Source organism: Saccopteryx leptura, chromosome 6 (assembly GCF_036850995.1).
Source record: "Saccopteryx leptura isolate mSacLep1 chromosome 6, mSacLep1_pri_phased_curated, whole genome shotgun sequence".
Taxonomy (NCBI): domain Eukaryota; kingdom Metazoa; phylum Chordata; class Mammalia; order Chiroptera; family Emballonuridae; genus Saccopteryx; species Saccopteryx leptura.
In genome coordinates, this window is record NC_089508.1 from 128,776,049 (window position 1) to 128,830,713 (window position 54,665).

Sequence of the window (54,665 nt, forward strand, 5' to 3'; positions counted from 1 at the left end):
AAAAAGTAAACAAGATCAATAAGCCTTTAGCCAGACTCACCAAGAAAAAAAGAGAAAGGACTCAAATAAATAAAATTAGAAATGAAGGTGAAGAAGTAACAACAGACACAGCAGAAATACAAAGGATTGTAAGAAAATATTATGAAGAACTGTATGCCAAAAAATTAGACAACCTAGGTGAAATGGACAAATTCCTTGAAAAATGTAATCTTTCAAAAATCAATCTCGCCTGACCTGTGGTGGCGCAGTGGGATAAAGCATCAACCTGGAACACTGAGGTTGCCGGTTCGAAACCTTGGGCTTGCCAGGTCAAGGCACATATGGGAGTTGATGCTTCCTGCTCCTCCCCTTTCTCTCTCTCTCTCTCTCTCTCTCTCTCTCTCTCCCCCCCCCTCTAAAAATCAATAAATTAAAAAAAATTAAAAATCAATCTGGAAGAATCAGAAAACCTAAATAGACCGATTACAACAAATGAGATCAAAACAGTTATCAATAAACTCCCAACAAACAAAAGCCCTGGGCCAGATGGCTTCAGAGGTGAATTCTATCAAACATAGATAGAACTAACTCCTATCCTTCTCTATGAACTAACTAACATAGGAGTTAGTTCAAAAAAGAACTAACTCCTATCCTTCTCAAGCTATTTCAAAAAATTCAAGAGGAAGGAAAACTTCCAAACTCCTTTTATGAGGCAAGCATAATTCTGATTCCGAAACCAGGCAAAGACATCACAAAGAAAGAAAACTATAGGCCAATATCCTCATTAATTTAGATGCTAAAATTCTCAACAAAATATTAGCAAACCAGATCCAGTAATACATGAAAAAAACCATACACCACGATCAAGTGGGATTTATTTTGGGGAGGCAAGGCTCATACAATATTTGTAAATCAATCAATGTGATTCATCACATAAACAAAAGGAAGGACAAAAACCACATGATAATATCGATAAATGCAGAAAAAGCATTCGATAGAATCCAGCACCTATTTATGATCAAAACTCTCAGCAAAGTGAGAATACACGGAACATACCTCAACATGATAAAGGCCATCTATGATGATCCCACAGCCAACATAATACTCAATGAGCAAAAGTTAAAAGCAATCCCCTTAAGATCAGGAACAAGGCAGGGGTGCCCCCTTTCACCACTCTTATTCAACATAGTTCTGGAAGTCCTAGCCACAGCAATCAGACATGAAGAAGAAATAAAAGGCATCCAAATTGGAAAAGAAGAAGTAAAACTATCATTATTTGCTGATGATATGATACTGTACATAGAAAATCCTAAAGTCGCAGTCAGAAAACTACTGGACCTGATAAATGAATTTAACAAGGTGTCAGGATATAAAATTAATACTCAAAAATCAGAGGCATTTTTATACACCAACAATGATCTGTCTGAAAGAGAAATTAAGAAAACAATCCCCTTCACTATTGCAACAAAAAATAAAGTACCTAGGAGTAAATTTAACCAAGGAGGTTAAAGACTTGTGCTCGGAAAATTATAAAACATTGATAAAAGAAATCAAGGAAGATACAAACAAGTGGAAGCATATACCGTGTTCATGGCTAGGAACAATAAACATCATTAAAATGTCCATATTACCCAAAGCAATTTATAAATTCAATGCAATTCTTATTAAAATACCAAGGACATACTTCAAAGATATACGTAGAACAAATATTCCAAAAATTCATATGGAACCAAAAAAGAACACGAATAGCCTCAGCAATCTTGAAAAAGAAGAATAAAGTGGGTGGTATCACACTTCTGGACATCAAGTTATACTACAGGGCCATTGTACTCAAAACAGCTTGGTACTGGCATATGAACAGGCATATAGATCAATGGAACAGAACAGAGAACCCAGAAATAAACCCTCACCTTTATGAACAATTGATATTTGACGAGGGTGGTGATAGCATACAGTGGAGTAAAGACAGTCTCTTTAACAAATGGTGTTAGGAAAATTGGTCAGCTACCTGCAAAAAAATGAAACTAGACCACCAACTCACACCATTCACACAAATAAACTCAAAATGGATAAAAGACTTAAATGTAAGTCATGAAACCATAAGCATCCTAGAGAAAAACATAGGCAATAAGCTCTCCAACATCTCTCGCAGCAATATATTTGCTGATTTATCTCCACGCACAAGCGAAAATAAAGGACAGGATGAACAACTGGGACTAGATCAAACTAAAAAGCTTTTGCACAGCTAAAGACAATATGAACAAAATAAAAAGAAACCACACAATGGGAGAACATATTCAACAATACATCTGATAAGGGGTTAGTTACCAAAATTTGTAAAGAACTTGTAAAACTCAACACCAGGAAGATAAACAGTCCAATCAAAAAATGGGCAAAGGAGATGAATAGACATTTCTCCAAAGAGGACATACATATGGCCAATAGGCATATGAAAAAATGCTCAACATCACTAATCATTAGAGAAATGCAAATTAAAACCACAATGAGATATCACCTTACACCAATACGAATGGCGCTCATTAACAAAACAACACATGAGTGCTGATGAGGATGTGGAGAAAAGAGAACCTGCCTGCACTGCTGGTGGAAATGCAGACTGGTGCAGTCAGTGTGGAAAACAGTATGGAGATTCCTCAAAAAATTAAAAATGGGCCCTGGCCGGTTGGCTCAGTGGTAGAGCGTTGGCCTGGTGTGCGGAGGTCCTGGGTTCGATTCCCGGCCAGGGCACACAGGAGAAGCGCCCATCTGCTTCTCCACCCCTCCCCCTCTCCTTCCTCTCTGTCTCTCTCTTCCCCTCCCGCAGCCAAGGCTCCATTGGAGCAAAGATGGTCCGGGCACTGGGGATGGCTCCTTGGCCTCTGCCCCAGGCGTTAGAGTGGCTCTGGTCGCAACAGAGCGACGCCCCGGAGGGGCAGAGCATCGCCCTCTGGTGGGCAGAGCGTTGCCCCCCGGGTGGGCGTGCTGGGTGGATCCCGGTCGGGCGCATGCAGGAGTCTGTCTGACTGTCTCTCCCCGTTTCCAGCTTCACAAAAAAAAAAAACCAAAACACAAAAAAACAAAAACAAAAAAAATTAAAAATGGAACTGCCTTTTGACCCAGCCATCCCACTTTTAGGAATATACTTCAAGAATACCTTAGCACAGTTTGTGCCTGACCTGTGGTGGCGCAGTGGATAAAGCATCGACCTGGAAATGCTGAGGTCGCCGGTTCGAAACCCTGGGCTTGCCTGGTCAAGGCACATATGGGAGTTGATGCTTCCAGCTCCTCCCCCCTGTCTCTCTCTCCTCTCTCTCTCTCTCTCTCTAAAATGAATAAATAAAATTAAATTTAAAAAAAAAAAGAACACCTTAGCACAGTTTGAAAAGGAGAAATGCACCCCCATGGTTATGGCAGCATTGTTTACAATAGCCTAGACCTGGAAACAGCCCAAGTGTCCGTCAGTGGACGAATGGATTAATAAGCTGTGATACATATATAAAATAGAATACATATACACAATGGAATACTATGGGGCCATGAAAAAGAAGGAAATATTATTTTTTGCGACAACATGGATGGACCTGGAAACTATTATGTTAAGTAAAATAAGACAAGCAGAGAAAGAAAAATATCATATGACCTCACTCATTTGAGGAATCCCATGAACTGAGAGCAGAATAGAGACAGAGGTGGGATCAAAGGATCCAGACGGAAAGCGGACAGAGGGGAAGGGGATGATAGGGTGATAGGATGGGACGGGAGCAGAAAAGCAAATCCTGGAGGGAAGGGGGGAGGGCATTACAGGGAAGGAGACAGGGGGGATGTACTGGGGAACACAGGTGACATTAGATTCTATGTAAACACAATAAATTAATAAAAAATATATTTTAAAATTGAATTTATTGGGGTGACAATGGTTAATAAAATTATATAGGTTTCAGGTGCACAATTCTTTCTTTTTTTTAGATTTTATTTATTCATTTTTAGAGAGAGAGGAGAGAGAGAAGGGGAGAGGAGCAGGAAGCACGAACTCCCATATGTGCCTTCACCACCTGGCAAGCCCAGGGTTTTGAACCAGCGACTTCAGTGTTTCAGGTTGACGCTTTATCCACTGTACCACCACAGGTCAGGCTCAGGTGTACAATTCTATAATATATCATCTGCATATTGTGTTGTGTGTTCACCACCCCAAGCCAAGTTTCGTTCCATCACCGTTTATCTCCCCTTTGTCCTCTCCTGCCTCCCTCTGCCCCCTTTCCCTCTGGTAGTCACCAAACTGTTGTCTGTGTCTATGAGGTTTTTTTTGTTTGTTTGTTTGTATTTTTTTTTCTGAAGCTGGAAACGGGGAGAGACAGCCAGACAGACTCCCGCATGCGCCCGACGGGATCCACCCGGCACGCCCACCAGGGGTGACGCTCTGCCCACCAGGGGGCGATGCTCTGCCCCTCCGGGGCGTCACTCTGCCGCGACCAGAGCCACTCTAGCGCCTGGGGCAGAGGCCAAGGAGCCATCCCCAGCGCCCCGGGCCATCTTTGCTCCAATGGAGCCTCGGCTGCGGGAGGGGAAGAGAGAGACAGAGAGGAAGGGGGGGGGGTGGAGAAGCAAATGGACGCCTCTCCTATGTGCCCTGGCCGGGAATCGAACCCAGGTCCCCCGCACGCCAGGCCGACGCTCCATCGCTGAGCCAACCGGCCAGGGCCTCTATGAGTTTTTTTTTTGTTTAATCCCTTCATCTTTTCCACCCAGATCCCCAAACTCCTTTCTTTCTGACAGCTGTCAATCTGTTCTCTATCACTATGAGTCTGTTTGTATTTTGTTTGTTAGTTTATTTTGTTCATTAAAATCCACATACAAGTGAAATCATATGGTATTTGTCTTTCTTTGACTAGCTTATTCCACTTAGTATAATACTCTCTAGTCGCCTGACCTGTGGTGGCGCAGTGGATAAAGCATTGACCTGGACTGCTGAGGTCACCGGTTCAAAACCCTGGGCTTGCCTGGTCAAGGCACATATGGGAGTTGATGCTTCCTGCTCCTCCCCCCTTTCTCTCTCTCTCTCTCTCTCTCTCTCACTCTAATTCTCTTTCCTCTCTAAAATGAATAAATAAATAAAATAAAATAAAATAAAAAACTCTCTAGTCCATCCATGCTGTCACAAAAGGTAACATTTCCTTTTTATGACCATGTAGTTTTCCATTGTGTAAATGAACCATAGCTTTTTTGTCTACTTGTCTACTGATGGACACTTGGGCTGCTTCCAAATCTTGGTTATTGTAAATAATGCTTCAGTGAACATAGGGCTGCATATATTCTTTCAAATGAGTGTTTTGGGTTTCTTCACATATGTACCCAGAAGTGGGATCACTGGGTCAAAAAGCAGTTCCATTTTTAATTTTAAAAATTTATTTTAATTTATTGTGTTTACATAGATTCTAGTGTTGCCCCAAATGCATCCCCCATCCATTTTTAATTTTTTGAGGTATCTCCATACTGCTTCCTACAGTGGCTGCACCAGTCTGCATTCCCACCAACAGTGTACTTTTTCTCCACTTCCTCACCAACATTTGTTGCTTGTTGATTTATTGATGATAGCCATTCTGACAGGTATGAGATGATATCTATTGTGGTTTTAATCTCTATTTCTCTGATGATTAGTGATGTTGAATATCTTCTCATGTCTATTGGCCATCTTTGAAAAAGTATTCAGGTCCTTTGCTCATTTTTAAAATGGATTGTCTTCTTGGTTTTGAGTTGTTCTTTGTAAGTTTTGGGTATTATTAACCCTTATCAGATGTAACACTGTTGAATTTGTTCTCCCATTCAATGAGTTATGTTTTCATTTTGTTGATGGTGTCTTTTGCTGTGCAAAGTTTTTAGTTTGAGGTGGTCCCATTTGTTTATTTTTTCTTTTGTTTCCCTTGCCTGAGGAGACATATCAGAAAAAATATTGCTATGAGAAATGTCTGAGATTTTACTACATGTATTTTCTTCTAGGATTTTTATGGTTTCAAATCTAACATTTAGCCTGACCAGGTGGTGGCGCAGTGGATAGAGCGTTGTTCTGGGATGCGTTAGACCCAGGCTCGAGACCCCGAGTTCACCAGCTTGAGTGTGGGCTCATCTGGTTTGAGCAAAACTCACCAGCTTGGACCCAAGGTCGCTGGCTCGAGCAAAGGGTTACTCAGTCCGCTGAAGGCCCATGGTCAAGGCACATATGAGAAAGCAATCAATGTACAACTAAGGTGTCGCAAGGAAAAATTGATGATTGATGCTTCTCATCTCTCTCCGTTCCTGTCTGTCTGTCCTTATCTATCCCTCTCTCTGCCTCTGTAAAAAAATAAATAAATAAATAAAAATAAATTAATTAAAAAGTCTAACATTTAAGTGTTTAATTCATTTTGAGTTTATTCTTGTGTGTGATATAAGTCGGTGATCTAGTTTCATTGTTTTCCATGTATCCAATTTCCCCCACACCATTTATTAAATAGACTGTTTTTACCCCATTATATGTCCTTGCCTCCTTTGTCAAATATTATTATTATTATTATTTTTTTTTTTGTATTTTTCTGAAGCTGGAAACGGGGAGAGACAGTCAGACAGACTCCCGCATGCGCCCGACCGGGATCCACCCGGCACGCCCACCAGGGGCGCCGCTCTGCCCACCAGGGGGCGATGCTCTGCCCCTCCGGGGCGTCGCTGTGCCGCGACCAGAGCCACTCTAGCGCCTGGGGCAGAGGCCAAGGAGCCATCCCCAGCGCCCCGGGCCATCTTTGCTCCAATGGAGCCTCGGCTGCGGGAGGGGAAGAGAGAGACAGAGAGGAAGGAGAGGGGGAGGGGTGGAGAAGCAGATGGGCGCTTCTCCTATGTGCCCTGGCCGGGAATCGAACTCGGGTCCCCCGCACGCCAGGCCGACGCTCTACCGCTGAGCCAACTGGCCAGGGCCTCCTTTGTCAAATATTAATTGACCATAAAGGTGTGGGTTAATTTCTGGGTTCTGTTTTTTTTTTTTTTGTTTGTTTGGTTTTTGTATTTTTCTGAAGCTAGAAACCAGAAGAGACAGTCAGACAGACTCCCGCATGCGCCCGACCGGAATCCACCCGGCACGCCCACCGGGGGGCGACGCTCTGCCCACCAGAGGGCGATGCTCTGCCCCTCCGGGGCGTCGCTCTGTTGCGACCAGAGCCACTCTAGCGCCTGGGGCAGAGGCCAAGGAGCCATCCCCAGCGCCCGGGCCATCTTTGTTCCAATGGAGCCTTGGCTGCGGGAGGGGAAGAGAGAGACAGAGAGGAAGGAGAGGGGGAGGGGTGGAGAAGCAGATGGGCGCTTCTCCTGTGTGCCCTGGCTGGGAATCGAACCCGGGACCTCCGCGCACCAGGCCGACGCTCTACCACTGAGCCAACCGGCCAGGGCCAATTTCTGGGTTCTTTATTCTGTTCCATTGATCTATATGCGTGTTCTTATGCCAGTAGCACGCTGTTTTAATTACTATGGCCTTGTAGTATAGTTTGATATAAGGTAGTGTGATACCTCCACCTTTGTTTTTCTTTCTTAAGATTGCTGTGGCTATTTGGGGTCTTTTGTGGTTCCATATAAAATTTTAGACTATTTGTTCTAGTTTTGTGAAATACAGCATTGGTATCTTGATAGAAATTGCACTGAATCTATAGATAGGACCTTTTAATGATATTAATTCTTCCTATCCATGAATATGATATATGCTTCCATTTATTTGTATCTTTTTCAATTTCTTTCTTCAGTGTCTTATAATTTTCTGACTACAGGTCTTTTGCATCCTTTATTATTTGGTTGTGTTTATTTTTTTGGTGCAATTGTAAATGGGATTTTCTTAGTTTCCCTTCATTATTGGTATAGAAAAATGCATCTGATTTTGGATGCCTTTCATTTCTTCTTCTTTGAGTGCTGTGGCTATGACTTCCAGTACTCTGTTGAGTAAGAGTGGTGAAAGTGAACATCCTTGTCTTGTTCCCCATCTGTGTGTGTGTGTGTGTGTGTGTGTGTGTGTGTGCGTGTGTGTGTGACAGAGACAGAGAGAGAGACAGAGAGACAGAGAGACAGAGAGAGGGACAGATAAGGACAAACAGGAAGGGAGAGAGATGAGAAGCATCAATTCTTCGTTGCAGCTCCTTAGTCTCCTTAGTTGTTCATTGATTGCTTTCTCATATGTGCCTTGATGGAGGGGTTGCAGCAGAGCAAGTGACCCCTTGCTCAAGCCACCGACCATGGGGTTATATCTATGATCCCATGCTCAAGCCAGCAACCCCACGCTCAAGCTGGTGAGCCTGAACTCAAGCTGGATGAGTCTGCGCTCAAGCGGGGGTTTTGAACTTGGGTCCTCCACGTTCCAATTTGACGCTCTATTCTTTGCGCCACCACCTGGTCAGGCTTGTTCCCCATCTTAAGGCGATGCTCGCAGTTTTTTGACATTGGCTGTGGGTTTGTCATATATGAACTATATTAAGTTGAGGTATGTTTCCTTTATTCCTAGTTTTCTGAGAGTTTTTTTTGTCATAAATGGGCACTAGATTTTATCAAATGCTTTTTCTGAATCTATTGATATAATCATGTGGTTTTTATTTTTCATTTTGTTTATGTCATGTATCACATTTATTGATTTGTATATATTGTAGCAACTTTGTATTCTAGAAATAAATCCCACTTGATCATGGTGTATGATTATTTTAATGTAATGCTGGACTCGGTTTGCTAATAATTTTTTGAAAATTGTAGTCTTTATGTTCATCAGTAATATTGGCCTATAACTTTCTTTCTTTGCAGTAACTTTATCTGGTTTAGAATTAGGATAATGCTGGCCTTGTAAAATTAGCTGGGGAGTCTTCTCTCTTTTTGAATTTTTGGAATAATTTGAGAAGAATAAGTGTTAGTTTTTCTTTTTCTTTTTAAAGTTTATTGTATACACCGTTCTTTTATTTATTTATTTATTTATTTTACACAGAGAGAGAGAGAGAGAGAGAGAGTGAGTCAGAGAAAGGGATAGACAGGGATAGAAGACAGGAACGGAGAGAGATGAGAAGCATCAATCATCAGTTTTTCATTGCGCGTTGCAACACCTTAGTTGTTCATTGATTGCTTTCTCATATGTGCCTTGACCGTGGGCCTTCAGGAGACCGAGTAATCCCTTGCTTGAGCCAGTGACCTTGGGCTCAAGCTGGCGAGCTCAGGGTCTCGAACCTGGGTCCTCTGCATCCCAGTCCGACGCTCTATCCACTGCGCCACCTCCTGGTCAGGCAAGTGTTAGTTTTTCTTTGAATATTTGGTAAAATTCACCTGTAAAGCCATTTAGTCCAGGACTTTTGTGTTTTGAGAGCTTTTGAAATTACTGCTTCAATTTCATTAGCTGTAATCAGTCTGTTTAGATTCTCTGGTTCTTCTTTATTCAGTTTTGGAAGATTGTATGTTTATAAGAATTTATCCATTTTTTCCAGATTGTCCAATTGGCATACAGTTGTTCATAATATTTTTTTACAATCTTTTGTATTTCATTGGTATCAATTGTTACATCTCCTCTTTTGTTTCTGGTTTTATTGATTTTTTTGTCCAACTCCAGATTTTATTGTCCTATCACAGATAGACAGACAGAAAGGGAGAGAGATGAGAAGCATCAACTCATAGTTGTGGCACTTTAGTTGTTCATTGATTGCTTTCTCATATGTGATTTGACTGCGGGGCTCCAGTTGAGCCAGTGACCTTGGGCTCAAGCCAGCAACCTTGGGCTCAAGCCAGCAACCTTTGGCATCAAACCAGTGACCATAGGGTCATATCCATGATTCCACACTCAAGCCAGCAACCCCTTGCTCAAGCTGGTGAGCCTGTACTCAAGCTGGTGACCTCAGGGGTTTTGAACCTGGGTCCTCAGTATCCCAGGCTGATGCTCTATCCACTACCCCACTACCTAGTCAGGCAGGTTTCTCTTCTTTTTTTTTCTTTTTTCTTTTTTTTTGTATTTTTCTGAAGCTGGAAACAGGGAGAGACAGTCAGACAGACTCCCGCATGTGCCCGACCGGGATCCACCCGGCACGCCCACCAGGGGAGACGCTCTGCCCACCAGGGGACGATGCTCTGCCCCTCCGGGGCGTCACTCTGCCATGACCAGAGCCATTCTAGTGCCTGGAGCAGAGGCCAAGGAGCCATCCCCAGTGCCCAGGCCATCTTTGCTCCAATGGAGCCTTGGCTGCGGGAGGGGAAGAGAGAGACAGAGAGGAAGGAGGGGGGGTGGAGAAACAAATGGGCGCTTCTCCTATGTGCCCTGGCCGGGAATCGAACCCGGGTCCCCCGCACACCAAGCCGATGCTCTACCGCTGAGCCAACCGGCCAGGGCAGGTTTCTCTTCTTGATGCAAACTTCATAGTTTGAATCCCAGCCAAAAGGAATGACTAAAAGCAAAGGACAATAGATGAAAATGATTTACATGGGACTATACTCTATAATAAATTTGCAGCCTGACTGGTGGTAGTGCAGTGGAGGGTGCTTTCACTATCTTCATTAACAAAAAATTTTTTCTCAGTGTTTTGAGTGGGTGTTTCTCACTACCCTGTCTTCCAAATTACTATTTGATCTTTTGATTAATCTAATTTGCTGTTGATTCCATCTAATGTAGTCTTCATGTCAGTTATTGTAGTCTTCACTTACGACTGGTTCTTTTTATGGTTTCTAACCCCTTTTCTATGATTCCTGTCTTCTTATTAAAATTTTCACTGAGATCATCTCTTCTTCCTGTAAGTTTGGTGAGTATCCTTATAACCAGTAGGTTTTTTTAATTATTATTTTAAAGAGAAAAGAAGGAGAGAGAGAGAGATCAATTTGTTGCTGCACCCATTTATGCATTCATTTGTTGATTCTTGTATGTGACTTAACTGGTGATTCAACTTGCAACCTTGTTGTTTCAGGATGATGCTTCAACCAACCAAGCTACCTGACCAGGACATTGTAACCAGTATTTTGAACTCTGCATCTGATAGGCTGTTGTCCTCCATTTTGTTTAGTTCTTTTTTTGGAGTTTTCTCCTGTTCTCTCACTTGGGACATGTTTCTTTGTTTCCTCATTTTGGCTACCTCTGGTGTTTGTTTCTATGTATTAGGTAGATCTGCCATGCCTCCCAGTCTTGGAAGAGTAGCCTTATGTAATAGGTGTTCTGTGGGTCTCAGTGGTGCAGTCTCCCTGATCACCTGAGCTGGGTGCTCCAGGGGTATCCCTGTGTTGGTTGTGTGTGTTCTCCTATTGTAGTTGAACCTTGATTGCTATTGGCACGTCAGTGGATGGGACTGATCCTCAGGTTGACCCATGAGGATAAGCTATTGTGTGGGGGCTGACCCCATGGATCAGGATTTACTTTAGCAGGGCTCTGGTGCCTTCCAAGTCCACCCATTGGATGTGTCATTAGTGTTGCTATTGGATGGTGCTCTGGTGTGGTCTTAAGCTGGCCACTAAGAGTGTTTGTTCTGGGTCCTCTTGGGGTTCTGGTGCAGAACAAGATCAGCCACTGCCTGTGCCCAGGTTGGGGCCACATGATAGGAGTGACAGAGTGATCTGCAGTAGGTAGCCCCTGCTTGGATAGAAGCACCTGGGAGTAGTATGCTGTGAACTAAGGCTGACACGAGTGTCAGAGTTGGGACCATTTATCAAGTACATGGCTGGGGTCAGTCGCTGCTTGTTCAGGGTTTGTGTCGCTGCTTGGACAGGTTTTAGGAAATTCTGCAGTGTCATCCAGGACAGCTGCTTGTGTGGATTAGCCTCTGAAATAATTTCCAGTCAGGCACATGAATTGGGTAGTGCACGGTATCAGAGAACCTGAGAAGCTGAAATACCTTCTCTCCTGCTCCCCTGCCAGTCAGATGGAGGTGTGAGGTCCCCAGCAGACTAACTTTCCCAAGATCTCACAGTGACTTGGAACAGAGCAAAGGCCCAAAGTGTGGATTTTGGGTGCAGAAGATCAGCCTTGGGCAGGGGAAGCAGACCCCATGGCCCCAAAGCTAGCAGGAACCCTTAGGGAAGGCACAGGGAGACAGATGGAGGGGGAGACCTTACTCATAGTCTGAGTTGCTCATCCCTGGGATCTCTGGTTGTATGGGGTGTAGGGCTATATAGTTCCTCATCTCTAGAGGCACAGCACACACAGGCTGAACCATGGTATGGGAATGTGCCCAGCCCTGCGGTGTGGTGACTTGCTTGTTCTCTTGGCTATGATCTTTTTGTGAGTTTGGAGCCCAGCTGTGTTCCCCATAATCCTGGGGATTTTCTGTTTGGCCTATGGGTTTTCTCTCACTTCTCAGTCCTTCAGACCCAGACAGAACTTCTCCCTTGAGCAGTCCTGGGGCTCTGCAGTGACTTTTGGCTGACCACAAGGCCCTCGGGATGTCAGAGCCATCTGGACCCACACATGTAATTGATGAGAGAATTTTGGGAGACAATCACCCTTGTTGGGGCTGCTTATGGGAGCAGACTGGGTCGGAGAAAATCATGCTAGACAGGTTGGACATCTGCCCATCCCCCAAGCCAGGGGCTGCAATGTTAAGGGTAAAGAAGCACTTGGACTCAGTGCCACTCCCAAGTGTCCCCCATATCTGCTCTGTTTGCGCCTTTTTTGGGCCTGCGGTGGCCATATTACCTCAGAACCATTCCTACCCACTCTGTAGTTTATGTGTGTCTATGGCACTGCCCAGTAGCTCTTGGAAAGGTAAGGGTTGCAGGATAAGTTCTTCAGGAAGCAGCCATGACTTGAAGGTTAGAGTGCAGAGTGTTTCTTAGGAAGACCTCTTGGGATTTATGGTTCTAAAGGAAAGGGAAGAGGTAGGACTGGGCAGAAGGGGAAGCTGAGCTGCCATGTAAGGCCCTGCCACAGGCTTGGCTGCCTCCTTTGCAGTGCTGGAGCAAGAATGGTCTGGCACAGTTCTGCACTGAGTTGTTATAGTGGGCCTCTATACCCAAGCTGAATGAATCTTTGGACATAGATTTCCCAGGGAAGGGCATGACCTCAAGTGTGGCAAGTAACTGCAGCCAACACAAACTGCTGAGGGGCTGACAGCCCACAACCTTCTTCCCACTGAACTACAAGTCCTTCCCTGAAGGGGATATGGGCATCTCATCTCTATGTCTGGTGTCCTGGGCTATAGTGGGCTTTGGAGGAATGCTTGTTGAATGAATGAATGAATGAATGAATGAATTACTTTCAAAGAGGTCCCTAAAATATTTTGGTCTCACTGTACCTATTAAATGGGGATAATATCCTACATCCATGCTGAAAAAAGAAAAGCTTATTATAAACACCATGTTCCGTGGACATACAAAGCCTCTGATGTTCTCTTCAGTTGCTGTGCCAAGGTTGGGGCGAAGGTCACTGGGGGTTGGGTGGGAGTGGACAGTAGGCAGGGTGGGCTTGGTAGTTTGTGGTTGCTACTTCCGGGGAAACTACAGCTGTGTCTTGCTCAGGGTCAGTGAGGCCCAGGGAAGGGGAGGGATCATATGCAGGGCAGGCCGCAGGCACTGAGTCACCACCCAGAGGAAAACCACAGCTTCAAGAGTCCTAAGAACCCCCCAAAAAGGTGGTGATAAGCTGGGCTATTGCCAGCATTCAGTAGCAGCAGCTAGACAGCCTCCTCCCCTGAAGGGCCATTTTGCAAGGCAGCACCTACTATATCCCCTAAGAAAGGCTGGCACAGCCATAGATCTCTGTGGAACAGGGATAGAACAGGAGCTGGGTGACTCTAGGAAAAGAACTATCCCTCTCTGGTCTCCTCCTCCTCTTTGCCCCCCAGGGACATAGGGACCATCCTTTTTTTTTTTTTTAGAGAGAGAGAGAGAGAGAGAGAAGGGGACAGACAGGTAAAGACAGGCAGGAAGGGAGAGAGATGAGAAGCATGAACTCATAGTTGCAGCCCTTTAATTGTTCATTGATTGCTTTCTCATATGGGCCCTGACTGGGGAGGGGTGGGGGTTCCAGCAGAGCAAGTGACCCCTTGCTTGAGCCAGCGACCTTGGGCTCAAGCTGGTGAGCCTTGCTCAAACCAGAGGAGCCTGTGCTCCAGCCGGTGACCACAGGGTCTCGAACTTGAGTCCTCTGCGTCCCAGTCCAATGCTCTATCCACTCTGCCACCGCCTGGTCAGGCAGGTCTGATGAGTTTTATAAGTTTATTTATGCATCTGCAAAACAGACAGGCTGAGACCCTAGTAGCATCAGCGGGAAGCTGCAGGAAGGGGGTGTCTGATATAGGAACTACTGTAAACATTTGCTGGCATGTGCTCCTGGACATGCTCAGATTAGCAGACTGTCTCCCTTTCCCAACCCTCAGGTCCCTCCCAATGGCCCTGTCCCAAGGACATTTCCCAGAACTTTTCCAGGGTTAGGGGAGTTGCTTATTGAAAGGGGGAGGTTGGGTGAGAGAGATGCTTAATGAGGAAGTTGCCCCAGTGGGAGGTTGGGTAAGGGGAATTTGAGTTTAAAGGGACCTTCAGTTTAAAGGAGACCTGGACCCAAACCTATTATTAACATATAAACATTTTATAATGTTTATCTGAAATTTGAATGTAAATGGGAGTCCTGCCTTTTTATTTGCGAAATCTGACAATCCTAAACCAGCCATTACTGTTCAGTGCGCCAAGCAAAGTAAGCCCCTTTTTGTACACCATTTCCCCTCTGTCCTTCCTTGCTGTCTCCAATGGAAGCTTAAACAGCTTACTGCACTGAATCCTGTCAGTTCCTACACTGTCCAGATGTGGGGAGGGGGGAGAAGGGCGGGGGAGGCAGCCTATGGGCTAGAGTGGATGCTAAGTAGAGGTAAGGCAATGACTTTGGATGACTCTTCCCACAAAGGGAATGTAAAGCCAGTGGCTATCACCATGGCCATGCAGGTTCACACTGGATTCGGGCACACAGTAAAGGAACTGTGAAACTAGAAAATGGTAGGCCATTTTGTTTATTAAGGTCTCACAAAATGGAAGAGCAAACAGGCAGGGAAAACTGCTTCCCTTTCTCTCAGGGCTCCCAAGCCCCAACTCCGTCTCTGTTTCCACACCCTGAACTTATTCTCCAGACTCACCCTCTGGACTCCTAGGCCCCCACAAGCCTCAGCAAGGCTCTCTTTCTCTTTCTCTCATCATGAGGTTTGGACCTTCCCCTGACCTTTCCTCCCCTGGCATGCTAATCAGACAGGTTAGACCCCCTTGCCAGGGGAGTGAACAACAGGATCAGAGAATAGCCCATAAGCATTCACCTCCAAGGATAACATCTAGACCTCAGTTGTGTTGCAGCTGGCGGTCCAGAAAAGCAGCAAAACCAGACAAGTGATGCCATGGCAGCCCTGAGGATCACTTGCACTGACTAATGACCCCCCTCCTGGCGCTGACCAATCAGTGCAGACCGTGGCCCTAAAAAGATACACCTGGAGAGCTGATAAATAGTCTATTGAGATCTTTCCCTGGTGTTAGGCAGATAAAATATATCATGCTCACTTTGTTAAAGATGGCGCTGCCCACGTGGAAGCCTGTCGCCCAGGTGATGATATTAATTGCCCTTCTTGCTTGGGATGGGCATGATTATATTAATGTGTGTTGAGGGAGGGCTTTTGCGCCAAAGGGTTTTTAAAGGAAGAGAGATCACGTTGTTCGGGGGAAGAGTGATTATGTTCTAGGAGGAGCCCATGCTGTAGGAGCACAGAGAAAGGCCACGTGGAGGAGGCCAGGGGAAGCAGCCAAGATGGCGGAGAGCTGAAGGAGAAGCCAGTTTGTGCAGAGAGAAGGAGATGGGGAACAGAGGTGAATAAGTCTGGTGAGCTAGAAACCTTTGATACTAGGAAACTTGGATAAGTCAGTAGCTTTGTGAGCACTGAATGAATGGGTTTTGGAACCCAGTGTGTGTTTTTACTTGCCTGCCGGGTGCAAGCTAGGATTAAAGCTAATGGCCCACCAGTTCTTGGCTCCATTGTTTTATTACTGTCTGTCCGAATCTAATGCGAACCTGCATGGGCCAGGCGGCTGTGATGGCGGCCATGGCTACTGGCTTTATACCATGGCTGATTAGTTCAAGCACATTGGTCCCAGAAGCTGAGGAGCCTCCACCTCAGATGCTAAAAACAACTTGGTTGCAAGCATGGCCCCAGATGGGGGTTGACAGGTGGATCCCAGTCAGGTGCATGTGGGAGTCTGTCTCTCTACTTCCCCTCTTCTCACTTGGAAAAGAAGAAAGAAAGAAAAAAGAAAAAGTATTTTAATCAGCATATTTTAATTGCTTATTAATAATAAACATTGCATTCTACATGAGCATTCACTCAGGATGCCCTGTGGCACAGATGCAGCCAGGCTGCAGCACCGGTTTTGTTTGTGGTTCCTGACAGTCCCTCTTAGGCGTCTACGGCCATACCACCCTGAACGCGCCCGATCTCGTCTGACAGTCCCTCTTATGCTCTCTGGGCCACTTCTGTCTCTGTCTCTGGGGCACATGCCCCTATGTTTACACAGTGGGTTCTACATAAGCAAAGATTGCATAGTGACTATAAAGATAAAACGGAACTCAAATGCCTTCCGTTCTGCCACTCTGTGTGACAGCTTGGAGGTTTTACTGGTGTTTAAGACTTAAAATAGTTAAATTGTGAAAAAGAAGAGGTGTAAGACTTTTTGTTTGATAAAATGCAAACTTTACTTCATTGTGAAGCATATTCAGGTCATTGCACAATCTCTACAGTGTAGTCAGAGGATGTTTCCCAGACCAGTAGCCACCACTTCTCTCCCCTTTACCCCTGCAGCTCCCCATACATGACATGGGAGGGGCAGGGGGGGCATGGTGGGAATAGTTCTCGCTTAGCCCTGAGCAAGGCTCGTAAGGAGCAGAGACCCCAAGAGCCCCAACCTCAGCAGAAAGGGCAGCCTGGGAGATGTCTAGAACAGACAGGTGCCCTCCAGCCTGGATCCTGCATCTCCCATCCTACCCCTCTCTCTCACCTGTGATAATTGGAGAGGTACAAGATGTTCCACTACAGCCTAAGGATTATTTTGAGCGGAAGATATTTGAGAATCAACTGATACAGGAAGAGGGCTTTTTCTGACCTTCCCCTTTACTGCCTGAAAACAGAACCTTCCAAAAGAATTTATATGTCATAAATCCCCTCCCTGGGTGTTCTACAACCAATGTTTGACTTCCTCTACCAGAGACCAGGATAAGAAATCACCTAAACAGATTGTCACAACTCACATATCTCCCACCTAATCTCCTTAAGGGCTTATTTATCATTCCTAAGTCATTCATTTCCCCATCAGTGCCCTCTTCCTCCTTCCCCTTCCTCTATTAAGATGGCACATTCTACCTGATAAGGGTTTGATATTCAAAATATTTAAAGAACTCTTACAACTCAATAGCAAAGGCCTGACCTGTGGTGGCGCAGTGGATAAAGCGTCGACCTGGAAATGCTGAGGTCGCCGGTTCGAAACCCTGGGCTTGCCTGGTCAAGGCACATATGGGAGTTGATGCTTCCAGCTCCTCCCCCCTGTCTCTCTCTCTTCTCTCTCTCCTCTCTAAAATGAATAAATAAAAAAAAATAGCAAAAACAAACAATCCAATTAAAAAATGTGCAGAAGGACTGAATAGACATTTTTTCCAAAGAGGTCATTCAGATGGCCAATAGACATATGAAAAGATGCTCAACATCACTAATCATCAGAGAAATGCAAATCAAACCCACAATGAGATATCACCTCACAGCTGTCAGAATGGCTAGCATCAATAAATCAACACACAACAAGTGTAGGGGCTAGCATCAATAAATCAACACACAACAAGTGTAGGTGAGGATGTGGAGAAAAGGTAACCCTCGTGCACTGATGATGGGAATGCAGACTGGTGCAACCATTGTGAAAAGCAGTATGGAGTTACCTCAAGAAATCCAAAATGGAACCGCCTTATGTAATTCCATTTCTGGAAATATTTTCCAGGTCCATCCATGTCCATGTTGTCACAAAAGATTAGATTCCTTTGTTTTGTTTTGTTTTTTAGTGAGACAGAGACAGAGATAGGGACAGATAGAAAGGGAAAGAAATGAGAAGCATCAATTCTTTGTTCTGGCACCTTAGTTGTTCATTGATTGCTTTCTCATATGTGCCTTAAGCTGAGGGCTACAGACAAGCAAGTGGCCCCTTGCTGAAGCCAGTGACCTTGGGCTCAAGCTGGTGAGCCTGCTCTCAAGCCGGCAACCTCAGGGCTTCAAACATGGGTCCTCAGCATCCCAGGCTGATGCTTTATCCACTGCACCACTGCCTGGTCAGGCTACCACAGCTTTTTTATCCTTTCATCTACTGATGGGCACTTGGGTTGCTTCCAAATTTTGGCTGTTGTAAATAACGCTGCAATGATAATATTCTTTCAACTTAGTGTTTCAGGATTTTTAGACTATATTCCCAGAAATGGAATCACTGGGTCAAAAGGCAGTACCATTTAAAATTTTAAAAAAATATATCACAAATAGGACTTCTTATTTGTCACCATTGAATGTCTGAATTGTAAACAGGTCCATGGGCTGGGGGCTCATACACTTCAGCACCTGTCCCATCCCCAGCAGCTTTTCCAGAACTGCTCCCCTCACCATGAAGCTCCGTGAGGTCTCCCAACTCACACTGGGGCTTTCTCAGCATTTTGACTTTCCTAACAAAGACATCGTGGAGTGGATAAATTGATTGGCAAGGCTGTTCTATGACTTTTCCAATGCTAATGGAATCAATTTACTGACTGCTTCTCTTAACTCATTTGTCTGCACCTCTCGGGTCATGATTTATATCATCTTCTTCCGGATTTGGTGGACCTGTTGATGCTGAGCATAAGAAGTCTTCCAAATCTGATTGTTGAGTTTTTTAGTAAAATCAACACAAAATAGATGAAATAAATAACCATCTTAACATGAGCTTCAAATCTTGGTTTGTAACTTTTTGACCATGGGGCACAGGGTAAGATCCATGCAACAAAATTTGTCAGGCAGTTTTTGCCTTGAACATCCTCAGTAATTAGCTTGAATTTTCTAAATACAACTTCATCATTCTGCAGATCAGCCAGGCTTACTTCAAAAACACGAACCTTGAGACCATCAGATGCAATTTTGGTTCCTAGAGTTCTTGTGGGGAGGCAGAGAGACCGACTCCTGCATGTGCCCCAACTAGTATCCACCCCAAAAGCCCACTAGGGGGCAATGCTCTGCCCATCTGGGCCACTGCTGAGCAACAGAGCTATTTTAGCACCTGAGGCAGGCCATGGAGCCATCCTCAGTGCAGGGGTGAGGAAGGGGATAACTGACTCAAACATTTGAGCCATGACTGCAGGAAGAGAAGAGAGAGAGAGAGAGAGAAAGGGAGGAGAAGGGAGTGAAGAAGCAGATGATCGCTTTTCCTCTGTTCCCTGACTGAGAATCAAACCCAGAATTTCCACATGCCCAGCAGACTCTTTATTGTTGTGCCAATAAAGTTGTATGCTGGGCATACAACTTTTATTACAGCATATTGTTACAATTGTTTAATTTTATTATTGGCCATTGTTGTTCAGCTCTTGCAGTGCCTAATTTATAAATTAGACTTTGTCACAGGCATATATGTATAAGAAAGAGCATAGCATCTATGGGGTTTGGTACTATCCACAGTGGTTTCAGGCATCTGCCTGGGTAAAGGGAGATACCTTATTTAAGAGGTGCAAGCCCAGAGTGGGGGTAAAGAAAGGGGAAGTTAGGCCAGAGAAGATGGTGAATGGAATGTGCACAGGTGCTGGCTACAGGGTCATCAGCCTCCATGTTGCTCTGCACAGGGCATGTCCAGAGGGCCACACAGAGGAATGGCACCTTGAAGCAGCCCAAAGAGAGGGAAAGGCAGGAGGATTTACCTGCTTCCCATCTCCTCATTCCCACTGGCCAAGTTTCTTTCTGGGAAATGAATTCACCTATGCTTTGGAATTCATTGCCAAGCTCCTCAGAGCTTGCCTTGTGATGTGGGGTTTTATCCAACTCTAAAAGTGGACAGTGGCTGATGCTGGGAGTATGCTGACTTAGAGCCATAGTGCAGATGGCTGAGGGAGCTGAATGCACACCCACAGGAGGTTCGTGCCCTCACATTCTGTTCTGGTCATGTTCCAGGTTGACTTGGATGCTGGTAAAATTCATGTGATGCATTCACTGCAGGTTGACACACAATTTCTCCACTTGTGAAATGAGAGGGCTGGCTTAGGGCTCCCCTTCCCCTTACGTGGCCCCTACTTGAGGGGTGTGTGTGTGTGTGTGTGTGGCTAATTATCAATCTACTCTACATTTGTGGATGAGGAAGATGGAAGGGCAGTAAGGAAGAGGCCACTCTTCCTGATTCTAAGATGGCAGTGGAGTAGGCAGACATACGAACTGCCACCTCATGGGACCAAACTAGATTACAAATTAATTTAAGAACAATCGTTATGAAAATCCAACTTTGGACTAAAAGAACAGGACTCGAAAACCAAGGAGCACAGAAGAATCCACACTGACCCTAGTAGGAAGTGTAAGAACGTGGTAGGAACCCCCTGCTCCCAGAAGTGAGGGGCGGCTGAAGGTCTAGAGCAGTGGTAGTCAACCTGGTCCCTACCGCTCACTAGTGGGCGTTCCAGCTTTCATGGTGGGCGGTAGCGGAGCAACCAAAGTATAAACAAAAAGATAGATTTAACTATAGTAAGTTGTTTTATAAAGATTTATTCTGCCAAACAGCAAAAATCTGACATAAAGTACTTGGTAGGTAATTATTATTATATGCTTTAACTTGCTGTAACTCTGCTTTATAAATTTTATAAAGTTAGTTACTTCCCTACTTTATAAATCACCATTACTGTGGAACCGGTGGCGGTTAGAAAATTTTACTACTAACAGAGATACAAAAGTGGGCAGTAGGTATAAAATGGTTGACTACGCCTGGTCTAGAGGGTTTCTTATTATGTGGAGAGAGACCCTGAGAGGTGGGGATCCTCAGTCCCAGGAGCTCCAGCCTAGAAACCCAGAGACTGGAGGAGACAGCCTGACAGCATTGAGTGGGGAGAAGAGTGGGATTTCTGTCTGTGGGAAATGGCTGGTGAAGAAGTTGCAGCTTTAAAGGGCCAGTGCAGAAAATATTGCTCACAGCCACTTGCCTGGGGCTCCGGGGGCAAAGAGGGCTGAGAGGACTTGTCTTGTGTGAAGAGAGTGGGGAGATTGAGGCACGGGGACACAAATGGTGACATGGAGAAGAATACTTGAGCTGAGTCATTCTCCAGTGCTGACACTCTCTCTATTCAGCACAAGCCTAGCATGGAGCCAGTAGATCCACCTCCAGGAAGCTCTCCCACTCCAATCAGCGCTAAAGGCCATTTGGAAAGGAGGAAGTAAAGGGGAGGGGCAGTGATTCAGGTTTCTGGAGAGACCTGAGCTACACCTCCCCTTCTGATACAAAGAATGCGCCCCACCCCAGGATAGTAACTGGGCAGACCATGCCTTCTGGTTCTCAGAAGTGATGCCCATCACATTCCTGAATAGAGTTTCAACTGGGGCCAAAGAGCAAGATATGCCCACTACCCCCCCACCCACCCATCCTAAACAGAAGTTCCCTGCTGGGTTCAGCAAACAAACAGCAGGAAAATTAAGACTTTTAAATGGCTCTACTTGTTAAGGAGAATTAAAATCTGAGCAACCAGCATAGGCTGAGGGACAAATCCCTGGAGGAGGGGCTGCATTTCATAAACCAACCTCAGATCCACAACACCAACAAGCTTGCAAACTGCACCAAAAAGGGGGAAGACAGAGAAATATAATCCAAATGAATCAACAAGAGAAATTCCCAGAAAAAGAACTGAATGAGATGGAAGTAACCAAATTACCAGATTCAGAGTTTAAAATAATGATTGTTAGGATACTTAAGGATCTCAGAGCTACAATGGATGAATTTAATGAGCACCTAAATAAAAAAATTTCAAGCATCAAAAAGGACACTGAAATCGTAAAAAAAAATCAATCATAAATGAAAATTACAATATCAGAAATGAAGACTACACTAGAAGGAATCCACAGCAGGCTGGATGAAGCAGAGGATCAAATCAGTGAATTAGAGGACAAGATAAATAAAAACACAGAAACAGAGCAGCAAAAAGAAAAGAGGTTCAAAAAGTTTGAGGAAACTATAAGAGAACTCTGTGACAATATGAAGAGAAATAACATCCGCATCATAGGGGTTCTTGAAGGAGAAGAGAAAGAACAAGGGATAGAGAACCTGTTTGAAGAAATTATAGCTGAAAACTTTCCTAAATTGATGAAGGAAAAGTTCAAGAAGCACAGAGAGTTCCAGTAAAGAGAACCTGAGGAGGCCTACATCAAGACACATCATAATTAAAGTACCAAAGTTAAGAGATAAAGAAAAAATACTAAAAGCAGCAAGAGAAAAGAAGTCAATCACCTACAAAGGAGCTGCTATAAGGATGACATCGACTTTTCTTTTTTTTTTTAATTTTTTTTAGAGAGGAGAGAGAGAGAGAGACAGAGAGAGAAAAGGGGGAGGAGCTGGAAGCATCAACTCCCATATGTGCCTTGACCAGGCAAGCCCAGGGTTTTGAACCGGCGACCTCAGCATTTCCAGGTCGACGCTTTATCCACTGCGCCACCACAGGTCAGGTGACATCGACTTTTCAACAGAAACACTTGAGGCCAGAAGGGAATGGCAAGAAATATTCAAAGTAATGCAAAACAAGAACCTACAACCAAGACTTCTTTATCCAGCAAGATTATCATTTAAAATTGAAGGAGAAATAAAGAGCTTCCCAGACAAAAAAACAAAACAAAACAAAACTCAATGAATTCATTACAACCAAACCAGTACGGCATGAAATGTTAAGGGGCTTGCTATAAAAAGAGCAAAGGAAAAAAGAAATTGAGAAAAAGAGGATGATAGGTGTAAAGAATAAAATGCCCATAAATAACTACATATCAATAATAACCTTAAATGCAAATGGATTAAATGCTTCAATCAAAAGATGTAGGGTAGCTGTGTGAATAAGAAAACAAGACCTGTACATATGCTGTCTACAAGAGACCCACCTCAGAACAAAAGATACACATAGACTGAAAGTAAAGGGATGGAAAAAAATATTTCACGCAAACGGAAAGAAAAAAAAAAGCTGGGGTAGCAATTCTAATATCTGACAAAATAAACTTTAAAACAAAGGCTATAGTAAGAGATAAAGAAGGTCACTACATAATGATAAAAGGAGCAATCCAACAGGAGGATATAACCATTATAAATATCTATGCACCTAATATAGGAGCACCTAAATATATAAAGCAGATTTTTATGTACATAAAGGGCAAGATCAACAGCAATACCCCACTAACATCAATGAATAGAACTCCAGACGAAAATTAACAAAGAAACAGCAGCCTTAAATGACACACTAGATCAACTGGATTTAATAGATATCTTCAGAACCTTTCACCCCAAAGCAGCAGAATATACATTCTTTTCATGTGCTCACAGTACATTCTCTAGGATAGACCACATGCTAGGACACAAAACAAGTCTTAATAAATTTAAGAAGATTGAAATCATATCAAGCACCTTCTTTAATCACAACGGCATGAAACTAGAAATCAACTACAATAGAAAAACTGAAAAACATTCAAATACTTGGAGACTAAATAGTATGCTATTAAATAATGACTGGGTTAACAATGAGATCAAGGAAGAAATCAAAAACTTCCTTGAAACAAATAAAAATGAACATACAACAACTCAAAATTTATGGGACACAGCAAAAGCAGTCCTGAGAGGGAAGTTCATAGCATTACAGGCATACATTAAGAAGCTAGAAAAAGCTCAAATAAACAACTTAACCCTGCAACTAAAAGAACTAGAAAAAGAACAGCAAGTAAAGCCCAGAGGAAGTAGAAGGAAGGAAATAATAAAGATCAGAGCAGAAATAAATGACATAGAGGCAAAAAAACAATACAGAAGATCAATGAAAACAAGAGCTGGTTGTTTGAAAAGGTAAACAAAATTGATGAACCTTTAACCAGACTCACCAAGAAAAAAAGAGAGAGGACTCAAATAAATAAAATTAGAAATGAGAGTGGAGAAGTAACAACCGACAGCAGAAATTCAAAGGATTGTAAGAAAATACTATGTATGCCCAAAAATGAGACAACCTAGATGAAATGGACAAATTCCTTGAAAAATATAATCATTCAAAAATCAATCTGGAAGAATCAGAAAACCTAAACAGACCGATTACAACAAAAGAGATTGAAACTGTTATCAAAAACTCTCAACAAACAAAAGTCCTGGGCCTGATGGCTTCACAGGCAAATTTTACAAATATTCAAAGAAGAATTAACTCCTATCCTTCTCAAGCTATTTCAAAAAGTTCAGGAGGAAGAAAAACTTCCAAACTTCTTTTATGAGGCAAACATAATCCCATTCCAAAACCAGGTAAAGACACTACAAAGAAAGAAAACTATAGGCCAATATCCCTGATGAATTTAGATGCTAAAATTCTCAACAAAATATTAGCAAATCGGCCTGACCTGTGGTGGCGCAGTGGATAAAGCGTTGACCTGGAAATGCTGAGGTCGCTGGTTCGAAACCCTGGGCTTGCCTGGTCAAGGCACATATGGGAGTTGATACTTCCAGCTCCTCCCCACCTTCTCTCTCTGTCTCTCTCTCTTCTCTCTCTCACTCTCTGTCTCTCTCTCTCCCTTTCTCTCTCCTCTCTAAAATGAATAAATAAAATTTAAAAAAATATATTAGCAAATCAGATCCAGCAATACATGAAAAAAATCATACATCACGATCAAGTGGGATTTATTCTGGAGAGGCAAGACTGGTACAATATTTGCAAATCAATCAACGTGATTCATCACATAAACAAAAGGAAGGATAAAAACCACATGATAATATCAATAGATGCAGAAAAAGCATTTGATAAAATCCAGCACCCATTTATGATCAAAACTCTCAGCAAAGTGGGAATACAGGGAACATACCTCAACATGATAAAGGCCATCTATGACAGGCCCACAGCCAACATGGGCAAAGTTAAAAGCAATCCCCTTAAGAACAGGAACAAGGCAGGGGTGCCCCCTTTCACCACGCTTATTCAACATAGTTCTGGAAGTCCTAGCCACAGCAATCAGACAAAAAGAAGAAATAAAAGGCATCCAAATTTGAAAAGAAGAAATAAAACTTTCATTATTTGCTGATGACTTGATACTATACATAGAAAACCCTAAAGTCTCAGTCAAAAGGTTACTTGAACTTATAAATTAATTCAGCAAGGTGGCAGGATATAAAATCAATATTTAGAAATCAGTGGCATTTATATATACCAACAATGAACTATCTGAAAGAGAAATTAAGAAAACAATCCCCTTCACTATTGCAACCAAAAAAATAAAGTACCTAGGAGTAAATTTAACCAAGGAGGTTAAAGACCTGTACTCCAAAAATTAAAAAACATTGATAAAAGAAATCAAGGAAGATACAAACAAGTGGAAGGAAACATATACCGTGTTCATAGATAGGAAGAATAAATATCATTAAAATGTCTATACTATCCAAAGCAATTTATAAATTCAATGCAATTCCTATTAAATACCAATGGCATACTTCAAAGACATATAACAAATATTCCAAAAATTTATATGGAACCAAAAAAGAACACGAATAGCCTCAGCAATCTTGAAAAAGAAGAATAAAGTGGGTGGTATCACACTTCCTGATATCAAGTGATACTACAAGGCCATGGTACTCAAAACAGCTTGGTACTGGCAAAAGAGCAGGCATATAGATCAATGGAACAGAACAGAAAACCCAGAAATAAACCCACACCTTTATGGACAATTGATATTTGACAAAGGAGGTAAGAGCACACAACGGAGTAAAGACAGTCTCTTTAACAAATGGTGCTGGGAAAATTGGACAATCGCCTGTCCCACCATTTGAGATACCCCTTAACAAGGACTCAGACCAAACACCTGCCCCCATCCCAACCCTACACTGGCATTTGGGGATAAAATTCAACCATCAGATAGGAGAAAGGTATTTGGAGTCTAGACTCTATAGCAGACTAGCCTGGGCAAGCCACTAGCCTCTCTAGGCCTCAGTTTCCTTGCCTGTAAAAGGGAAAAATAGTAGTACCTGCATCATGAAGATTAAATGAGATAGTACTTTAAAAATTGCAAAGCAGCCTCTGGCCCACCACAAACATCAGTTGTTCCCTTGACCCTCGTCCATCCCCAGGTCACAAACAAACAAACATCTCCACATTGGAAAGAGGTCTATTTCTATCCATGCAAACTTCTATAACAATACTGGTGGTTTACAAACTACAGAAAGCAACAGCATGGCCAGGTGGTGAGACCCCTCTTTCTAGTTCATAGCTGGCACCTTCTCGCCATGCCCACACCATGTGGTGGAAGGGCCTCACTCCAGTTCTGACCGTCTCCCAGGGAGGAAGGCTCAGGGGCCCACCCAGCTCACTCACACTTCCACGTCTGCTGCCTGTGGTCACACCCCCCACAAGCTAGTCTTGTGGTGCAGCCCAGCCACGACCCAATAGTTAAAGTCACATTTTCCAGTAGCACCTCCTGTGTACTAGGGACCCAGAAGTGACTCAGACCCTGTCTGACTTATGCAATTGCTGTAATAGTAGGAGCCACCTATTGCTGTCTTTGATTGTAGCACCAGCTTTGTGTCTGACATAAACACACACATGTGCTTTTTTCTTTTTTTTAAGTGAGAGTAGGGGAGATAGAGAGTAAGACTCCCACATATTCCCCAACTGGGATCCACCTGACACATCCCATCTGGAGCCGAGGCTCTACCCATCTGGGGGCCATGCTTGCAACCAAGCTATTTTTAATGCCTAAGGCAGAGGCTCTAGGGAGCCATCCTCAGTGCCCAGGCCAATGTGCTCGAATTAATCAAGGGGAAGAGAGAGGGGGGTGGTAGGAGGAGGGGAAGGGAGACAACGAGAAGTAGAGGGAGGAGAAGCAGATGGTCATCTCTCCTGTGTGCCCTGACCAGGAATTGAGCCTGGGACTTCTACACGCCAGGTTGATGCTCTACCAACCGGCCAGGGCCCCCCTGTGCATTTTGTTTAATTCTGACCACAACCTTGAAGCTTGTGTCACTTGCCCATTTTACAGATGAGGAAACTAAGCTCAGTTAGCTCTGGGACTTACCTAAGATCACCAAAGAGGAAGAGGGGCCTGGTTTAGATTCAGTACACTCCATGGTTGAATTTCCAGGAGGAAACATGCTAGAGGTATGTCCATTGGCCCTCAATCAGCCAGGTTTTCTCAATCTTTGTATAAAGTGGTTGGTGGCCAATGCACCCACCACATACTCTTCAGGCCAAGGTCCTGGGCAACTTCCTGTCTAGATGTTTGTGTGTGCATGGGAGTGCTCACCGGAGCAGCGAGGACCTTCCCCCTTGTCAGTGCAGTGCAGCCTGCTAGCTCACAGGCTGACCCTGGGCTCCTGCAGCAGGCCATCGTCCAGAACGAGGTCTTCTCGTCCTTTGTCCATACTTTGCTGCCCTCCTTCCTGCTGAGACTCCCCTTTCTGCAGCTGGCCCAGAGAATCTGGCCACCCCTGAGAAACTAAGCCCATGGTCTAGGCCAGTGTGGTGTGAGAAATGCCCTTTCCAAACTCTTTTATCAGGAAGCTGATGCCTGGGACACCACTGTCATTCCCCTCAAGGAAACAAAGAACCATTCTGAATAAGTGGAGGAAATATTTGGTGAAGCCAAGAATCTATTGACTATTCTAAATTTGCTGAAACTGGGTCAGTATTTGGCTTTGACCCTCTAGGATAAATATCAATATGGAGGAAACTCTCACAGTGGTGGGTACTCTACAGACCAGTGAATGCACCTATTATTGATGCTGTGCAGGTGGGCAGTGAACTGGGGATTCTAAAACGTTATTTTTCACATGATTAGAACCAAGAAACACATTTTTAGACCATATTTTCAAAGAGAGAAAAGTGGTACAATGCAAGTAGAAACTGAAAGAGAAGATACCAGTGACAGATGACAGATCTTCCCAGACAAGGCTGTCATTTGTTTTTGTTTGTTTAATAAGTTTTAGCTAAAGTTGCAGTGCCCTGTGAATGCTTCCCCATACTGGAGATTTCTCTCTTGGGGGAGGGGAGTTGTGAGTCTCTGGCCTTTCCTGCCCCAAAGATCGCCAAGTATCTCTGATATGAGGACTGAAGTTCCTCAAGGTGGTGTCGTGGGGCCATTCTTTTCTGTCGTGGATGACCTACATGGTCAGGGCCACAGGCTTCCTGGGGCTGAGCCCAGGGTAGCTCACAGGGCCCTACTCTCAGAAGCACCCTGAGCTTAGTTTAATGCACTAGAATGGATTAAACTTTCAACTTTGGCCTTGGCCAGTTGGCTCAGTGGATAGAGCGTCAGCCCAACATATGGATGTCCCGAGTTCAATTCCTGGTCAGGGCATATAGAAGAAGCAACCATTTGCTTTCCTCCCCCTCTCTCATCCTCTTCTCTTCCATTTCTCCCACAGCCAGTGGCTCGATTGGTTTGAGTGTCAGCCCTGGGCGCTGAGGATAGCACAGTTGGTCCGAGCGTCAGCCCCAGAGAGAGGTTGCTGGGTAGATCCCAGTCAGCTCATATACAGGAGTCTTTTTCACTATCTCCCCTCCTCTCACTTAGATAAATAAATAGATAAATAAACTTTTAATTTTGAATTTGTGTCTTGTAAGTGGAGTCTAGTGGGCTTGGAGCCTCCTGTTCCCAGCATGCCATCTCTCTGCCTCCCTGGAACAAGTTCCTGGCTGCCAGCCTTTGTCCTGTCACATCAAGTCCACTTGACCTCCTCCCCCTCCTCTATCCAAAACCACTGGCCAGGTTTCCCTTGACTGGCAGCAAACAGGGCAGGTTCAGGGGGCACCTTGGACAGAGAAAGCCTCTCTCCCACTCCCCTCTGGTTACTGAGCATACCCTGGCTTGGAGGTTAAGACATGAGTTGGGACTGCGGGCCTCTGGGGATGGAAGATACCTGACTTGACTTCCTGGGGCTCTGTCTGGTGAGGAGAGGCAACCTGGTAGTCAGTGAGCCGCATGTGTGCATGGCAAGTTCTGGGGCTTGCACACCCCCACCCTTACCTGTCAGGGCCGGTCCTCACTCTGAGAGTATCCAGTATCCCTGTGCAGGAAGGAGTGCAACATTATATAAATAAAAAGAATGTTATGATGGATTGAGAATGTTAAAAAAAAAAAGAAAACAGCTTCTCTTGGGGCTTTTGAGCAAGGGACCCCCAACCTCATTCTGCACTGGCCCTGGTAAATCATACAACCGGCCCCATGTGCCCAAGCTCCCCGCTGGCTCCTGACTCCACACTTGTCATGTCACGGTAGAGGCTTGAAAGGGCCATGAGGTCATATTAACAACATGGAGATCAGGCAAATGCTGCAACATAGGACGTTTTATTAGAGTGGATTGTTAAACATTGGCCAGCACACCATTGTACAGAGCACTCAATGATGCTGGAAACGTTTTACTCTTGTTATTTTTATGGGCTAACCTGGGCAGGCCAGAGTGGGGGACAATTCAGAGCCAGGGGAATAAGGCTAGGGAAGGAAGCAGTTCCAAGTTCCAGGCACTGACCCAAACTATTATATCTCATGGGGGAGATATATAAAGTTTCATGGGGGAGAAAACTAGTTCAGAGGAGTAATGGGACTCACCCAGGACCACACGGCAGGATAGCTGCTGAGCTCACAGGCCCTTTAGAGTCACAAGTCCCTTGTCCATGCACCATGCCTAGCACAGGATTCTGAGCCTCAGGAGTAGGCCCCGGACGGTTGGCTCAGTGATAGAACATAGCCTGGCATATGGTTGTCCCAGGTTTTATTCCTGGTCAGGGCACACAAGAGAAGTGACCATCTGCTTCTCCCCTCTCTCTCCTCCTTCTCTCTGTTCTCTCCTCCCACAGCCAGTGGCTTGATTGGTTCAAGCGTTGGATCCGGGCTCTGAGGGTAGCTTGGTTGGTCTGAGAAGGTCAGCCTCAGGCACTAAAAATAGCTCGATTGATTCCAGCGTCAATCAGCCCCAGACGGGGGTTGCCAAGGAGATCTCAATTGGGACACATGCAGGAGTCTGTCTCCCCTCCTTTCACTTAAAAAAAAAAAAGAACTTTAGGAACAAACAGAAAAGAAGGCTTAGGAGGAGCAGGCAGGAGGGGAGCTGGGGGAAGAATCCAGAAGTCCTGACCCTGCCTTCTGTCCTTTTCCTTGGTCTTCACAGCCTAAGGCAGAGGCCTGGATGACCCGCAGCAGGACAGAACATTCCAGCATCCACTGACTAAGTCAGAGGCACAAATATTTGCTAAGCCCAGGGGCATCCTAGACATGCTGGCAAGGCTGGTGGGTGTGGTGGGAGGGAGGGAGCAAGTGCACAGGGCCTCTTCTCTGGGGCCGGGGAATCAGAGGAGGGAGAAACCCCTCGGAGAGGTGTCCCTGACACCGGTTTCTTGGTCACATTTGTATGAGCCTCTCACACACTCAAATATGTAAAATTCAGTCACAAAAACACCTTTTCAGTTATGACCAGAGCAGGGAGCTGATCCCATTTTACAGATGAGGAAACTTGAGACCTGCAGAGCTAAAAGAACATGCCCAGGGGCTGGGAAATGGGAGGGCCTGATGTGGAGGCAGGACCAGAAAGCTTAACTCCAACACCAACAGCCCAACAGCCTCTGATAGAGCCTCTGGTCTGCTGCCCCTATTCAAGAACTTCCATGACCCTCCCTGGCCTGGACTGGCTGCTAGTCCCCAGCTGAACCCCAGACCCTCTTCTGTGGCCAAGCCTCACTTACACTTGCTTTGTACTGCTTTGCCAGGCTGTTTTCTCCCCAAGGAAACTTCCCTCTCTTCTTTCCCAGCTCAGGGAGCCCTTCCATCTCACACCCTCTCCAAATCTAAACTCTCCTTCCTACCTTGCCTTGCTCAGACTTACTCCTGCTCACAGGGATCTTGCCATCTCTTGAGTGGGCTAAGAAGCAGAGGTCTGGTCCTAATTGCAACCCTGTCACCTAGGGTGACCTGGGCCTCCCTTGATTGCTTTGAGCCTCAGATCCCTCATCTGAGCTCAGCTCACCTGCCTCACCGGGGCACTGAGAGTCTGGGAGAGAAAACCCTGTCTGTGGGCACAGGGCACAACATTGCTCCAACCTCGGGCTCCATTCAGACCAGTTACCATCCAGCCACACACTTTCTTGACATCTGCCTGTCCCTGGGAGTGGGAGGCCTGTATCTGGCCCCTCCTGCTCTCCCCCACTGGTCCCAGTGAATCAGGCGTACATGGGGGCTAACCTGCCAGGGATGCAGTGTCTGGAGGTCACCTTGAGTTCTATGCCCTAGGCAATCCTGCCCTTCAATCCTCCTGAGTGTTGACTTTTCCCAATCAAGAGCCAGCTCCCTCTCCAGGCTAACAGATGAGGAAGGGCCCCTGGGAAATGCTGGAGTGTTTCCCCTGGAGGCAGGCTTTTCGAGGGCCTAGAGAAGTGTTCCCCACAAGGTTTAGAATCAGACTGTCATAGCAACGTGCTCGCAGTGTACAGAGGAAGAAACAGATCAGAGGGATACAGGGAGCTTGCCACCACCTCAGTGGAAACACTGGCATGTTCAGATCAGAGGGCCCTTGTTTGGAAACCGCATGGGCATAGCAAGCTCCAGCTTTTCACTTTGTTTGGGTGGTAGTTTGAGTTGCTTTGGGGACTCAGGCTCTTTCAGACTCACTCTTTGGCACAATCCCTGCTGGAGCTGAGCGACTCCTGAGTTCTATTCCGAGGCTCAAGACCCTCCAATGGTGGGGGGGGGGGGGGGAGCGGGTACGGGATGACCTGGCAACACGCCTAGAGCAGCGGTGGGAGGCTCTCTGGGAGGGGCGCGACGGTCAGGGGCGGCTGGGGCTCCATCTCTGTCACCCTCTCGCTACGGTAAACAGGCGGGGGCTCTAGAGACTTCTGCTGCAAGCTGAGCACCGAGTTACATCAGGGTTCCCGGGAGCCTCCAGTCCCGGCGGCCGGTTCCCCGCGGTCCTCGCCTCGCTCACTGACATGGCCGAGGAGCAGAGGGGCTGGCGAGGCGCCGCCCTGCAGGGGCCGCCAGGACAAGAGCATCTCCAAGTTTTTTCCGCAGACCCCTAGGACTTGGTTGGAACCGGGTTTATCCCTAGGGTGGGCGCTCCGCTGTGGCCGCACAGGAACTGCCCTAGTAGGTGAAACCAGGGCACCGCCTTAGGTGTCTGTGCCTCCCAGCGGGGCAGCGATAGCGCTGAGCTACGTGCAGGGGTTGCCAGAGTGCTGCTGGTCGGAGTCGGGCTCTCCATTCTGGGAATGTGCTAGGTGCCCTGGCTCTGCCCTCCGAGGGCTTTGGAGAAGATGCGCCGCGCAGAAAAGAGTAACTGTGTTGCGTGCCAACATCCCTCTCCCCTGGCCGCAGGGCACCGACCCTCTGGGTAAATCGGACATAGCTCCTGCCTGCACCGCTCCCTCCCGCCCCGCCCCCCCCCCCCCCCCCCCCCGCGGGTGGGATGCACAGCAAGGAAGGAGATTTCCGCTCAGAGTGACAGCTTACACCTCACAGCTCGTGTGGAGGAGGCAGTGGGCACCCCGCGAACGGGGAGACACGCAAGCAGAGTAGGGTCAGAGAGGCGCGCAGGGCTACTGCTGGCACCTCGTGGGCTGCGCAGTCCTAGGTCTCCGCAGTTTGGTGGGTCAGCATCTGCGCCATCCAGGAAGATCGCCGCTGCTGGGGCTTCAAAGGCGGTGTGGGGACCTCCTCGGAATTCCAGAGTTGGCATGAAGATTATTCGAAGCGGAAACCGTTTGAGATTCAACAGATGCTAAGAACAGCCTCTGGGGAGCTTCCCTTATCCGATAAGGCTTATCGGACTAAAAAGCAGCAGCTTCTGGGAAATGAGGCTGCCGGTGCATTCTTTCTCCAGGGGAGTCTGTGCACCTGGAAGATGAGAGCCCTGGCCAGGTAGCTCAATTGGTGGAGCATCAACGTAATCTCTCTCTCTCTTCCCTCCTCTCTCTAAAATCAATGAATCAACAAAACATTAAAAAAAGAAAGATGTGAGACATTCATACCTTACAGGCAAATATTATCACAAATCTGTTCTCCTAAAAAGTAATTTGTCTTCCTAAAGAAATCTATTTGTTGCCCTGACCGGTTGGCTCAGTGGTAGAGCGTCGGCCTGGCGTGCAGAAGTACCGGGTTCGATTCCAGGCCAGGGCACACAGGAGAAGCGCCCATCTGCTTCTCCACCCCTCCCCCTCTCCTTCCTCTCTGTCACTCTCTTCCCCTCCCGCAGCCAAGGCTCCACTGGAGCAAAGTTTGCCCGGGTGCTGAGGATGGCTCCGTGGCCTCTGCCCCAGGCGCTAGAATGGCTCTGATTGCAGCAGAGCGATGCCCCAAAATGGGCAGAGCATCGCCCCCTGGTGAGCATGCCAGGTGGATCCCGGTCGGGCGCATGCGGGAGTCTGTCTGACTGCCTCCCCATTTCCAGCTTCGGAAAAATACAAAAAAAAAAAAAGAAAGAAAGAAAAGAAGTCGGACCTGTGGTGGCGCAGTGGATAAAGCGTCGACCTGGAAATGCTGAGGTCGCCGGTTCGAAACCCTGGGCTTGCCTGGTCAAGGCACATATGGGAGTTGATGCTTCCAGCTCAACTGGAGCTTCCAGCTCCTCCCCCCTTCTCTCTGTCTCTCCTCTCTCTCTCTCTCTCTCTCTCTCTCTCTCCCTCTCCCCCCGTCTCTCCCTCTCCTCTCTAAAAATGAATAAATAAAAAATTAAAAAAAAAAAAGAAATCTATTTGTTTTTCCAGTAGAAGCCATTTCTGCCCCCCTCCCTTTTCCTAACTCAAGTATGTAAGCAGTGGCAGGATTCAAATAATTTAACAACCAGTTCGCTGCCCTAATGACCGTTGTAAGTATAAAAAAATGATATACTGAAAGGTAGTTTATTATTTCATGCATTTAATACTTAAATAAGACTAATTAAAGAGATGCAGAAAACTAGATTATGTTATAAGAGTTTTAAAATATTAATGAAAAATATTAAATACCTGACAAAAAAAACTATAAAATTGTTATTTAAGATATTGTCATATTGCTTCTTGATTGGCGTCCTCATTTGCAATTTTCTTTGCTTTTATTTGAACATCTTTGGCTCTGTATGTTGGTCAAATAAGTTTGTAAATATGATGCATATGTTTACTCGCTTATAGTTTGCATTGGGTGTGGGGGATGGGCTATAAGCTTGCAAGGTCCTTATAGCCCAAGGCTTAGTTTTAAGACTAAACCTTTCCCACCCTTTTGATACTAAGATCTTCTCGACACTAAGCTTTCCCCCACAACCTTGACTGTTGCATGATGGGGGATGGTGCACTCCTATGAGGAATCCCATTTATGCCTCAGATGAGTGGCTTTGTATCAGAGACTTCCTTATTTGTATACTGGCTTAAAGGCTTTAATTTTCTACACTATAAAATAAAGCAGATCGGGGGCTCTCTCTTGGTTCCTGAAATTAGCATTGCAGGGGAGAGGCAGCCAAGATGGCGGAGTGCTGAAGGAGAAGCCAGTTTGTGCAGAGTTTGTGCAGAGAGAAGGAGATGGGGAACAGAGGTGATAAGGCTGGTGAGCTAGAAACCTTTGATTCTAGGAAACCTTGGATAAGTCAGTGGCTTTGGGAGCCCTGGATGGAAAGGGAGCTGTTTTCCCACTGTATGTATTTACTTGCTTGCCGGGTGCAAGCTAGGATTAAAGGTAATGGCCCACCAGTTTTTGGCTCTGTAAAGCCAGGAGCCGCCATCGTGGCCATTCACATGCAGGTTCGCATTGGATTCGGACAGTCGGTAAAGAAACAGCAGAGCCAAAAACTGGTGGGCCATAGCCTTTAATCCTACCTTGCACCCGGCGGGCAAGTAAAAACATACACTGGGCTCCAAAACCCAGTCACACTCAGTGCTCACAAAGCCACTGACTTATCCGAGTTTCCTAGAATCAAAGGTTTCTAGCTCACCAGCCTTCTTCTCCTCAGTTCCCCATCTCCTTCCTTATCCCAGATACAAACTCTACACAAACTGGCATCTCACTCAGCACTCCGCCATCTTGGCTGCTTCTCCTGGCCTACTCCACGTGGCCTCCTTCCGCTGCTGGCTCTACTCTCTCCTCACTCTCATGCTAACCTCAGGAACCAAGAGCCAAACTCCCGCTCCGTTCCCATTTTATAGTGTAGAAATCCAAACCCTTAATCCAATATACATAATAGGGAAGTCTCTTAATACAAAGTCACTTCTCTGAGGCATGATAGGATTGTACCACTTTACACCAAAAAGGGTAGGAAAGGCTTAATCCCAAAACCAAGCCCCAGGCTACAAGGATTCTGCCTGCCTTTAGCCCACCCCAACACACATTAATACCACCTGGGGAACGGCCTCTTTAACAAAGTGAGCATAATACATTTTATCTGCCCAACAGGCTCCATTGTTTCATTACCGTCTGTCCGAATCAAACGCGAACCTGCATGGGCCAAGTGGCTCTAATGGTGGCCATGGCTACTGGCTTTACAGTATGATTTATCCTTAACCATCTTTTCACTGTAGGAGTAGGATCCCATTCCTTTAGAGCAGGGGTCTCAAACTCAACTCAGCATGTGGGCCGCAGAGCAAGATCACAGCCATTAGGCAGGCCGCACTAGGTCTACAAAAGGCAACTGTTACGCAACACTTTTCAGTGTCACAAAACGACCAGAAACTGTAGTTTGCATCACAACTGCTGTTAACTAAGCTAATATCCAGCTAGGATGCTAGAGAAATGAAAAATACAAGTAGGCCCCTAGGCTTATGTTGGGCAGATAAAATGTATTATGCTCACTTTGTTAAAGAGGCCGTTGCCCAGGTGATATTAATGTGTTGAGAATCCTTGTAGCCTGGGGCTTGGTTTTGGGATTAAGCCTTTCCCACCCTTTTTGATGTGAGGTGGTACAATCCAATCATGCCTCAGAAAGTGACTTTGTATTGGAGACTTCCCTATTTTGTATATTGGATTAGAGGTTGTGAAGCTACAATATAAAATGGGGGCGGAACGAGAGTTTGCACTCTTGGTTCCTGAGATTATCACTAGAGGAGAGAGTAGAGCCAGCAGCGGAAGGAGGCCAGGAAAAGCAGCCAAGATGGCGGAGTGCTGAGTGAGATGCCAGTTTGTGTAGAGTTTGTATCTGGGATAAGGAAGGAGATGGGGAACTGAGGAGAATAAGGCTGGTGAGCTAGAAACCTTTGATTCTAGGAAACTCGGATAAATCAGTAGCTTTGTGAGCACTGAATGTGATTGGGTTTTGGAGCCCAGTGTGTGTTTTTACTTGCCCGCCGGGTGCAAGCTAGAATTAGAGACTATGGCCCACCAGTTTGTGGCTCCGTTATTTCTTTACCGACTGTCCGAATCCAATGCGAACCTGTATAGGCCAGAAGGCTGCTGTGATAGTGGCCCTGACCCTGGCCACTGGCTTTACATTTGGCGTAGTCTGTGGCAGGATTCGATACAGATCAGCAAGGAGCCTTTGAGTGGTGGAGTAGAGGACTGGCTAGTGTTAGGGTTCCCCATGGCTGTCCTTTTGGGGATCATAGGCTGGCTGACTTTTACAGCCATGCGTGAGGGAACCGAGAGCTCTGTGGAAGAGGCTGCCCGGGACCTGCAAACCGAGAAGCAGAAGGAGCTGGAGCAAATGCAGGAGAAACCAATGCTGACCCTGGAGCTGGAGGAAGTGCTGGAGGAGGAGGCCGACCAGGTTTGCGAGATTCGCCTGGAAATGGAGCAGCTGCTGGAGGAGGATTCACAGGTCCGTGAGTTGCCGATTGCCCTGGATGTTGCGGAGAGCCAGCAGCGGCAGGAGGCCGGGGCTGAGGCTGAGGCTGAGGCCAGGTCCGGAGCTGCAAGGTCTGCGGAGCAGAAGGCTGCGGCAGCCCGGGACTCGAGCCCAGCAATGGGAGCTGGTGTTTTCAGTTTCTCTTTGGAAGATGAGGAGAATCGAGCTGGAGTTGTGATCTACAGTCTCCAGAAGATGGAAGCCCATCTGGAAGGAGCACCTACTGCGGCCCCGGTAGGTCTGCAATTTTGGGACATAGGGCTGGACATGCTATCCAGAGCAGAGATAGAAATGCTGACTGCCATTGCCATGTGGCCCTCTTTGGGACAGTGTAAGACCTGCCAGGATGGCAGGGATGAGGGGGGTGGCTGACGCCCCATGTGCACGGACTGATTTCCTGGACTACAACCGGAGTGAGCATTGGCTCCTTTGTTGGATGGATTTACGGATTACGGATTTTGGACAATGTGAAATACCCTGATGGGGGTGGGGGGTGGCTTTGCTGGAAGCACTCCCCTGCCCCGGGAAGCTTCTCCCGTGGCTAGAAAGAAGGGCGAGGATATTTTGCGCTTTTGGCAAAGTGCTCAGATATTGGTAAAATGTACCTTTGTAATTGTTGAAACTGTATGATTTGTGCTGTTGTAACTTGTGTAATGTGCTAGTTTCCTTGCACAGGGATGCTGGTGATGTAAATTGGTGGGTAGTAAAGTGAGCATAGAGGTGGATTGTTGGGCAGATAAAATGTATTATGCTCACTTTGTTAAAGAGGCCGTTGCCCAGGTGATATTAATGTGTTGAGAATCCTTGTAGCCTGGGGCTTGGTTTTGGGATTAAGCCTTTCCCACCCTTTTTGATGTGAGGTGGTACAATCCAATCATGCCTCAGAAAGTGACTTTGTATTGGAGACTTCCCTATTTTGTATATTGGATTAGAGGTTGTGAAGCTACAATATAAAATGGGGGCGGAACGAGAGTTTGCACTCTTGGTTCCTGAGATTATCACTAAAGGAGAGAGTAGAGCCAGCAGCGGAAGGAGGCCACGTGGAGGAGGCCAGGAAAAGCAGCCAAGATGGCGGAGTGCTGAGTGAGATGCCAGTTTGTGTAGAGTTTGTATCTGGGATAAGGAAGGAGATGGGGAACTGAGGAGAATAAGTCTGGTGAGCTAGAAACCTTTGATTCTAGGAAACTCGGATAAATCAGTAGCTTTGTGAGCACTGAATGTGATTGGGTTTTGGAGCCCAGTGTGTGTGTTTTTGTTTGTTTGTTTTTTTAATTTTTTTTTTTTAATTTTTTATTTATTCATTTTTAGAGAGGAGAGAGAGAGGGAGAGAGAGAGAGAGAGAAGAGAGAGAGACAGGGGGGAGGAGCTGGAAGCAAGCCCAGGTTTTCGAACCGGCGACCTCAGCATTTCCAGGTCGACGCTTTATCCACTGCGCCACCACAGGTCAGCTTACTTAATTTTATCCAAAATATTTTGAACTTCGTGGATTAGTCTGCGGGCCGCACAAAATTGTTCAACGGCCCGCGGGCCGCGAGTTTGAGACCCCTGCTTTAGAGGTAGGTCATTATACTAATAGTCATTGTGTTTGATATATTAGAAACAGTTAAATATTACAAGCATAATTCATCAATTTTTTTTCACCTATGGACGGAATGAACATTACTATGGGCGCTTAGAATACACTGTTGCACAGGTGAACATTAAAAAAGAGTAAGGAATGTAAATTTATGATTTCCATATTGGGCGGCTGCCCAGGCACCCACCTTAGATAGAACCCTGATTACAAATGCCATTTTAACAACTGGTTCTCCTAACTCAACAAAAAATTAGGTATCAGTTCTGTTGAACTGGTATGAACCAGCTGACTCCCACTGTTGGTCAAATAAGTTTGTAAATATGATATATATGTTTGCTCACTTGTGACTTATATTGGGTGTGGGGGACAGGCTATAAGCAGGCCAGGTCATTGTAGCCTTAGGTTTGGTTTTAGGACTAAGCTTTTCCCCACACCCTTGACTGATTGTATGATCTGGGTGGTGCACTCTCATGAGGAATCCAATTATGCCTTGGATAAGTGACTTTGTATCAGAGACTTCCTTGTTTGTATATTGGATTAAGGGATTTTGGTTTTCTACACTATAAAGTGGGACAGACCAGGAGCTTGCTCACTCAGTTCCTGCTATCACGATTGCAGGGGCTTCCCTGATCCCTTGCCCTTCATGGGAAAAGCTGGTTTTCTCCTTTTCCCTTGTCTTCTTTTGTGGTTTGCCTGTCTTGGTGAGACACCAATAAATAGGATGGCCCACCATCCTCCAACTCCGCCGTTTCTTTACCATCTGCCCGAATCCAATGGGAACCTGCATGGGCCAGGCGGCTGCTTTGATAGTGACAGCCATGGCTCCTGGCCTTACACCCCACTATATGTAAGCCTTTAATTTTGTATGCATATGAAATACACTTTTCTCCACCTCCTGTCAATCGATCTTTTGTCAGTTTAATTTGCAGGTCCCAGTAACTGAATCTAAAACCTAAGAAGTTTTTTCCTCCCCTACAGTGGCTAGTATTTTTTGATATGAGCAAGAAGTGTACAATACACACAGGATTTCAAAGACTTAAAAATTAAGTGAAAGATAACTTTATATTTTATCACATGCAAAATAGTATTTTCAATACATTGGGTTAGCCTGACCAGGCGGTGGCGCGGTGGATAGAGCGTCGGTCTGGGATGCAGAAGACCCAGGTTCGAGACCCCGAGGTCTCCAACTTGAGCGCAGGCTCATCTGGTTTGAGCAAAAAGCTCACCAGCTTGAGCCCAAGGTCGCTGGCAACTTGAGCGCAGGCTCATCTGGTTTGAGCAAAAAGCTCACCAGCTTGAGCCCAAGGTCGCTGGCTCGAGCAAGGGGTTACTAGGTCTGCTGAAGGCCCGCGGTCAAGGCACATATGAGAAAGCAATCAATGAACAGCAAAGATGTTGCAACACGCAACAAAAAACTAATGATTGATGCTTCTCATCTCTCCATTCCTGTCTGTATGTCCCTGTCTATCCCTCTCTCTGACTCTCTGTCTCTGTAAAAAAAAAAAAAAAAAATACATTGGGTTAAATAAAATATATTATTAAAATTAATGTCACTTGTTTCTTTTTCCTTTTGTGTGTGTGTGTGTGTCTACTAGTAGAAAATTTTAGAAAAGAACCATGTGGCTGGCATTATATTTCTGTTGGATTCAACAAAGAAATATCAGGTGACCTTGGATCTTTGGCTTTGTTTCTACCAACACAGCTTTATTAACTAAATGCTCTGTGCTAGCTCCTGAGTGGCTTGGGCAGTGGAGAAGGAGGAGGCACTGTGCCAGCCCTTGGGAAGCTGCCAAGCCCCTCTTGGCTCCCAGCTCGGCCTGGCTGAGTCTTCCTGTGGCCTTGCTTCCCCTCCTCCACAGGACTCTCAGGCCAGCAGAAGGCTGGGCAGACTGTTCTGGAACCTACCAGGGCTCTGGGAACTCAGGGAAGGAGTTCCATACAGACCAAGGTTCAGAAGACAGTGTGGCCAGTGGTCAGGTACCAGGCTGGCCCCTTGAGAGCTGTTCCTGTGGCCAGGCCCACCGAAGAGCCTTTCAGTCACCCAGTCTCAGACAGACCTCACTGCCCAGAACCCTCTGGCTGGCTCTGAGGGGCAGCAGGGCCCTCCACAAGCCCCGCTAGCAGCACCTGACTGTGATGGAGCAGGCCCCCAGCTCACTCATCCTCTCACACACACCCTCCCACACACACCATTCCCTGGGATCTGCTGGATTAGAAGATGTCCTGATAATCATTCAGAGGTACAGGCTAGAGTCTGGGAAAGAAAGAGATCTCTGTCTCAACATTAAACCAAAGCAAAACAACAACAACAAAAACTTCTGCAGATGATACTTCTGATTAATAGCCCACACCTGGCAATTTAGAAGGACCAGTCCTGGTTGGTATGACCCAGGTTTAACCTACACAACTGATAGGAATGTGGCAGATTTATGGCCCTGTAAAGCTAACCAGACCCTGTACATAAACAAACTTATCTAACATTCCTTTTCTTCCTCTTATATAAACTTGTTCATAATAATATCTAATGCTCTTATCGTGTTTGCTGTATGCCAGACACTGCACTAGGAGCTTACATGTATGAATTGATTTCATTCTAATTCAGTTAGATTTCAGGCACAACAACAACAAAAACAGCACTATGAAGCAAGTACTATTATTATCTATTGTTCACAATGGTGAGAAAAGAAATACACAGAGAGGTTAAATAAACTTGCTCAAGGTCACACAGCTAAGAAGAGGCAAAATGGGGATTGAAACCAGGCAACCTGGCTTTAGCGTTTAGGCTCCAAATCACTTCATAATGCAGCTTCACCAGGGATTCTGAAGGAAGCAATCGTGTTTTGTTTTCCCTGACTGGGTCCTTTGCTCATCAAGTTTATGACAAAGCTGCAATGCATGCTCACAAGTCCAAAATGTGTCTGAGAGATTGGCTTTAACATGAAAAATGATGAGGTGGGAACATGGCCAAATTTCTGGGGAGAAGAAGAAGAAGGAAAGAAAATCCCCAGAGAATAAATCTTTCCATCATTATTTGTCCATTTCTCTATGTGGGTGGACAAGGGTGGGGCACTAAGAGGAGATGCAGCTTGTTAAAAAAAAAATAGACTGCAGCTGAAGGTGGCTGTGACCTGGGTTGATGGGTACCTGGAAGGGCTCAGAAATGTGGACCCACTCATCCTGGCCTGTGGATCTGTGGATTGAGAGTCATCCTTATGCACCAAAGTTGTGGGTTTCATCCCTAGTCTGGGCACATACAAGAAGTAATCAATTTCCCTGGCCGGTTGGCTCAGTGGTAGAGAGTTATCCTGGCATGTTGATGTCCTGGGTACGATTCTCAGTCAGGGCACACAGGAGAAGCAACCATCTGCTTCTCCAACCTTCCCCCTCTTGCTTCTCTCTCTTTCTCTTCCTCTCTCATAGCTATGGCTTGGTGGGAGCAAGCTGGCCCTAGGCACTGATGATGGCTCTATGGCCTTGCGTCAGGCACTAAAATAGTTCAGTTGCTGAGCAATGGAGCAACGGCCCTAGATGTTCAAAGCATTGCCCTGAAGGGGACTTGACAAGTGGATCCTGGTCAGGTTGCATGCAGCAGTCTGTCTGTCTGCCTCCCCACTGCTTCTCACTTCAGAAAAAAAAAAAAAGTTTAAAAAATGTAATCAATGAGTGCACAACTAAGTGGAACAATGAGTTGATGCTTTCCTCTCTTTCCCTCTCCCCCCCCAATATGAAAAATAAATAATAAAAAAAGAAACATGGACACACATCTGGTTTGTAGGGGTGGTGGTGGAGGGATAAATTGCTACAAATGAGAATGGGAGAACAAGCATTTCAGGCAAGGGTGGGGGGTAGACCCCAAGAAGCAGGTGTCAGGAAGCTGTGACCTGAGTGGGGTATGGCAGGACAAAAAAAAGCTGATGGAAACAAAAAAAAAAGCTGATGGGTTTTAAACCAAGAGGGCCAGCATTTAACTGTGTAAGGTGCTTGTGCTGAGCTGGAGTAAAATTTCTTTCCTTCATCTTGACCTTAGGCCAAAGCCCAACACCAACACTGCTTTGTGCCAGTTGTCCGAGGGGCTAAAAGGCTGCAGATTAGGGAGGTGGGGTGGGGGTCCAGCTTGGGAGGAGTGGACCTGGAGGCCATGGGCACAGGGCAAACAGCTGGGAGGAGAGTCTGCCTGGAGAAACATAAGTCACTTGGCCATCCTCAGTGACTGAGGTGTCACTGAGTTCCTGCCAGTTGCAGGTTAGGCAACGCACAAGGTTTCCAGGCACAGTGGCATCTAGTTCCCGAAATCTAGCACTTCTCACAAATCAGGCCCCTGTGGTGGCCCTTTCAGGTCCATGTGGGCTAGCAGCTGCCCTGCACGGAGCCTCTGCTGAAAGCTGAAGACTTGAGCAGCAAGTCACAGGCATCAGCCATGTGGGTCTCACCCTCTGTGTGGGCCTGGGCTGCTGTTCTAGATGCTCCTGAGAAGGCCCCACTGGGCCTGTCCAGGACTCATCCTGACTCCAGACACAGCCCTCCAAGTGTGCCAGCACGCGGGACCTCGAAGACACAGAGAAGGGGCCTGTCATGGGGCTCTTGAGTAACACAATATGAGTGGTAGAGCTTCTGAGTTTGCTAATGAGATTTATTTTAAAAGAAATTAGAGCCTGACCAGGCGGTGGCGCAGTGGATAGAGCGTCAGACTGGGATGCTGAGGACCCAGGTTCAAGACTCCGAGGTCGCCAGCTTGAGTGCGGGCTCATCTGGTTTGAGCAAAAGATCACCAGCTTGGACCCAAGGTTGCTGGCTCGAGCAAGGGGTTACTCCGTCTACTGAAGGCCCAAGGTCAAGGCACATATGAGAAAGCAGTCAATGAACAACTAAGGTGTCGCAATGTGCAACGAAAAACTAATGATTGATGCTTCTCATCTCTCCGTTCCTGTCTGTCTATCCCTTTCTCTGACTCTCTCTCTGTCTCTGTAAAAAGATTTTTAAAAAAAGAAAGAAATTAGAGCAATAGAAATTAGCCGAATAGTTCAGTTGGTTGGATCATTGTCCTAATGCACCAAGGTTGCGGGTTCAATACGCCATCAGGGCACATACAAGAATCAACCAATGAGTGCATAAGTAAGTGGAACAATAAATCAATGTCTCTCTCTCTCTCTTTCCCTTACCCTTCCTCTCTCTCTCTAAAAATAAATTAATTAATTTTAAAAAATAAAAGAAATTAGAGCAGACTCAAGGGTTTGTACACTTATTTACACATTCATTCCTATTGTTTATACTGACATATAATCTGATATATTGATTTTCTAATTTAGTCTCACAACATATTGTCAATTTGAGAATGTCCAAACCTGTAGAAAAAAAATTTTTTTTTGAGAGAGAGAGGCCAGTAGAGAGAGAGAGAGACAGCAACATCAAACCACTCCTATATGTGCTCTGACCAGGGAATCAAACCAGCAACCTCCACATTCCAGGATGAAGCTCCATCCAACTGAGCTATCCAGCCAGGCCTTACATTTTTATTGATTTTTAGAAAGACAGAGAGAGGAAGGAAGAGAGAGGAGAAGAGGAAGGGAAGCATTCATTTGTTGTTACACTCAGTCATGCATTTTTTGGTTGTTTTCCGTGTATGCCCTGACCAGGGATCAAACCATGACCTTGTTATTTCGGGAAAATGCTCTTAACTGACTGAGCTAACTGGCCAGGGTCAAGAATTTTTATGAGTTTATTTGAGCCAAGCTGATGACATGTTGGGAAGAAAGACCTCAAATGCTTAGGAGAACGATAGGTTTGTAGTTCTCCTTACATGCTTGGAGTTAAGGAGGAAGGGAAGGAACATTACATGAAAGTAGGAGAAAACAAGGCAGGGGGAGTCTCAATGATTGAGTTACAGGATCGTTAACAAGGCCATGTGCTCTTTTAGGGTGGTTACACTTTCAAGGGGCTTGAAAAAAGAAGATTACTTCTGGCATTTCAAAGGTGTGTTGACCTAGATGCACAGGAACAACAAACAGCGTTTGCTAATTGCAAAAATAAACCTTGTATAGGCCTGAGGTGTGACTACCTTCCATGATTGACCCAATTAGGAAATTTTTTTTGTATTCTTCCAAAGTTGGAAACGGGGAGGCAGTCAGACTCCCGCATGTGCCCGACTGGGATCCACCCAGCATGCCCACTAGGGGGTGATGCTCTGCCCATTGGGGGCGTTGCTCTGTTGCAACCAGAGCCATTCTAGTGCCTGAGGCAGAGGCCACAGAGCCATCCCCAGCGCCTGGGCCAACCTTGCTCCAATGGAGCCTTGGCTGTGGGAGGGGAAGAGAGAGACAGAGAGGAAGGGGGGGGAGGGGTAGAGAAGCAGATGGGCGTTTCTCCTGTGCGCCCTGGCCGGGAATCGAACCCGGGACTTCTGCACGCCAGGCCGACACTGTACCACTGAGCCAACCGGCCAGGGCGACCCAATTAGGAATTTATGATCAGATCACCCCGTGAGGTTACTGTTCACAGAACCCCTTTTCACTCACACTGGAAAGAGCATTGGCCACTCTGCTGAGAAACAAAGAGCGCCATTCATGAATAGAAGATGTGAGCGATGCGTTGTGTGGGCCCCAGGGAGCTGGACAGGCCTTTCATGTCCAAGCCTATATGCACTTCTTGGGTTTGCCAGCATTTCCAACCACCTCAGACAGCCCTGTAGATGGCTGAACAGTGGGCACAGTCTCTCTTGTTGCCCTAAAATGCTTTTACAAACCCTTTGCTCAAACAGAAACCATGGCCACAAGCAGGGCTCAGGCTGTGGTCAGCACAGAGCACATTCAGTGCAGGTCACAGGAAGCCCCTGTGGACTTCTACAGAGTGCCACTCAGAAGATCATCATGGACAAAGAAAACCATGCCAGGGCAGTGAGATCCCCTCTGATTGCCCCTTAGAGCCAAGGAGCCAAAGAGTTTTAGCGACCCTTCCCCTTATTTGAACAAACTCATCTCAAGGTCTTTATCCCTAATATTAGAGGATTGTTCTGGTGCATTTTCTGGTTGTTGTCTCATAATCAGGATAGAAATGGGGCAAGAACAGGGTTGGGAGGTGGGCCAGTCCTGGAGCAGCTAAGGGAGGGCTGGGAACCAGAGGCTTGAAAGCAGGATATGTTACTGGAAGGACTTGCTGCTCCTCCCCTCCAGCTCTGAGCCTTCAGAGGGAGGAGAGACTGGCGAGGTGGTTTTGGCTTTCTGGCATTCCCACCTTGATGAGCAGAACTTCTCCTCCAGACCAGGGAAAGCAGATTTCAACCCCACACTTTCCCAGGGTCCTGAGCACTTCTGAGAAAGGAGGAGGAGCACAGGCTTCCGGAGTGTTTACTGCCTGTCAGTCAGACCCATTCAAGTGCAGGGGCACACCGGCACTAGTGCTCACCATGATCCTGGGCCAGGATCATCATTCACCCCATGGTCATGGACCCTGCAGCTCAAAAGAGGTGAAGGGCCTTAACTGAGGTTCCACAGCTATGAGGGCAGGTTGGGGTCTGAGTCTGGATTAAGTAGCTGGTGCCTTTTTTTTAGAGAGAGAGAAATAAATGTCAATTGTTGTTCCACTTATTTATGCATCCACTGGTTGCTTCCTATACATGCCCTGACCTAGGATCGAACCCTCAACCTTGGCATATCAGGAAAATGCTCTAACATACTGAGCTACCAGCCAGGGTGGCTGATGCCTTTTGATTCACCAGAGCATCCCCAAAAAGGTGGTGCTTATCTCAGGGAAGGGGACACTAACAGGGGTTTCTGGCGCCAGGACAGGGAAGCAGAAGTGAGACTCCTCTGGGCTGAACCGGAGACTCACCCAGGAAGCAGGCGCTGCCCCAGCCAAGCTTCTCCCCAGCTGCAGTCTACTGCCTCTGCTGCGCTGGGGCTAGAATCTCATGACTGACCACATTCCCAGGTTGCTTCAGTCTGCGGCTGCGGCTAGGGGTGGGGAGGTGGCGGTGGCTGACTTCCTGCCTGTCTGGGTCCCTGGGCAGTTCACACAGGTTCCCTGGGCCCAAGGTACTCTCCTTCTACCTACACTGAGCAGCACTTGGTGGGACCCACCACTCCCATCAAGACCTCTCTCCCTGAGCCAGTGCAGTGCTGAGTTGGGGGTGGGGAGGAAGGCTACAAGAGGTGACTTCCCTTGATACTCACCTCCTTCCGTATGGCCTGGGTGACGCTGCTGCCTGTCTCTCACCCCCATAGCCCACCTCCTGTCATCCTCTCTAGAACCTGGGGCTGTTACTATTGTCCTGATGTTAACCGTGAGGAAACGGAGCTTAGTCAGGGACAGTGTTAGCCTGCCCCAGACCCCAGAGCCACTCCACATGCTGTGGTCCTGCATGCAGCGTCTCACAGCTTTTTTGGGAGGCTTTCTCTGCTCCTACTGGTCACAGATCACCCCCATCCCTACTCCCCTCTCAGCTCTCTAATCTGATCCCCAACTGGCTTTTCCTCCTTCCCTAGGGAACCTTGCGGACTGGCTGACCTCCTACCCTGCCCTGCTCATCTCCCTGATGTCCCAGACAGCCATGGTTCCCCCAGATAAACAGAGCTGCTGAGGAGGTGTGTGTAGGTCCTGGGGATTGCTGGGAGAAGCTCAGTCCTGAGTGGGGCTCCTCTGCCTCCCAGCTCCTGAGGGGTTCTTAAATTGGCACCACTGCCCTGTGCTGGGAGACACCTGTGGCACAATGGCCTTGCAGCCTGGCCCCCTTGGCCTGCCTGGACTTGCCCCAACCCTAGGCCAAGAGGCCATGGAGAGGTCCTGAAGCCCCTTCCCAGGGGGCCTGATGAGGTGCTAATGACTGAGCTAACTGAGCCAAGTGAGCTATAGCTGGCCTGCCCGCCAGAAGGTAGGGACTGCAGGAGGGCAGGGGACTGCTGCAGAGGGTGAGAAGGATGGCAAAGGCCCAGGTCCAGAGCAGGCAGCATTTGGTCATGAATGGTCCATTTACTAGGGCTGACCAGCTGCCTTCAAATGCAGCTGGGGAGGGGTGCAGCACGTGACACACACTGTCCTGGGTGGGCCCAAGAGGCCCGCCCGCCCTCTGGCAGGCTTGAGCCCCTGTGGCCTCCTCCCTTGGTGGTTCAGTCCTGCTACATGAGGAGGACCCGGCTGACTGTCGTCTTCCCCCGCATCCTTGCCACTGCTGTGCAAGTTGCTGATGAAATATGTCATACATGACATGTCAGACATGAAAGTTAGGAAGTGGTCCACACCAGAAAAAAATCAAGAAAAGAAAGAAGACTGTCATTTTTTGTCTCAGTACCGACAATAGCACCTCATTGTAGAAGATGGAAAAGAGCTCTTGGTTGGATGTGTTGGGTAACCATAACTGATCCTAAACCATGTTTTGGGAATGCTTCCTGAGAAAGACAGTCACTATGCTTTGTAGGATGCAAGCTTCAAAACCAAGGAATCCAGAAAAGAGCAGCTGATGTTTTGTTTTGTGAATGCCAGAGCTAGCACCTCTGAAAAGTAAAATGATCTATGTGAACCCTGAGGATGCAATCAAAAAGAAATTTCCAGCCTGACCTGTGGTGGCACAGTGGATAAAACATCGACCTGGAAATGCTGAGGTCGCCGGTTCGAAACCCTGGGCTTGCCTGGTCAAGGCACATATGGAAGTTGATGCTTCCAGCTCCTCCCCCCTTCTCTCTTTCTGTCTCTCCTCTCTCTCTCTCTCTCTCTCTCTCTCTGTCTCTCCCTCTCCTCTCTAAAATGAATAAGTAAAAAATTAAAAAAAAATAATTTAAAAAAAATTTAAAAATTTAAAAAAAAAGAAATTTCCAGCCTGATCAGGTGGTGGCGCAGTGGATAGAGCATTGGCCTGGTATGCTGAGGACCCAGGTTAGAAACCCCAAGATCACCGGCTTGAGCTCAGGCTCACCAGCTTGTGTACAGGATCATAGACATGATTCCATGGTTGCTGGTCTGAGCCCAAAGGTCACTGGTTTGAAGCTCAAGGTCTCTGGCTTGAGTAATGGGTCACTGGCTATGAGAACGCAATCAGTGAACAACTAAGGTGCCACAGTACAAGTTGATGCTTCTCATCTCTCTCCCTTCCTGTCTGTCTGTCTCTCTTTCACTCTTGCTAAAAAAAAAAAGAAAAGAAAAGAAAAAGAAAGAAAGAAAGAAAGAAAGAGAAAGAAAGAAAGAAAGAAAGAAAGAAAGAGAAAGAAAGAAAGAAAGAAAGAAAGAAAGAAAGAAAGAAAGAAAGAAAGAAAGAAAGAAAGAAAGAAAGAAAGAAAGAAAGAAAGAAAGAAAGAAGAGAAATTTCCAGCCTGGCTGGTTGGCTCAGTGGTACAGCATCGGCCGGCATGTGGATTTCCCAGGTTCAATTCCCAGTCAGGGCACACATGAGAAATGCTCATCTACTTCTCTCTACCCCTCCCCCTCTCACTTCTTTCTCTCTATCACTCTCTTCTCCTCCCCTCCTGTAGCCATGGCTAGATTGGAGTGAGTTGGCCCAGGTCACTGAGGATAGCCCCATGGTCTCCACCTCAGCCATCGGTTCCCCAGTAGGGGAACATGCTGGGGTCTGTCTCTTTGCCTTCCCTCTGCTCACTGAATTTAAAAAAAAAGAGAGAGAGAAAAGAAATTTCCAGGCCTAAAACATGAATGTCAAGCAAATGGGCCAGAAGACCTCAATTAGGCTTGTGTTGCTGAAAAGCAAGGTGGACCCTTAATTGCAGCTTTTGCAGGATGCCCAGTGTGAACCAACATTCAGTGCCGCAAATCAAAAGTTTCCATGTCTAATGTTATCCTCTTGTAATATCAATAAAGTAAATATGTTTAGGCCGGAGTCTCACTGAGGAGGGCAGCTATCTTATCACCTGTTAAACTAAATATTCTATACACCTGTGCAAACAGCCTTAAATAAATCTTTAAAAATCTAATATGTAAAAATAAAATCTAATATGTGATTGGTGTGAAATTAGATTTTTATTGGCCAAATGCCTGTTTTGGTGAGTTGGCTTATCAAGATATTTTTTGCTGAGCTCATGATTTTTATCCATGCCACAGTTCACAAAAACGGTGCAAGGTTTGCATACAAAGATAATGACTGCATCTTTATTAAACCTCAGCAATTACTTTTGTTTCTTATACTTGAAGCATTGGTTGTAATCTGATTATAATTTTGGCCTAGATTCTTAACTCTCTCTTGAGCTAAACTGAATAATGGAAAATAATCCTCATGCGTAATAACACCAACACACTAAGTAGAGTAAGATTAAGTCAGGCAGTCTTTGAACTCTCCCAGATGTGTCTCAGAACTGTGTTCGCTTATAATCGGCACTGATCTCACAAAGGACTATTTTGAGCATGTAGTTACAGTACAGGAAGCAAGCAGTTGCACCTGTGGTGAACTCTCTTCTTACTAGTTGGGAGACTGTTCCGAGAGTGACCTTGCATCTTTTTTTTTTTTTTTTAATATTTTTTTAAATGTTTCCTTTATTTATTTATTTATTTATTTATTTATTTATTTATTTACAGAGACAGAGATAGAGTCAGAGAGAGGGATAGACAGGGATAGACAGACAGGAACGGAGAGATGAGAAGCATCAATTATCAGTTTTTCCTTGCGACACCTTAGTTGTTCATCGATTGCTTTCTCATATGTGCCTTGACTGCGGGCCTTCAGCAGACTGAGTAACCCCTTGCTCGAGCCAGCGACCTTGGGTCCAAGCTGGTGAGCTTTTTGCTCAAACCAGGTGAGCCTGCGCTCAAGCTGGCGACCTCGGGGTCTCGAACCTGGGTCCTTGGCATCCCAGTCCGACGCTCTATCCACTGCGCCAGTGCCTGGTCAGGCTGACCTTGCATCTTTTTTTTTTTTTTCTGTGATACTAAAATCCGTTTGTAACTAAGCTTTTTTTCTTTTTTTAATTTTTTTTAAATAAATTTTTATTAATGTTAATGGGATGAAAAAATATGGAACGCTTCACGAATTTGCGTGTCATCCTTGCGCAGGGGCCATGCTAATCTTCTCTGTATTGTTCCAATTTTTAGTATATGTGCTGCCGAAGCGAGCACTGACCTTGCATCTTAAAAGTCATAATGTGCCCTTAGGAGAATGTGCAATGTCTTGCAACAGCCAGTTATAAATGCAAATGAGGGCTACATTGTAATTACACTGTGTTAATGAAAAATGATAAACCAGTGTATTGATGTGCTGGGACAAGTGTGATAGCTTTAATTGCATTTTCTTTTCATTGTTACTTCTGGTAACATAAGGTGTGGAAGAACATTAGGTATACGTTTACTCTGGGGCCTGGGAGGACTTCTTCATTTCCTAAAGCAGCCTGTCAACCATATGTGAAAAGGGGAGCAGGTATGACACATGACGACGCCCACAGAAAGCTGCTTCCTGGTGACACGTGGAAGTGAGTCTTTAACATCACAGGCATGACACTTTGAACAATGGAGAGATTTACAAACAGACATACTTAGAAGTCACTGTATTAGCTATATGGAATAAAGAAAGCTTTTTTATTTCTTTAAGTGAGAGGTGGGGAAATAGAGACAGACTCCTATATTGCCCAGACCAGGATCTACCCTGCAACCCCTGTCTGGGGCTGATGCTCAAATCAATTGAGCTGTCCTTAGTGCCTGAGGCCGATGCTGAAACCAACCAAGTCACTGGCTGTGGGAGAAAAAGGAGTGAAGGGGGAGGGGGAGAGAAGCAGATGGTTGCTTTTCCTATGTACCCTGATGAGAATTGAACCCAGGACGTCTGCACATCAGGCTGACGCTCTATCCACTGAGCCAACAGGCCAGGACAAGGAAGCATTTTTAACTTGAAAATAAATAAAGAGAAGCATCCTGGTGTCCTCCACACCTTGGCCCTGCCTGGCTGTGGCCTGAAAAGACTTGTGTTCTGAGGTCACACGTGTTGGAAGAGCTCACTGAGTGCTTGGACGGCACAGTGCTCTGCTCTGGGTGAGGACTAAGGAAAAGGAGGATGGCCACTGCCCAGTCCTGGGGTCTCCAGACCTGCTGCAGCCCAGGCCAATGTAGGTTGGGTGCCACTGAAGGCGGCCTATGAGGACAGAAGTAATGTCACTGAATTGGGGTCTGGGGCTCACCCCATGCCAACCCTAGTCAGGATGTTGGTCTGGACTCTGTCCCTCTGAGAACAGGTCTGTGTGACCCCCCTAAGGGGCTGGAAATTCCAGGAAGATGGACCTTACTCACTCTCCTGCCCAGATGGAGGGCAGGAGAGTGAGTAAGGTCCACTTAGCTACAATCAAAAAGGAAACAGGAAACACCCTTTTCCCTCTCCCATTTCCCCCTCTTCATAGCCTACTCTGCAGCTAGGGGGAACTTGGTCACCTAGGGCCAAACCCCAGGGCTCAGCAAGGTAGAGTGTGGCTGTGACTCACACTGGCCCACCCAAGTCTAGCCCTGCTGTCTGCCTATGGCTTCGGAATGCACACTGCACTCTCTCTGGTCTCTGGGCTTTTAGTAAGGCTGCTCCCCTGCCAGGCAACTCTACTCCTTTCTAACGAGTTAGGACCTATCCACTCTGCAGGCTCTGGTCCTTTCTTCTCCCAGACTGCTTCCTATTTCTTTTTTTTTTTTTTTTAATTTTATTTATTTTTTATTTTTTACAGAGACAGAGAGTGAGTCAGAGAGAGGGATAGACAGGGAAAGACAGACAGGAACGAAGAGAGATGAGAAGCATCAATCATTAGTTTTTCATTGCGCGTTGCAACAGGAACCAGGTCAGGCTGACTGCTTCCTATTTCCACAGCACCCCAGCACCCGTTTCCACTCCTCCACGCTGCTCACAGGGCCCAGGACCCAGACCCAGGTCATCAGGAGAGAAGGCTGTAAGGATCAATACCTCCCTGGACCAAATGCTTGTTCCATCCTCCTCTCCCCTATGATGCTCTCAGAACTGGATGATGAATGAGCTTATGGTATGGAAAACCATTGGTTGTAACAGTGATTTTTTCTTTCTTAAGTGAGAAATGGGGAGGCAAAGAGATAGGCTGCTGCACGTGCTCTAATTGGGATCCACCCAGTAAGCCCCCTATGGGGTGATGCTCTGCTCATTTGGAAGCATTGTTCGATTGCTCAGCAACCGAGCTATTTCTAGTGCCTGAGGTGAGGCCATGGAGCCATCCTCAGCACCTGGGGCCAACTTGCTCCAACCAAGCCATGGCTGTGGGAGGGGGAGAGAGAGAAAGAGAGAGAGAAAGGAAGAAGGGAAAGGAGAAGGGGAGGGATGGAGAAGCAAATGGTTGCTTCATCTGTGTGTCCTGACTGGGAATCAAACCTGGGACTTCCACATGCCGGGCCAACACTCTATCACTGAGCCAACTGGCCAGGGCCGTAATAGTGATTTTATAACATGATAATAACTGCTCTAATTTTATGAGTCCCTACTTCTGAACCAGGCATTGTTCTAAGTACTGTTCACATGTACCCTTCCACAGCAACCATTCATTTAATGTAGGTTTTATGATCTCCTCTTTCCAATGAGGAAATGGAGGCTCAGAGAAGCCAAGCAACTCATCCAAAGTCACACAGCAATGAAGTGACAATCTGGGGAACTACCACTTCACTACCCTCAGAATGGGAGGGGAGTTATTATTATTATTTTGCCAGCCAGTTTCCTTTCTCCTTTCCCCTACCTCCTTGCCTGTTATCCTCTGCCTGGTGAGCTTGCATCATCATTATGAGGGCCCGGAGGTCCAATTAGGGGCTCTCCCCAAGGAAACTGACTGAGGCAATCCCGGCCCCAAGAGGGCCTCCCCAAGCCAAAGTTTTGTTTTGTTTTGTTTTGTTTAATTTATTTATTTTTTACAGAGACAGAGAGTGAGTCAGAGAGAGGAATAGACAGGGACAGACAGACAGGAACGGAGAGAGATGAGAAGCATCAATCATTAGTTTTCATTGCGCGTTGCAACACCTTAATTGTTCATTGATTGCTTTCTCATATGTGCCTTGACCACAGGCCTTCAGCAGACTGAGTAACCCCTTGCTAGAGCCAGCGACCTTGGGTTCAAGCTGGTGGGCTTTTGCTCAAACCAGATGAGCCCTCAAGCTGGCGACCTTGGAGTCTTGAACCTGGGTTCTCTGCATCCCAGTCCGACGCTCTATCCACTGCGCCACCGCCTGGTCAGGCCCCAAGCCAAAGTTTTAATTAGCCATCACTGCTCTTCCAGAAACTCGGACCTGCCTGTGGTGACACCAGCCCAGGCTGGCTCTGCAGTGGGAGGCAGGGCTGATACCCAACCCAGCAGCAGCCCAGCACCCTTGTCCCACTGCAGCTTCCCCAGTCCACCTCAGTATTCCCTCACTTAGTCCATTCAATAGGTTAATAAAATACATGGATTAAGTGACCTGATCCATTGAATGGATTGAATAAATTAAACACATTAATATGTATAAAGTGTGTATTGAAAATAGTGCCTGGTCCAGGGTGAAGGCTATTGTCAGTGTTAAATTTAAAAATTATCAAGTCAGCAGGACCAGAGGACAAGGGGAAGGGTGGGGGCACAAGGATATTTTTGGACGTGAAGATGGCACGTTCCTAGGTCACCTGGCTATGATGGACAGCCCATGTGTGAGCTGTCCGCACTGTAAAGTTAGCTGTCGCACCCCTTGAGATGAGGGCAGCTTGGGGCTGAGTACACAGCAGGGCCTGGAGGAAGTGAGTGACAGGTCTGGAAAGGAGGCCTGCGCCAAGCGCTGACCAAGCACTTTCTTCTTTTTTTCCTTTGTTTTTTTAATTTGTATATATTTTCAATTCGTTTTCTATTTACCAAGCACTTTCTATACTGCACTGTGCCTTACAGGGATTTATAGATGAGGCCAGCCAGGCTCAGACAGGCCGTCGGCATGTACAGGGTCACACAACCACAGGGAGGCAGAGCAGGCTTCAGACCCAGCACCTTAGCCCTGGACACTAGAAACCTGACACCTGATCTGCACCTCAGACCACAGAGTGGCAGTCAGCAAGTCCTCAACGCCACAGTCCCAACTCTCTCTGCCCCCACACAGCCTCCCTGAAACCTGAGGGCTCTGAGTATGGAGTTTGTGTGGAGGACCCTGGAGAACCCTTTCCTGGGACAGGGCTAGGAACCGAGCTGGTGGCAAGGAGTGTCTGAGGCTTCTCCTACACCTCCGGGGAGCACAGGGCCGCCCCACCATGACCCTG

General features: G+C 46.3%; 1 non-coding gene and 2 pseudogenes across 1 annotated transcript; 1 reads left to right on the forward strand and 2 right to left on the reverse strand.

Moving 5' to 3' along the window:
* Nucleotides 1-18,477: 18,477 nt before the first annotated feature.
* On the reverse strand, nucleotides 18,478-27,540 carry LOC136377173 (40S ribosomal protein S3a-like; annotated as a pseudogene).
* A 20,150-nt stretch (nucleotides 27,541-47,690) lies between these two features.
* LOC136376673 (destrin-like) lies at nucleotides 47,691-49,214 on the forward strand (annotated as a pseudogene).
* Nucleotides 49,215-50,422: 1,208 nt separating this feature from the next.
* On the reverse strand, nucleotides 50,423-50,530 carry LOC136377763 (U6 spliceosomal RNA). Its single transcript, XR_010746395.1, has one exon. It is a non-coding gene; the product is annotated as a U6 spliceosomal RNA (small nuclear RNA).
* Between the last annotated feature and the right edge of the window lie 4,135 nt (nucleotides 50,531-54,665).